Here is a 72,089-nt window from a genome sequence, read left to right as displayed (position 1 = left end):
TTCACTTGATTGTGGCATCCGCCGTGTCCTCGCTTTGTGCTGCCGTTATTTGTAACAAAAGCATTTCCCGGCCCAGCATGAAAGGGTTCGTAGCGTTCGTTCTGCGAGGGCACATTTTAAGATTCAATCTTCACCCTTTCATGCTGGCCGAGCACAGAATCCTTGCGAGCAGATACAATCGTTCTATCGATTTGAAGAGGAAGAAGCAAAAAAGCTCTTCACGTCGGCGTCTACGCAGTTGGTGAAACGATGCGACAGCATCGTTCTTCGGCACGGTCGAGAAAACGGGGCAGCCGCGATTCTGTCCTGCGACGCAGCAGAGTGCCTCGTCCTCGAGCGAGCACAAACAAATCCGCGTGCTTTTTGCGCTTTATCACATTCCATCGATGAACACCGGAAGCACGTGGGCTCCTTTCGCGTACGCATCTCGCGCTGACGGGCACGGTTCGCCGTCGCCGTCGGATTCTGCTTTGTCCGCCGGAACAAAACATCCTGGGACCACTTTGAACCGTTGGAAAATGAATGCACTGCGCGCTGTGGAAGTTCCTTCGTTCCGTCGTTCGCGAGAGCACAGAGGGCAGGGCGAAAATGGCAGCAGGTCGTCTCAGGCAGGCTTTGTTCCGGTCCGGCGAACTTGGCGGAAAACCTGCAGCAATTTGGTAGTAACGTAACTCACCCGGGGGAGCCCGACCGGGGCCGCCCTTCGGAGTGGAGACCCTGCCGCGAAGACGCATCTTTTGAATCTTGGTGAAGAGAGAGCGAGACTGAGAGAGAGAGAGAGAGAGCAGGACGCCATTTAACGGTCCGGAAAAGTGGGGCCCTTGTTTCCGGAATTTCCGTTTTCCACTCACAATCTGACGAACCATTTCAACTTTTCTTTCACGCTGTTGTTTTTTTTCGTTCATTTATGTTCTTTTTTGGTTTCGGTCACAGCGAAGGACACCGGAGACCTATTCTATGATTAGAATGAAGAGAAAACTGGCGGAACAGGAAACGCGAGAAACTTTGCGTCGTTTGCGTCGCGGCGCAGGGATGAAATTTATTAAAACTCACCGAATTAAAAGGGGCACCGACGCTAGTCGGAGTTGTGGTGGCGAAAAAGTCAACCAGAGTTGGGCCATCGACGGAACTGCAGGCTCTACCGCTCTATGTGTCCACGATAATATAGGGTTATTGGGGCTCCTTACGCATCGTTGGTTGGTCGCAGTGCGTGGCATAAATGGCCACGACCAGGGACCTCGACTCGGTGCTCGACATGGTGACATGGGCACGGGCATTGGTTGGGCCAATTGGGGTTCACGACGCATATTGATGAGAGTAGTCCGCAGCGCGTTCACCTCCGGGCCATCTTGGGCTCCCTCCCCCCCCCCGAAAGCAGGGTCAGGGCTTTCTGGCGGCAGGAAAGGTTTCTGGTCCCGTGGAACGATGACGTTCCTCGACAAGGCCACCGGGGCTAATGAAGCATAAATTTGAGCGTAAACGAGGGCAACCTAGGACGAATTCCAGACCTCCGGATTCCGCACCGTCGCCTGCCGAGAGCCTCATTGAAATTCTATTCGATTAGCTTTAGCGGTGAATTACATTAGCACCGTGCCCTTATCAATGGGAGGCACGATTTTTGGTCCATCTTGTTTTCTCCGGGGCCCCAGGCCGAGGCATAAATAATACGCTCCGCCAGGCATAACTGGTTTATAATTAAGAAAAGCCTGTTATTAACCAGTGACCGATGGGCTTTCTGATGGGCGGTCCGATGGCTTTACATGTTCGGCCATCGTTGTGCAGTGTTTAAAGTTGGCAACCGATCCCCATTTCAGCGGGACCGGATTTTCGACCGAGCCCTCCCGAATGGGCGCTTCGGAACCGGAGCGCGAACGCGTCCAAATTGGCCACGCGAACTCTTTCGCTCCGTTACCCAAAATAAAAAAAAAGGCTCCACACGCAAGCAGGACGACGACGCGGCGAAGGTTATTAATTTTCTCTTGTTTCGGTACAGAGCACTAATGTGGAGATACGTACATTGTATTTCACAGGCGCATGTTCGCCCGACGGGGCACGTAATGCAATAACGGACGGGTGTGTAACCAGAGACTTCCGTGGCGTATTTCTGGCGTTCTTGTCGTCGTGGCTCCTGGAAGCCCAGGTAGCAGCGTCGCGAACGTCCGGAAAAGCACTGCATGATGATGATGTTTTATGGCACGCATCCGGAAATCCTGCGTAACAAAAGGGGCCGGATTTTTATGTGGCCACGCGAGAGGTGGGTGGGACCGCGTGAGGTGGGACAGGAAACAAAACGGGGGAAAAATGCTCCACCAACCGGGAGGCAGAAGGACGCGTGCGGCCGGAAGCTTATCTTCTGCCGGTTGCGGTGCAATGGGACGGAACGTGTTTATCTAGCTCGCAGGGCCACGAAACTGCTGGCTCATATCGTCTTCCTCGCCACGGGCCTCGCCGTTCGACAGGATGACGCTATTATCCGACGAAAGATCCACGACCATCCTGCATGGGCTGCAGGGACACGGCGAATGGCGTTTGGAATCGAGTGTGAATGGTGGTTTCTTTCTTGAATTGATGATACTCCAAATTGCATCCAACGCGGTCCTTCTCGCAAGTGCTCACCGGTGCCCCGTCGGGGGCGCGTTGAGGCGCAGGGCAAGTGTCGCTTATCGGCCAGAAAATGTCCATCGTTTCGATGCCACGCACGTTCACCTCCGATCACCCATACGAACCGGATGATGAAGCGATTTTGCGAAGGACCGGCTTTGCCGGCTTTAAAGAGCGAAAAAGGAGTTCCTCGTAAGAATAGCTCTATCACGCAACTGCTGGCCATTGCATCGTTCGGCACTGCAAAAAAAGGCTGCTACGGATACGGGAACAAACCGTTAGCATCGGCCGATATTTTATTTCTTCCGTCTTGAGTGCGGCAAATTAGCTCGCAGTAGAAGCACTTTTCTGGGAAGATTCTTCTACCGCCTGCGGTTGTGTTGGCTGGAACACCATGCACGCGCCCTGCATATCGGACGTATCGGGATGTTGGCTCGGGATGCTCGATGATGTAGGGGGCACTTCGAACGAACGAACGAACTGCGCCATTTTCCCTCCAGATGGAATACGTTTTTATTGTTTCTTCGGACGCAAACACAACAGAGCAAACACAGTCCAGTCGGTCCACCGCACCGCAGAGCCGAAATGGTTGCCCCAAAAGGAGAATTGCGACTGTGGACCCTTTTTTCGAATCCTTTGCGTCCACATAGCCGAAGGCCACCCGTTTGGTTGAGTAGGTATGACGTTGTGGGATTTGCTTTCAATGTGGCGATGTGCTGGCAATACGACTTGCGATGAACACCGGTTCCCTGCTAGCGTTTGTTGAAAGCTGTCCAATTACACCACGACCGCTCAGCATTCGTAATATTGAGTACATCAAGCATGTCCCCTTCATACAACGTCAAAGACCCGTTGTATCATACTTTGCATTAATGTGTTCAACAGTTTCTACAGTTTCTACTTCAAGTTTACTGTCTGTGCTTTGGTTGACCTGTTTTAGATTGTGCCCAGCAGGACGTTTGAAGGACATCTCCGGGGCAGTACTTCTCAATGGAATTGTTGCTTCTATTTGCTGTGGAACCGAATGTAGGCAAATGCAGCACTGTTGGATACAACCTACAATCCTTGAGTGTGCGGTCGAGTTCGACATTTAAAGTAGTTTCGTGCTCGTCGAACGTTCGGACGGAAGTGTGTGCGTTGATAAAATTTGATGTTCAATAAAAGCAGTGCAATGAAATGTATGCTCGCGCGTGGTAGAAATGTCGCCCAAGCTGGGAACAATGAAACCGATTGACACCGAAAGTATTCAATCTAAATTCAGACGCAGCAACGCTGGACGTCGAATAGACGGATGCTCGGTACAGTACGAGAGTGGTGTCGGATGTGAATTAATTAAAGACTATGTCGATATGTCTACCAATCCGCTGTTCACCGAAGGCCACAGGAGGACAGTGAAAGCTGTAATCAAATGTAACTCAGTACATATTAAAGGTTCAGTTTTTCCATTTCGCAGAAGGATCGTGCCTGTGGTGTAGTAGGTTTAACGTCGCCTAATGAAACAGAGTAGTATTGCATGGTAAAAGCAGGTTTGTCAACGTTCAATTAAGTAAACTCGGAGGATTCTATCGTAACGAACATTAGTGAATGAGAAAACGGTCCCACGAGCCGAGCTTCCGCGTGACATGGCGTTTTCTTAAAGGATTCTTCCAGTCCGGTGCGAGTAAGCATGTTCCAGCTTCGTGTTGGCGACGGTCGACGACAGCAGAACTTGAGTGTTTTGCTCCATCAATTTATTTCGCCTGATGTCGCCCAGGACCGACATTCGGGTGATAACGAGAGACTAAAGCGGTCTAATCCCGCACGCAAAGTTGGTCATCCTTCTTTTCGCTAGGAAAACTGCCAGAATGCTTCATTAGCGTACGGGTCGAGACGGCGCTACTGGCAAGCCGTTAAAATAGAATATCCCCAATAATCGGACCGGCGACAGTGCCCGGGGACGAATCCATCTATTGAGTTTGTATGAATTATTCATAGATGAGTGCCACCATTTGCTGATAGGGGTAGCCTGTGGCTTCCTGCTAGGTTCATGCCTTGGGTCACCCAAAAACCTCAGCTTTCGGAGGGCGAACTTCTTGGACGAACGTCTTCCGGGGAGCGGTTATCGATTGCAACTGAAAAAGGACACATCATCGAGAGCACCATTCTACGCTAGAGGGACACACAGAAGCAGTTGTTCGCAATCGCTTACGAGCTTTGGTGCTCAATGGAGATGAAAGTGATCCTGCAGAGCTCACAAGCGTTTTTAATAGGAACGTGCTGTCTTCGGAAACGCAGAGTGTTGAAGCGCGCTGAGGTTTCGGAAAGTACGCATTGTGAACAAGCAATTTTCAAGCATCAAAACAAAATCATTGCTCATGCAATGATTCTGAATTTTTGCGGTGTCTGGCTCTTTATTAGAGTTTGTCGCCTGTATTGTACGAACAGACGCAGCGATGTACTTGACATAATGCCTTGCTTATAAATTATGTATTTGTAGTAAAGAATGCCATATATTTGAAAGAGAGTACTTCACTTCAGTAAATGGAATTTTTGCTCCTTCAGCGCCAAATAACTGTGGTTCTCTTTTCTCTGTTTTCTTTTCTAACAAAGATTCATCCCCCTTGCGTAATGCAATACCGAATGTACTTTATTACCGAGTTTGAAAATTCGTTGAATAATTCATTGGTGCGTGTTTGACATTAAAATTGAATAAACTTTGATTTTGATCTTTAAGTTTAAGATCCAATCCAATGTCCAAAGGATCATATGTCCAATAACTCACTACGGTTGATTTCGAAAATGTTCGTACAATTATTGTTCTTTAAAATACGCGCACAATATGCATTTTATATGTACTTGAATGCATTGTTGAATGCCTTTGCGTAAATAAATCTTTTATTAAAAAGTAATGCTTATTTTAGTTGCTCAAAGTATATATATGTGATGCAAATATTATGTATCCGACAGTTTTCAAGTTTGAAACGATAAAAGAAAACCGTGCTGCAGTCTCAATATCAACACGGCGTTATCGCGCGATGCACAGGAAAATGTAAATTTTACGCAATTTGCATATGCGATGAAGTAACGGACATCGAAAAATGCTGCGATGGCGTGGAGCTTTATGGGAATTCGCCTTGTTTTTGGTGGCGTTTGTTTGTATGCGGAACGCCGTGTGGCACGATTCGTATTTTTGCTAAATTAAAATACAAATTTTCAGCCAACTCGAAGGCATGTTTGACATTATTTTTCGTGTTTATATTATGTGCTGTATGGCCGAAGCGAATTAGTAATGCGGGAAGGCAAATAAAAACATGCGGCGAAAGTTCTCTTGATCGCCATTGCTGCCATAAACACCGTGAACAACGAGGCTCGTGTCTGAATGTAAATACAATTAATGTGAAAGCGAATCGGAAAGACCATTATTCATGCCGACTGAATTTATGGCGCTCAATGATTGAGGATTAACATCGTTCTGCCATTAACAATTCATAGGTAATGTGTTCCGGGTGTAGGGTCTAAAACAAAAATAGACGCTATTTAACAAAACTGCACATCTCATCACGAAAGTGTGAAACTTCTAATAATGCAGGAAAGTTAGTTTCTGGTGCTAGTCTTACAACATAAATTGAAGCCTTACCGTGACGTTTGCAAAGATTTGACCCACAAGGGTAGCGATCTCATACTTTTACCGATGATTTCAAAATCGAGTGCTCCACCAGACGAAGACGTTTCAGGATGATTACCCAATTTTCGACAATAATTGCCTTAGCAGTATTGCAGGGTTCTAAATCGAGAGCTAAATTGGCTTAAAAGCATTTCCGTCGAGCAGTCGAGTCGTTCAACCATCTCTTGAAAATAGAAAGCGTTCAGTGGTGCCTCTTAGCAGGAGGACTTTGAAGCAAGAAGCGTTGGTTTCCTCTTTCTTTACCACCCTAGCAAGGCCTGGCAAGATTTGAGACTCGGATTTCGAGGAAAACGAATCCTGTTTGCGATGAAAATGAATGAATTTATAATTGCTCCTGAAAAGTTTAACACTGCTTTGTTGATAAAAGTCGTTGTAAGTATTTTATGTATGTTATCGAGTTGGCAAAACTGTGGTTATACTTTGCAAACGATGTCCACATAAAAACGCAAGAGTTTTTCATTCCATAAAGACGTATCAATAACAGTATCATAGTTACTTAAAGCTTCCTTACTTTTATATGTCCACTCGTTTGTACAGCTGCTCGGTTTTATTTTGCTTTCATTGCTGTCAGTCCGGAATTGGGGAAAGAATTTCAATGGGCGAACATTCAGACGGTTCAAAATCTCTATGCAATCCAGCTTGGAGATGAAAGGAAATTGCAAACTAAGTGAGTCAAGTGTTTGCTTTTCAGAAAAGCTGGACCTTTCAAGCAATGCGTAACGATGAAACGCGCACTCAAGCATCGCCGGCACGAAATACGGTGTGGCTTGCAAATTACATGATCTGCTTAACGAGAACAGTGGGTGGAATAAATTTTGGACGAAACGCTATACACGTTAATGTGAATCTTTACTTACAAGACAAAATTTATAATTAAAAGCTAATGAATTTATTTCATAGGTCGCTATAGAAACTGAAAAAGATAATTGCACCATGAATTTTCATTACGAATCTTTACAAAATCTCCACTTTTGTAACAAACACTTTGGTGAGTAGTCTACTTTTGTCGTTTGCGAGGACTATTGCCATACGGTCCGGAATACACGCATAGAAGATATCAAATTCGTACCGCTGTAAATGTTTGGGATTCCGTGTGCTAGGTGACCTTTATGTAAATATGGGCAAATTAGATGGAAGGAACTGTTTACTTTCTCGTTAGCATCAATCTCGAAAGCGTTGAGCTAAAATTCAAAGACAGCCAGCCCATGATGGGATGCTGATAGGACGTTAAGCGACACTGTCGCATTGAACTGTTGGAAACTTAGAGCCGCACCTGGAAGGGCAGCTACTAGGGATAATGAAGGATATGTAAGTACTCTTGATGGCTACTGTTTCTGCTGACCTTATCACAGGGCGCTTTCAAAGTTCGAAGAAGGCTCTCGGTGGAATGATTCACTATTGAAGAGGTTGCCCTTGCCGGGAGACCACTTTGTGTAACCTTGTGTGAGGCAACTGGTTTGAAAATGATGAAACTGTCGTTCCCATAAGCATGTAAATCGTGTAATCGTATGTCCAGCGTGCCTGGAAAACGTTCTCTTCTAATGAGAAAACTCTCATCGCTTTGTAGCTGCCGTTTAAATGGGAAGAGGATGTAACTTAATTACTCTCATTGCATTAGGTGCATTCCTCGAGTGATGGTGTTTGAAACTGGATTTTGATTTCTGTTTAGTTTACTTTACAACCGCTTAGCAGCGCATCCACCGGAATGATGTGGAAAGGAGTCAAACGGTACGTAAACTGAAACCTGAGGAAGCTTGCGGCTCTGTATCTGTGAGGGATGTTCGGTTCGGTTACTGCAGCTCACGGCGGAAACAGTTAGGTGATGCTGACAGCAGCAGTTGTGGAAACTTCGCTGGGAGTTTCTCTTGCAGTGCCGGCCAAGCTCCGGATGCCGGGTAAAATGCCATCGACAGGCAAGCAGCGATTCACTTTCAGTAGTAGTGTTTGGTTCACTTGGAAACGATAGAAACTTTCGTACCCTTTTTCACGTTGTTTCTTTGTAAGAGGAAATCTTTTTCTTTGGGATGTTGGAAAGATTTCGCTTTATGCGCCACGGACTGAATGCTTTCGGTGCTCGAAATTGTAGCTGGATTCTCCATAAAACATTGAGATCTCTACTTCCGGTGCAGATGTTGGAGCCAGTTCTCTATCGTTCGTTGCATCGTTGCAAGGCGCACGTTATGCACGGATCGTGCGGATTTCCTTTCGGCAGCATGAAACATATTTTCAACGTTTTGTTTATTTCGTTTCTAGTCTGTTCTGCAACTGACGATTTCGCCCACTTTTTCGATTGGGAATTGGGAACAAAGCGTAGTTGCTGTGAAACGAATGGAAAAAATGATTAAATTTCCATACGATAGCCCAGTCCGAAAAGAACCAACGAGCTTACAAAATATTGTTTAATGCGCTCATAAATTAAGTAGAAATGATTCACACCTTTCCCAACCTCGGTCGGCCATTGTCTGACATTAACCCACAATTGTCGCGCTATAAAGCATCCTCCTATCGGATCGGTTCGTGAAGGTTACAATGTCACCCAGAACCCCGTTTATTGAAACCATCGCCAATAATCGTTATCGCTTCACCTGTGTCTGTCACAAACTCCAATTTCGGGACAAAGCTTTATTCCAACATACACAGGTATACCTCAGCTTTTCACAGAACACTGCCTTACTGTCTTCATTAGACACGGGCGTATTACGCCATAAAACGTCGATCAACGAGGCAACTTTAGGGGTGGAAGAGATTTGTTTTTCCTTTCTTTCGAAGCATTCAGCAAACAATCTTATCGCTTGCGTTCGTTTATGGAACCACAAGAAACATTGTCACATCGGCTCGCCGGTGCGACACGTTAATTGTTTCGCGTGAGCGAGCGCGACCATATGTGTGTCCCACGTGCGGTTTTCCCGAAGACGAAAAGCAAAATTTCTTGCTAATTTCACCCAGAACCGGCGGTAACCGCAACCCCGAGTCGGCCCAGTCCGCAGATGGCGTGCTTGGCGTTTCGTCGAAATCTGTGCGTTACGAAGTCAGACGTTCGCCGTGGAAAACGGCTTTCGTAAGACAATGATGGAGCGATTCGTTGGTTTTTGTCGTCTTCGCGCAATAATCGTTGTCGCGGCGCACGGAACGCTTCGCCGAGGGCGTTTCGTTCGCACTTCTCTCGAGCAGTCATTAATTGCGTATTATGGGTGTTATTACTTTGAGCGGATGTCAGTTTCAATTAAATGGCGCCCGGGTCGTACGTCGATGGGGCTAGCAGTAGCTCGCTGGAAGGACAACCGGGAAGCAACCGGAGTGGTCGGGAAAAACGGAAAAGCTAATATGGAGGAGCCTGTGTGGCGCCCGCACCATCGGATGCTCGGTTATTGATATTGTAGAGCGCCCAGTTGGCGAAGCGAATGGTTCCGCCGGAGCCGGATGCCATGTCCAAAATTCAATTTGCAGCGCAACGGTCGTTAGGAGATCGGAATTATAATTAGTTTTTGCGTTCCCGGGCGGCATTCCCGGCATTAATCGGAATCGGCCACGCAAAAGGCAAGTAGCAAAATATATTGATAAATATCAATATTTTATTGCAAAATGAACTCGGTGTCGTTCGGAATCACTTATTACGTTCGCATTTTTGTTACGATCGGTACAAAGTACGTTCCACAAGCTGATTAACAAATAAACGAGACGGAAATGTGGTTAAAGGCTATGAACCTAGGATTCGAAGGATCGATCTTTTTTGCGTCCACAGAACTCAAAGCCGACCAACGAAACTGATACTTCAGCTACACGCCGCTCAGAAACGGGAGGATCAGAAGGGAAAAAGCTCGTCAATAACGGGCCATCGTTATCGTAACTGACTGCAGTGGCAGTGCAAGTGACCTGATACACTCTTCCTTCATTATACCGCCTAGGATGCCCGATAATCTTGGCCATCTTGCTCGTCTTGCTGGCAGATCATTTATGTGGTTTCTTCGACCGTCGGCCCCGTAGGGCAGGGCTTTCGCCTATGGCTGCGGCCGGTAATGAGAATACATTACCCAGATCCGAAACGAGTTGCTAGTTTCCAGCCCCAGCGACTCCGAGTTTACTTTCGATTTCTTCTCCGACGTGACTCGACGTTGCGATTGGTGGCCCGTTTTTGTGTGTCATCTTCAACGCCTTCAACCCACCGTGAGACGGTGAATGAAACTAGCGGCCCTCTGGTGTGAACTCCCGATCTCGAACACAAAGCGGTATAATCTGGTTCTATTATTTCTTCCGCGTGGTCGGAGCCCCACACGAGCGAGAAGAATTAATCGGTTCCCTTTTCGTCCATCGTTTTCCCCGCTGTTAGCTGGCCGTTAGGCAGGTCGCCGTGGTTCAAAGTTTACGTGGCGTTGTCTAACGGTGACTAATGCCCCGACCAGTCGCCACTCTGGCCAGGGAGTAATAAATTGATGGGGAAGAATTACAATAAAAAGGCAGACACGAGTGACGTTGGCGAGTAGAACCGAAGCTTCATTGGGATTCCTGACAGCTTCCCCGCCCCGAAAGACACTTTAGTCCGGCCACATTACTAATTGGTTGGATTTTGTGATTCTTCGCCATGGGTTGTTTGGGTTTCTGCTCCGTTTTCATGGGCACTTTCTTCGGAGCGAAGGGTGGGAAGACCAAACGCTTCCAGCAAGAACACATCACGCGTTTGGGTCCGACTGCTTCCGGCGAGACCCGTTGTCACATGCCACGTGAGCAGAACTTCGTCAGCATGGTCAGTGTGGTTCTACGTAGTATGGAAAGCGTAACAAGCGCACGAGACCCCGGCACGATGGGTTTGGTACGTGTTGTGATAACTAATTTCGGCCCGTAGCCCATCGTGTGACTGCGACACATATTACGGAGACGTGAAATCTGTCCGATATTTATTCCACTTTCACTGAACCACTGGAACGATCCATCCCGAGGTACTGTTGGAAAGAAAAAAGTTGTAGCATACGAGCAGCGACGTTGCGTGCCGTAAGCGAGGACATTTATTTTCAAGACACTCGTTGTATATCAGCATAATTACACGGCATACACAATCTTCACTTCCCGGAAAAGACGACCGTTTTCATGAGCAGTGATAAAGGGGAATAAATAAGCGGGAAAGATAATGTGTTTACCCGAGTGTTTCGTCGAGTTCTCGGCATCAACCCGGTGGATCGAAGTAATCCCCTTTGGATGCGACTAAAAAGGAGCAAACCAAACTCCAGCAGCCACTGTAGCAGAGTGAACCGAGCAGGGAAGGACTCATAATTAAGACCCACGGAAAGCACCAAGCGTATGAATTTTAAATCCTGTGGTGTTAACCACCCTGTGTTGATTCCGTGCAAGCATTTCCTACCAGCAGGTAACGCGTAAGCGTGAAGTGATAGAAGGAGCACCTTTGCTTTTCATTTGCATTAGATTATGAAGCTGTTTCGCAGGACCTTCCGCCGGGTGCTGCCCCCGGACCACCCTTTAACCGCTACTCTGCTGCATCAACAGAACGATAAATCAACACGCTTCTTCTCCACGGTCGGCTCGCTTGCTGAAGTTTTGCCTTTTTTGCTGCCTTTTTTTTGCCTTCCCAGAATGCCCGCATCAGCCCAGAAAGGCTGGAAAATGCTGTCAATAATTGAACATTCTAAATTTTGCGCTTTGACCTTTCGCTGGCAGCGTGCTACGTGGAACATGTCGCCGCGCCGCTCCACACTTTAGGGCAGGGCAGGGGGGCCATAAATCATAAATTTTCTGCATAAATTATTTGCCACCAACCAAGTCCGCCCAACGCGTTCGAACACGGCAAACGATTGGCCGAAGCTCGAGCGGTTGTGGGTGAAAAATATTGCGCCCATTCGGGGGCTTCACTCCGACGACGTCCGGAAATTGAATTGTACAGTTCCGTTCGATGTAATTGGATTTCGCCAGTGAACTTTCGGCAACTTTACCGGCCGGTTTCCATTATGCTTCAGGCCAGAGCAGTTATCAGAGCCGTTTTCTTCGACGACAGGCATAAAAAATAGCCTTTACTTGGTCCGCTGTATGAGGCAGACAGCTGTCATTTGTTAGCACTCTTTATTCCCTCGCTGCGTTGATGGCCGAGTAACGTGAGTGAGTCGGATTGAAAGTAGGGAAATCCAGACCATGAAATATGCCCTCGCCTCGTAAATGTATTCAAAATGCGTGCCTAAAACCGAAACCCCTTTCGTACAGCCATCGGTCACCGGCGGTTCAATAAGTGGCACGTGATTCCGTGATGACTTAATTTTGTGGTGACACTCGACACTCGTTTCCGGATCACGATCGCACGATCGATCGGTTTGTCGATGGCGCTATCGGGAACCGCGTCCTGGTCGTCGCCGTTGGTTAGCTCTGGGGGCAGTCGTGGTGCGGCAGTGACTGAAATGTCAACACGTGGTGTAAAAACAACAGTGAGCAACTATTTGCCCAGCTGCCGATTGTGTTGACTCGTTGGGGAGGTAAAAAATACAACGGAAATGCGCTTCGAACAACAGTCGTTGCGTATCGAGCGCTGGGTGACCACGGGCTCCGTTGGGATACAGGCGCTGATAGCCACCGAACGCGTACGATTTCCGTTGACTTTGCTTTTGGGTATCCAGAATCCAGGAAAATGTATTGCCAGGTACGGAGCTGGCACACGGTGGTGCTGTTGCTGTTGGGTGGTTCGATGTCACTGCCGGTCGTGTTAAGTAACAAGCATGTCGACATTTTCGAGGTAGGCCTGCGGATGAGCAGCAGTCAGAATTGAGCTGGGCACTGAGGGGTGGATCTATTTCTTTTGTAGCAATTCGGACAGCAAAACGCCACGGTCACTGATGCATCGACGAAAGGCGACGCCGAGAACCTGCCAACGCCATCCCCGAACAGCTGCGTTGAAGACGTTCTCCCCAGTGAGCCAGTGGAGCTGAACGAAAAGCTGGAGAAGGAACTGGAGCCACCGAGCGAGCCACCGCAGCAGCAGGACATCGCTCCACCGAATGTGGCCCAAATGTTGGAAGGCGCTTCGCCCGGGTTCTCTCCGAATATCGTGGCGATGGTGCAGAAGGTCCGGAAGGTACTGACGGCCATCAAGGACAAGCTGCAGGCATATGCCAAGGGTTTGGTGGCAAAGTTCGAGCACCAGCGTCACCAGGCGATGGGCCGCGTGAAGCAAAAAATGGACGCACTGAACGCGAAGATAAAGAGCCGCTTCGAGAACGAGTTCGTCGAGTACAAGGATGTGTGTCTGCCGGACCAGAACAAGTGTATGAAGCAGTTGCAGCAGGACGTTGAGCGGTACGAGGAGCAGATGCGTACGAATGTGGACCAGTGCAACGACCAGCTGGCCGAGGAGCTGGCCAAGCAGCGGCAGTCGGTCAACGACGCACAGCAGTTGATGGATGAACCGAATCGGAAGATTGAAGGCTGCCTGGACACCGATGCCGGAGTGGGACGCAGCTTCATCGGGTGCGCGGCCAGTTTGACGTCGAACCTGGCCAAGGTGGCGACCAAAACGCAGGAACGGTTCACCGCGCAGATGCGCAAACTGACCGATCAGCTGGCCCAGCGAGTGGACAAGCACGACAAGTGTGTGGTGAAGCGTCACCAGCTCCTGAACCGGAGTGAGCGCGAGCTGACCGACTCGGCCAAAAAGTGCTTGCGCAAGCAACAACAACAAACGCAGCCAGAAAGTTTCTTCTGATTTGTTTCGCTTCATCGGGTTGCAACCCCATCAATCTTACAATAGACGTTATTCGACACCGGTGTGGCGGGACGTGCTAAGAATTGTACTCAATCTCAGGAACATCGTTGCCACGCTTTCTCCGGAAAACTGATCAGTTGTGATACGAATCGTTCCTACCATCGCTTGCTGTCCACCCCGGATGCTTTCTAACCTTTTGTTGATCCAACATAAACCAAGGTGCTTCCTTTCACGGTGCACGAGGGTAATTAGATTTGTATGAGTTTGTCAGTTCGTGGCACCGAGCTTCCCCGGTGAAGTTCCGGCAATGGACGGAAGCTGGAACCAGCGGCACCATCGGGAGCTCTGTCCGGAACGCTGGAGAGCAACAAACAGATTTCTAATGAAGTCGAGGCGCTGTGCATGAAGCGGCGCAACTGCACTCAGCATTTGCGTCCACTTCGCGCTGCTCGAGTAACGAAAGTTTTCCTTGCTTTACGGGGAACTCGTGGCAAAACTTTCTGCGTTATTAGAGCTTACGCGTTCAAGCTGTAAAATGGGCGGACCTCGTCGGACCTGTGGGTGAGAAATTTGCCTACATTCATCCCGGCAAGGAAGTTGCTCACGGTCCTGGGCACTGAAAACTCCCTTGACCCGCGCAACCCGAGCGCAAATCACAGCCCACGAGAAGCCATCGCAACGTTGTTCCCCAAGGGCGTAGCGGAAAGCAAATAACGTACAGAATGGGACGAGTGCTCGTGGTGCTGGTTAAAGTGGAACCTCAGTCGCATTGTTTATCTGGCGAGACCTGGCAGTTGTGCTGCACTCACTCACCAGCGGCAGCAGCGCAGCGCACGTGTGCCGAGAATTCGTTGCGAGCACAGGACTTTCTTGTCGCATCGGCTTGCTGCCCGCCAGTGGCCGCCGGTCGGTCCCGATGGAGGGAGAGTTGTAAGATTGGAATTAAAATTTAATTTCCTACGCTTCCTTCGAAACCTCCCGCACACACCAAGGCTTGCCTTCCCGCTTGCCCTTCCTGGTTGGGTTTGGCATTTTAGTGAAATCGCAGGACCCAAGTCCAAGACTTTCTTCTCCGGTTTCCGAAAACTTCCATTCGACAGCATGGTCGTCGTTGTCGCGGCAAGACGGGAAAAGTTGCTCTCCTTTGCTCTGCCACCGGCTCCGCGTGCGGCACATTGTGTGCCAACGGAAGTGGGTAAATTGTTCCTGTGTTCCTTGCCGGAGGGTCGAATGGGTTTTTTACTTCATTCGCGGCGCAGCAGACGGGGAGCGTAGCAAACCGCTTACCCGTAGGTTAACTCATGGCTACCATGAGTCGGGACACAGTCGTCCGGCCGGAGTGCTTTTGGTCGAAATTTTCTTCCACTCTCGCAAATTGTTTGCATATGAGGCATACATGAGGCTGGCACGCACAGAATACTGTGCAGCTTGCACGCCGGAAAGGACGAGAGCGCGGACTGGGAACGGACGAATCCCCGCGGGAAAAGACTAAACGACGCCAGGGAATGGCCATGGAATTGAGGGCTCGTTGAAAGCATCTTTGCTTGGGAGCAAACCGTAGGGACCGAGGGTAAACGCGAGGGACCGACCAAATCATCGTAGACCTAAGATTCCTCCAGGGAGCCCAAATAGCTATTTGGAGCTGCTGCTCGGGCGTACGATGATGGATGAAGTGCGATTTCTCGAGAGGATCCACTGTTTTAGCCTGTATTTCTATGTTGCTCGGCATGCGGTTATCCTGCTTCCCGGCATTCGTTGCTCCGATCTAAGTCGTGTGTATGTTGCGTCCCATTGTGGAGGAACATCATGGAGAATTGTCGAATATGGCAGTCTTGTTGAAGGGATGCAAAATAGATACAATTAATGCCGAACACAGCAACAACATATTTCCAAAGTTGGAAAGTGGATGTTGGCATGTGAATTATGTTAAACGTTTTTTTTTTCAATCCAAAATTTGGAATTAGAATCAGTATGTTGAATTGACACATCCTTCACTGAACATTTATTCAAATATATATTGACCTGTTTCGATAAAAATTGCGACACAATTTTCCGATGCCGCAAAATGGACCTTTAGTATATTGATTGAATTAACTTTACTAGAAGAACTTGTCGCTTATTATTGCTCCAAAACGCTTTTAATCGTGGTATGTACAGGCTGTTCCAATCCAACTAGCTTAATGTTGAATAACTCCGCTATTTGTTAGTTGATTTTGACAAAGGAACAAGATTTAATTGAAGTATACAATTTTGTTTATTAATAATCCACCCAAACTACAATATCGGTCAAATGACCGCCTTTATTAGACACACACAAATCGGCCTTTTTGTATTTAACAACATTTCGGTCACAGACAACGTAATAGCAGTAATTTCCGTGTTAGCTTTCTGTTCATCAATGGTCTTCGGTTGCCTGCCTCTTCAAATAGCCCCACAGAAAGAAGACGTAAATCTATCCATAACTAAAACGGTATAGACTAAAGTTTCAGAATCTGGCTAATTTGTCAAAACCGACTGACAAATAGCGGAGTTATTCCACATTTGAATAGTTGGTGATGGAAACCACATTTAAATAGTTGGAGTTAGTGAATTCCACATTGTGATGGAAATCCCCACACTTTCTAGGAATTCTGAAATAATATTACCACTTGATTATTCCACTAAACACAACATACCACCGCTGTAAAATATCACACGTTGCCTAAAAGGTTATTGTTTCAATTCATTCAACCAATGAAGTTACTAAACAGAGCTGTGGAATCGGTAGCACCGAATGCACCCGACACAAAATCGAATTTGCATCCTTAAGGGCGCTGTTGCCACTGATAAGTCTTTTTAGTATTCTTGGTAATATCCAATGAAGTGATAATCATGAAGATAAAGTTAATGAAATGGTTTATCATAGGCTTTTGCTAGATTGTTCCCACGATTCAAGCAATGTAATCTTGTGAATAACTGGAGGGCACTTCACTTACAATTGGAGCTCAAGCACAAACCGCCTCCCATAATTAGCCTCATTTCGGATCCATTCAAGCAGCCAATCAGAGTAATGTCGCCAAATGGTAATCCTCGGCCACCCAATTAAGTGCCGGCCGATAAGAACGCAACCCTAACTGATTGTGACAAGTAGAAAGGAGTTCACCCGTTATCTGCCGGACAAACTAATAATCAATGTCTGCTGAACACAGCGTAGAACTTCAATAAAGGAAGCCCATGATTCTCAAGCTAAGGCAGCGCAAATATCTCTTCCAAACTCTTAGCCACATAGCTTTCACTATTCCTCTCCGGTCTTGGACCGCGGGATGTCCGGTAGGAACTCCGTGAACAGCAGAAAATTCTCTTTGTTGCACTCTTGCCGCAAGGACGGGAAAGTTTTAATAACGATTATAATGTTTTTTGCTCCACTTTCTCCTCCTTCTCACTGTTTTCCTAACCCCTTCTCTTTGCCACCCGTCTCACTCTCTCGCTCTCTCTCTCTCTCGCGCCGGGTCATCTAAACCACATTGTCTGTCCGTAGCTGCATCCGTCAGCGGCCGCAATCAGGATGGTTTCCTGTTTCCTTCTTCTTTCATTGAAATTTGCGGTTTTGTTCGGCTTCTCACATATTCTAGTGCCGTCGGACGGAGACAGAAAAGTTTTATCAAAGCCATAAAAATAAGAACAATCACTGTGCCCGGCGGCTCCGGCTGTGGCCTCTTTATCGGTGGTCATTTTTCTCTCTCTCCGTTACTGAGACTGGCTGGCAGGAGCCTTCACATGGCCATTGCATTATCAACAGCAATCCATACTGACGTTGCGTAGGATCACTCGGTTCGATATGTCCATCACACCCGCAGCCAATGGTCGGTAAAAACCGACCACTGAATGCTGCCGAAAAGTTGACAAATCGCTTCGAAATGTCCCAATCACTCCGTTTGACGGATTTCCCTCGTAAATAAGGCTTCCTGGCGGTTGTCGAACAATTGAAACGAAGCATGCGTTGCGTTGCCAGCCACGTGCCAGCGGTGTACGTGCCGTTTTGTCTCGAGGCAGCATCAACCAGGAATCTCAATCGAAATCAAAATTCGAAACGTGACCGAGCCGTCGCAGCAACCTGCGCTTGGCTTTCGGAGGAAAGTAAAAGTTGGTTTCTTCTTCGCATCGTGTGTACGAGTATTTCATACGGTTTTATGACATCCTTCACTCACGTGGCCCACTATACGGCCTGTTGTGTCGTTCGGAAAAGCGTTTGTGATGCGCGTTTCGGTGCGTTCGGGTCGGATTTTCCATAATCCGATTACGGAGCTCGCGTAGGGTGTGCGTTGTGAATGTGTTTCTCGCTATTCTCGGCCCGTGTCGCTGCCACTGGGCAAGATTAATAATTAACGCAAAGGCGTCTCAGTGGTCGACGGTGTTGAGTGTTTGAACCGTAACCGAGCTGTACTCGCGGCACGGAACCACCGGTATGCACTGCCACTGCAGGCTGGGATTGAAACGCTTGGATAACTATGCACATGCACGGTGAAGAGGCTTACGTGCACCCCAAGTCCGTCGCTGTGATGTGGCCGCCTAATGAACGTTCCATTCGTTTATTGCTTAAGAAGTGGACGGAGAGACTCATGGTGACGTATAGAGAGAAGCAGGTGAGAGAGAGGGGGGGCTTTGTGGGCCACCCAGCGTCATAGTAACGAGTTTCAATTGTTTCCGTTGCGCCTCGTAACGTATCAGGTGTATCACGTTTGACGTACGGGCGGTTCTCTGTCCATCGCCAAGTCCTGATTTATTACATCCTACCCTATGGCGACGTGATCTCATCAGTCCTCGGCTAGGTTATATTGTTCGATGTGCAGTCATATGTTAAACGTGCTCTTTATCCTTTCTCTACTCCACAGAATATCCTGCAGATTTTCGGGACGTATTCGAGCGTCGATAAAGTTCAATGAGCAAACGATGGAGCAGATAGACCGATTGCTGGTTATGTGTTTCCGTCGTTACGGCGGCCTGGTGCTGGTGCTAGCAGTACTATTATGCATCCAAACCGACACTAGCAGTAGTACACCGTTAGAGGATAACAATAGCAGTAGTGGCAGTATTAGTAGTATTGGTAAGTAGCTTCAATGGACATAGAACATCCTCAAAGTCGAAGTTTTTTTATGAAATTTTAATGCAGCAACAAATGCAATCGAGCTCAAGAAATAGGGATGATTTAAAAGGAACTTTCAAAGCTTTATTAGCCCCCTTATGACCAGGAGCACTAAAAAGGGTAGCTTTGAGTATGTGTTTATCGATTTTCTTTAATCACCCGATTTTCAATATAAAGGAGCATCTTGTAGGAGAATGGTGGCAAGTAAATTTATCATGCTCGACATACTGTACCCTTCGAACCGCCTTGTCTTCGACGGCCTAACGTGGGTTCACCGATCCGTGCGAGCTTTCCCTTTCACAAAACCCTCCCAACCCGGCTCCAAGGAAAACCATCCAACTGTTTCTGATAAAACAACACTCGGTGGCAACAAAACAGCAGCATCACTTCCACGCTGTCTATCAGTCGCCACCCCGCCCCGAAAAAGGTACATCCGGTAAAGGTTGTGGAATTGAATTGAAGTTTATTCGTTTACGGTTTGGGCGCTACGCATTTGCGAAATGGAACGAACAAAAACAAAAGAACAAATCTCTGACGACGACGATGCGAACAATGCCACACTGTTGTAACTTTGGTGCGTCGAAGTTGGTCAAGGCAAACGAGCTCCAACGATAAGACAGACTTCCCTTTTTGGCGGTACGTTCGAACCGCGGCGGAAATGATGTGTGGAAAACTGTGAAAATCGGAAACACAGTGGTGCTTCCGTCGGTTGCAAGCGCCGTTGGCTTCTTTCGTTAAATGTTAATAGACGATACGGACCGTTTGATTTTGTGATAAAACGGAAACGCAAAAACAGTGGCGATGATAACAACTCCCGAGAACAACTGTGGTCGAATTTGAGTTTTCCTTCCATTTTCCTTACCGTACCGGGTGCCGGCGGGAAAAGTTCTCTAATGAGGCTAACAAATTCGCAAAACAAATTTGCCGTCCGACAGCCCCAATGGGCGCGGCGAGTGTTTGCCGTTGTGCCAGCAGTTTGATTTAGAAAGGATACCACAAATGCCGCTCAACTTGCCGAAACAACTTTTCCACCCAAATGGTTGCGTGGGCTATTTTTGAATATTAATTTGTTTCTTGACAAAGGCTAAGGGGCAAATTCCGTGCGGCGGCCCGATTGCTTGGGAGGCTAATTATTTGCTTTTCGATGTGGTTGTGGAATCTTTTGGAACTTTTGGCGAAAATTTAAACAAACAAATTATACGAAAATGTCACTTTAAACTGTTGTCTCACGAGTGTAGCGTAAACCGTCGCACTTTACCAACAGTGAGTAGGTTATGACCCGCTGGGTGAAGCTACCGAAGCGTGAATACCTTGGCATGCTTTCAATCGGCAGCCAATGGACTTGGCCTCACACTTCAATTCCAGCAGCTCGTTGGCGGCCGAATTGTAGTCGTCCAAGTTTTGTTATTCTTCGCTATCGCCGTACACTTTTGTTGCTCCATGCTCAGTACACTGGAACCTTGATCGATTCCCCGATCCATTCGTTATGTTCAATCAAGCGCACCGTAAGATAAAAGGTCATCCAAAATCAAAGACGCAATTGGACAGCAACCGGATGAATACCGTTTTCTGTACAGCTCGGCATACAAGCAATGCCAGTAAAGTCTCCGAATACTGTGCAAAATTATGCTGCAGCCGGAAATCCGGAAGTGATTCACATGCAACGGCAAATACCGGTCCCCAGGTCCGGGCCACAAAAGGTCCGGTTCGCGGCGAGATGAGTTCAGTTTCACGATCGTCGAGGGTGAAAGTGAACAAGCTCGGCCGAGTGGACGGAGAAAGTTGAAATCTTCTCGTTTCTTCGTTTCACGCTATTGGCCGGCCGTGTTCCCAGCGTATTGCGCACGTCGTAAGGGCACTCACATGCCCAGGAACGATGTTAAACAAACCGGGAATTTTCACTTCGTTTCCAATACACTATGTACTTATACGATGATGAGGAGCATTTCATGAAACAATCATACGGCCTGCCCGTTCTACGGCTCCTGCCGAGTGGAGCTCGTGCTGTGAACTTCGAGTCTGGTATCGGCGTCCGCTCGAAGATGCGGCTTGCGGCAACCACTTTCTCCTGCAGTGCCGTCACGTTGCGGGTCATTGTGACCTCGATCGATTGTATGCTAATCGAGGGATCGCTTACACCGCCCCACCTTTCACATACCGTCGCTGCATTCTGCACCGTGCAACCTCGTCGAACATCGTTCGAGTACGTCATGGAGTGGTCGGGGCCGCAAAAGGCAAGCGCCATCGTGTGTACCATCAATCTTGCCAACGCGCCTCCGTTGGGGTGCTGGGGAAGTGAAAGACGGGGCACGAAACCACTGTGCAGAACCACGCCGGCCGGATCTTTTGCCCATTTGACCAACTGACGCCACTTTCGCAACGAGCCTTTCGCATTCGGGGCGAAGAAAGGAATAAAATAAAGCCAACGCTGGGGAGAGGGAGAAATATGGAACTCGGTCAACTTGACCACGGACCGCTGGTTTCTGGCCGTCCCCGGGACTGACGATACCGGCCGGTTTTGCGGAAGTAACGAGATGGCCTGCCAAAAAGCAATAGCGCCCTATCGCCACCGATCAGCGGGTTCGTCGCTTGATCCAATTTTCACTCGCCCCAAGTCACTCAGGTGTGAAATACGTTGAAAGCTTCCGAAAAGGCCACGCCGCAAATGGAATGGATGGATCTTGGGGCCAACAGTGCGCCCCTTCTTTACGTCCCCCCCCGTTTGCCCCGATCTACCATTTCTTTCTGGCAGTTACATTTTTACAGTCGACTTTTAGTACATCCGCAATCGTCATCAATCGGCTTTGACGAGGGCAGGGAAGAGTTCGCTACAAAAACAATCGGCCAACAATCAGAATCCCATGGTCAGCCTGTCATTAAGGTTACACAGGTGGTGAGGCCGGCTATAAAAGAGAAATCACGCTCTCGGTAGTAGCACAACAAAAAAGCAATATGGCCATTTCGCCAATCAGCCAGTGATACGGAGCGGCACGGTGTAAGATTTATTTTAGCTGTTAGCTCCCAGGGTCACCTGAAATTGGGCGCAATTAACAACGCTGGCTGGCCACCGGCTGGCGGATGTGAGGGACTGCGCGAACTAGGTCCACGCGGGAAGGCGTGTTTTGCTGAACGGAACACGTAGCGAATCGTAGCGAACCCGGTTGCCATTCCACGGAGTGTGCTGTTTTTAAACCGATGACAGAGATGCTCCGTGAGAGATGCTCCACGGGATGGATGGGATGGATGGATCTATGGTACTGCCATTGTTTCCCCCGGAGATGCCGTGCTGTTTTTGCACCCTAGTTTTGACCCACTTTCTTCCGGTGCGATTGTTTCGCTCGCTCTTGCAATTAAAGCGCTGCTGCGCCTATCATTTTTATGCATTTATGGTCCATTTTGTTGAATAGAAAGTTTTGTTGAACAATATTGAATCATCTTTACGACATTCGTGAAACATCCGGTGCTAGTTTTGTACTTTTAAGACAATTTGACAAAAGAAAACCACAACATCATTCGACTCGTGGTGCAAGTATGCTCACAATGGATGGTTATGAAACGATGGTTGAAAATTAGGATGGGCTACGATTTATTTTAATTTATTGGTTAACACTATGCAATGGGCCGTGCCCCAACAGCAGCGCCGGGTTGCCATTAATTTCTGCTGTGCTATAATACATTGTTTTACGTAACTCCCCCACGGACCAATGCATCGATGCGGAGTTATTATTCGGGCGGCAGTCATTAAGTTCCATTTCCCGTCTGTTTTTCTCGGATTCGCTCTTCGTATCTTCGAAATTTTCACCACGGCCATATCGCATCGCACGACCTGTGGAGCAAAATTCCATTGACGTATGCCCGGTCGGCCGATTGGAAGAATGCCTCAACTTTTAACAACCACGCTCTCTACTTTCGATTTCGAACGAAGGCAAAAGTTCGATTGGAACCGCAGCTGTGCCCGTCACGGGCTTTTGGTTTCGTGTGCCGTACGGTTTGATGTGTGGACGGTTTTTGTTTTTATTAATATAAACGGCACGGACCATGGGCGAAGCCGAGTTTATCGTGGTCTCCGCGGCGGAAACTAAAACCTATCCGATGGGTTTCGCCGTGCTTGGGGGCCCCGCAACGGTTCGCAACCGCACGGGAATACTAATGACGGTGAAATCCATCATAAATGGCTCACGCGAGGCCCCAACAAGCGACGTACTTAAACGAAACGACCTTGGGGCTCGTGTCTCGGGCGCTTCGCCACACAATTGCGTGTCGCTACCGGCTGACGTGACTTTTTTGCTCGTCTTAATTTTTCGCCACCCAGGTTCGTTATTTTGTGCCCATAATTAACACCCCACTTCCGGTGGGCGGCCACTCGAACGGTGGTCGGAGAAGCCCTCAAGTTAATGAACAGAAATTGAAAACAACTTCGGTCCCGCGAGCTGGTAAAGGTTTTCCACTGTTCACTTTTTCACACCTCGCGCCAGCACAATGGAACGGTTCGTGGCGGAAAACGCTGAACGCATGCACCGTGGCAGGAGGATAGCCGTCGCCTTCCGATGGAGACGGCTGGTAAATGGGTTTGAAGTATGCGCGCACGTTGGTTGGCAGCGTTGTAATGGTTCCCGGCTCGTACGGGTTTTCCGCTTCGATTTCCCACTGCTGAGAAAATGGCTCCCATGGTGGGCGAATAACGCTGACTGCATAGCAATATGGAGCCAGTGCATGGCGAACGAAGGAGACCTTTCCGCTATGCGTGCCCCATTCAGTAATGTTCCGAACACGAGGGCCTCGAATCAGGAGTCCAATGTTAGCTCCCACGAAACCTTGCCACCCTTGCGCGATTAACAATAAGTGTGGAACTAATAGTGAGGGTAATAATCACCAACGTCAATGCAGTTTTCCCCCCTCGTGTGTTAACTACATTGAAGCAAATATTGTTCCAACCAAAGTGGTACTAGGTTGTTCATTAAATTCGGAACCTTGGTAATAAAGGGCGCTGCTGCGAGGCTAATCTTAGTTTGTTATATTTGTTCACTTTTCATATGAACTTTTTTTTTTAAATTAGGAGGTTAAAAGAGGTGGTTTTGAGTTCAAATGTGATCGTACTAGCCTTCAAGGCGATGCACGTCCTAAACGTAAAAAACAGACACAACACCTGAAATCGTAGAAAAAATACAGGATATCGTATTGGAAAATCATCGAATTACTACAAGAGATTCAATACAAGGCATAACCATCTCATTGAGGAGTATTACAGTAACCAATATTTTGTCTCAAGCATTGGATGCAAGTTTCTCGCCAACATTTTGAGCTTTTTCGATAGGATAAAGTGGGTTTTGTGCATTGAATCGGCTCTAACGATAAGGCTTGGGTCTATCACCATGATTCTGAATCAAAATAAGTAGCTAAAAAGTGGTGTGGACCTAATACTTCGGCTCCGAAACGAGTTCGTGTCCAACAATCACCCAAAAAGGTGTTGGCATCAGTTTTTGGGATGCAAATGAAATTTTGTTAGTGTATTACTTGCAAACTGGTAAAACAATAATTTTTGATTGTTGTTGTAATCTCTTGGACCCTTTGAAAGAGAAAATTCGTGAAAAAAGACCCGGTTTGCAGAAGAAAAACATTCTCCTTCATCAGGACATCATGCTCCTTGTAACAAGAGCATTTTAGAAATCGCAAAAATCCTTGACTTCAGTTCGGATTGTTGGAGTATCCACCATATTCACTATATTTGACCCCTAGCGACTTCGATCTATTTTAAGACCAAAAAAAAATCATGCGTGAAAAGCGTTTTTCATCAAACGATGACGTCATAAAAGCTGCCGAGGCGTCTTTTGAAGCTCGTTCAGTTTCTCACTTCAGGGATGGAATTTATAAATTGGAGTCTTGTTGGAACAAGTACATCAGGGAGATCCTATTGAATTAAAAGGGTGGGTTTCAAACCATAAAAATGTGTTTTTCTTATCGAGGCTCCGAATTCAATGAACAACCTAGTGTTGGATTCCCCGATGGCTGAGCTCAACCATTCAGTTACAGTCCCACCCTGGTGGCAATCGGGACCAAAACCTGTAGCACACTAGCGTTCGCTTGCGGGGTTCGACTCGGACTCGCGAATCCGGTACCTTTCGACATTCCGTCATCAACCACCGACACGGAATCGTAATAACGGGCTTGGAAAATGTCACCAACGGGGCACAGCAAGGGTGTGGTGCTATTTTTAATTACCCTTCCACAGGGCATAATCACCAGCATTCCACCATCGTGCGCTCGATGTGGTGCTGGATCCGCGTGGCGTGGCAAACCTTAGCGGTGCGTGCGGTATTTCTGTAATATCTTGTCCAAGGCAAGCATCGACGGAGGTCGACGTGCTGCAGGCAACGGTCAGCGATGGTTCCGTTATCACCACCCGGTACCCATCCTCCCACTAAGGTCGACTGTGAAGGATGGACCGACCGATAGCGAAGATCCGTTCACGCTCGAGGGACATCAAACGGCGGCCCGAAATTTACCCCGCCTCGAAAGTCGGTTACAGACTGTGGAACTCGTCGATAGGGGCGTTTACGCGATGCATTGGCGCGCAACGGATGACATCAACTCCAGCAACCCTGGCCCCGGTGAATTGCTTAGCCGCGAGCGCTCGAGGAGTGGAGTCACAGTTTTTGCGTGGTGTGCGCGATTCACGCGGTTATGAAATCATCGCCATTCGCCATTCGTCGTGTATCGTGCGCCACAAATGGAGAAGGAGGATGGCCGTTGGCTGCCCGGCTGTCCGAGGGCCGCCTGTTGTTCAACCGCCTCGCGGGCCGTTACGTAACAGTGGACTACAAACCGATCCAGGCCGGGCCGGACAACTGATACTCGACCGATCTTTCGATCTTTCTTCTCACTGCGATTCGTGTTCGGGTTGCGTTATCTTTTACGTGGCATTAATTTCTCCAGCCCAACTTTGTGTTACGCGATGACCCGAAGGCCGGCAACCTGCTTCGGTTTGAAAAACGACAAACCCACGTAGTTGGTTCCCCCTCGGAACGAAACGGGTTGATGATTGGGCCATTATACGGGAGCCGCCGCTCCACCGTGGATGATGATGTGCTGCACAATGTACATTCAAATTTCACTTCCTTATCAGCGTCAGCAATCAGCTGGCAAAGGATCTTGCCAACAGGGTGCAATCATCGGCGGCAGGGTGGGGCGCAAAGTTTCTGCCCGAATCGACTATGCTCTGGAGCCGGGTTCTTGCGAGCAGCTCCATTGTGCGCCAGGATAAATGTGTAATTGAATTTCATCAAGGTAAGAGAAAACTTTATCCTGGCACCTTGCGAGCAACGGTGTGTTGTGCAAGAAAAGTTTCACCTGCATTCTGTCCCGGGTCTACGCCGCAGCGGAATGGTAGGGATTTCGTGACACAATGGAAAAGTTTTGAGCAATATGAGCACACTCATACCCTGGCAATAAAGTGGTATGTCGTTGCCCTTTTGTTTCTGCACCTAAGTTTGGGGTCCTCAGCAAGGATATTGTTGGAACAAGGTGCCGATGCTGTCACGATGGTGCCACATTCTTATCCGATACGGATACGGGTTGAATGGTTTTAGTGTTTATAAAACGGTGTTGTTCGATCAACCCATGAAATATGGTTCCCGGTGCGATCCTTATTCCGGAGCGGCAGGGCGGCTGATGGGTGGCTTCATCACGCCACGTCAGAAAATTGGCATAACACGTCCCGGGAGGCGACCACTGACTAGCCAATTTGGCAGCTGCGTCGTAAAAAAGCGGTGATAAAATGTACATCATTTTCCATAACCATCAAAATGGTCCCGATACGGAACCGGTGCCTTGCCGGAACGAGATCCTTCGGTGCTCTTTTTCCACTCACGCACGCAGGTACTTTAAAGTGAGTGCGAACTTGCAGGGCCCCCAAATGGAAGGACTCACACTTCTTCCAACGGTATTCTACAGCATTAGGGGCTCGTTCGTTGTCGTTACTTTTCCAACACTTCAACAAAAGAGCACTTGTCTTGTTAGGCCGCTGGGTTTCGCCTGCTGTCCTTACATCCCTCTGGTAAGCTCTTCAACATAGGGATTTCCTCTCCTCCGACGTATCCGTTTCAATTCCGTCAAGCCTTTGTAAGCTAAGTGGGCACATACCACCACGACCCACACACTCACAGTTGGTGAGCTCATTACGCTAAAGAAGATGGAGTATCAGACTTCTACGCCGAGTTCTCGCCGAGAACCGCTAGTTGGGTACATGTTTTTAAAGGAACCTTCGGCCGAGGTATTATGAGCTGGTCATTTTATTTCACTTTGCGGACCGAAGTGGAGCACCGTAGTTCGTAGTGGCATTTTCTTACGACTTGCAGTGCACCGTAAAATTCGGTACTTCGGTCGTCCGTCTTACGGTGCTCCGGAAGAAAATTCCGGTACAGTGCAAGAAAGTAGTGAAGTGGACGCGACCAAAAAATAAACCCCATTACTTCCCGGTCCGGGGATTTGGTTACCTAGAAGGAGAGAGTTGGCACCAGAGAGAGAGAGAGGAAGGATGGCTCGGAAACTATGGCCGGAAGTGATGGGCGTGAAATTGACGTCAAGTGCCGCCACTCAAAACTTCCGTCTCAAAACTTTGTGCGAAAGCCGACCGTGGCGTCAGAAGGGAGTGAGCAAACAAAGACGCTGTTCGCTTGACCACTAGAGCCATCCGTTGGTTTGGGGCCACTTTTTTGCCGCATAAAAAAATTAACATTCCCCTTCCCGGGGGGCCGTCGGTAATGCGGGCCAATAGCCGTGACGTGACGGGGTGGCAAATGGCCACCGTAACCGGGTGGGGCGCGTCCCTACGGTGGCGGCACTTTCCGCTCTTTTTTCCGCTCGCCTTCTGTTGATCTACGAATAATAACTTAATCACTGCACTTTCTCTCTAACGTCATTACGGGGCAAGTTCCACCGACCGGCCAGCTGACCGTTCGGAAAGACTTTCTCTTTTTACTTGCCCGTGGAAATGAGCCCAGCGGGTGACGTTCGCGATTAAACACTGTTTTTAGGCGGCGGTTTCACACGACTTTTGCTGCTGTCTGGTCAATGGCAGCATTGGCACATGCTTTGAAGGTTCAGCAATTTGCCGGTTGCCTTCTGTGGCCGGCTTGCCAACCAGAACACTACTAGGCTGTTCAATAAGTTCGTATGGTCGATAAAAAAAGACACAATTTAATGGTTTGAAATTCACTTTATTATTCAGTATGGCATTCCTGAACATCAATACACTTGTTTCAAGGAGACAAGGAGAATTTATAAATTCCATCCCTGAAGCGATAATCTGGAAGAGCTACAAAAAAACCCTCCCAGAGCTGTTGTGACGTCATCGTTTGATGAAAAACGCTTTTAACGCATGCTTTTTTTCTTTGAAAACAGTTGGAAGTCGCTAGAGGCAAAATCTGGTAAATACGGTGGATACTCCAACAATTCGAACTTTAATTCATGGGTTTTTGCCATTTCCAAATTGCTCTTGTGATCTGCTGCAATGTTCCATTTTTAGAGAATGCCGCAGCCATTTTGCAAACAGCTTTCAGGAACCCAAAACATCAGTCAAAATATTGGTTATACTGTTCAATGAGATGACTAGGCCTTATTCTAAATCTCTTTAAGTGATTCGACGATTTTCCAATACGATATCCTGTATTTTTACTATTAAGCCTGCCAAAAAAACATCATTCACTGCACGATACTCGATTTTGTTCGTTGTGAAAAATACTGTGACTCATCGATACTAATAAATGGCTCGTAAAAAAATTAAGTGACCGATTGAAATGAAACACTACATACGTTCATATGAAGAGTTTACCAATATAACAGAAAAAAATCAAGCTCGTAGTAGCCCCTCGTGTTACCGACCATACGAACTTATTGAACACACTAGTGTGCCCGTGGCAAATATTCCAGCTGGTCCAGCGGGGCCCGCGAAAGTGGGCCGGAATTTGGTTTGCAAAAAAAAGGATTCCAGTGCTCGGTCCGAATATTTAATATTCCCGGTGGGCCCCGGTGTCGAGAAAGGGAAAACCTCCAAACGCGAATAACCGTTCGCCACTAAGTGCTTCGGGGAGGTGGTTTGAGACCCCGACTTCAGTTCACCTCGGGTTCAGTCTGCTCCTTTCGCCGGGCCGGGTCGGGCCGAAAGTAATTTGCTTCTCATTAGATGATAATTCCGACGTGTTTCGGGGTTTCGGGTTGTCAGTTAGCAGCAAGTGGCTCTGTGCATCGTTAAGCCCCGTCCTAGTAGGAGCACTGGGGACAGATCGAATCGCAGACACTTAGCAAACCCACTGCATACCGGGCCGGGAACCGAGGAAGTTGCGTGGTTGAGAATGCGATCAGCGCACCCGTCTATCTCGACAAGCGCAGGCGGAGCTTGAGAACTTCGCCAACTGTCTCGGGAACCTGATACCAATCTCTGGCGGAAGCTCCGTCGAAAACACACCCGCCCAGCGGCATTTCGCCACGCATATTCAACATTCTTCTAGTCCTGGCCCCCGGATATCTTCAGTCCCCGTCCTCGAAGACCCGAAGCGGAACCTTCGAGCGCTCGACAGGCAGGTTTTGTCAATCGTGGATTTATGCAAATTATCCACACTGCCGCCGCCGTCGTTGCCGTGACTTCGTACATTGCGATCCGCTGAGGTGTTTTGCGTCGTACGTCGCGCGCACCGGCAGATGTCTCGACAACTTTCAAGGCTACCAGCGAACCGTCACCAACGTCGCTGATGGCCGTGGCGCGGTTGTGATGAAAACTGCAAACTGGCAATGTGCCACCAGTGGAGTTGCTCCTACAGTAGGAGGAGGCCTCCTGATTGTTAACTGCTAGTACCCACACGGGTCATCGACGACGAGAGCACCGGCAAATTAGTCAGCGTTCGATTGCACGATGCTTCCGAGAGAGTCCGGTCACCTGGAAAACGATTCCGGAGCCCGGAACTTGACGCCCCGTTCGCCACACAGCGACTTCGGAGGCGACGAAAACCAGTTTTGCGATGACCACGAAAAGTATCCGCTCCGTTCGGTCAATTAGCTGATGATAGTAATCGAGCCCCTCCTTCTGGAGCCGATGCGTACGATGCGTTGCGCTTTTGTCGCACTCTGCCGAAATGGCTCGCCTGTTGCACAACGGCGCATCGGTTAGTCGGAAAGTGACCATGGATAGTAACAGGGATCGATGGGGTTATACGAGCAATAAAAGTTAATGGAGAAAAGTGCACAAATGATTGATTGTTTAATTGTGCCACGGTCCGTAATTCGGAGAGAAACAAATTGATTTCTGAATTTTTTTCTTCGGTTTTTTTAGATTCTGTTGCTGTACGAGCAAATAAGAACTTATATTATCCTCTATTTGTAAACAAAGCATTTGCTAACATTGCTTACGCTCGGTTTTACGCTCGGGTTTACGCCTCGGTCGACATATAAACGTTTTGACAGAAGCGCCATCAGTTTGGCATTTATTTGAAATGTCAGAACGTTTATTTGCGCATCGTGTGGCCGGACAGTAACACTAGATATACCAGACCGATCATTTTGCCAGACCATACCAGACCAGTCTGGTACAAGGGTGAGCCATATTTGATACATTTTTTATTCGGTTATAAAAAATGGCTTAATAGTTTTCGATGTTTGAACTTTTATTTGAAAGTTTCATTCATTAAATTTATGTATATAATATAATTTTCGAAGCAGAAAATTGGGAAAATATGAAAAACTTATTTCCAAAGTTGTAGGTTTTCAACTCAAAAGGTACGATATATGAAAAGCACATTTTATTTAAGCTTATTTCCACCTCATTTCTGGCTATGTTAATAAGCATAATTCGGATTCAGAAAACCCACACGTCGTACAAGAGAAGCCAATGCACCCTAAACCAGTAACTGTTTGGTGCGGATTTTGGTCTAACGGCATCATCGGCCGCCGTATGAATGAATGAAGAAGGAGACGCCGGAACTGTCGAAGGCGTACGCTACCGAGAAATTTTGGCCGATTGGTTCTATAGCGAAATTGAAGCCGAGAACTTGGATGACATTTGATTAAAACAGGACGAGGATGTCTGCCCCGAAATTCCGAAATTTACATTGCCATTCCCAAGATAGGACCACAGATAGTCGAAAATGTTCTCAAAATAGGTTGATCTAAGCAAAAGCAAAATAGGCTACTGTGAAGCCGTGCCAGCCGTGCTGGACATTTGACCAATTTTTTTAAATTTAAAATGTCTTGAATGCACCTTTCAAATGAATGTCCAAGCATCGAAAACTATTTAGAAAACGTTTTGTGAGGGAACCCGGTAATACTGGACTTTGGGCTGCCTGTGGGGTAATTTTTCGAGTAACCTTTCGGTAATTGCACTGGAAGACATGGCTCGGCGTCGCTCTATATGCATAAATTTCACAGCACCAATCAGCGTCCGCCGAACAACACAAGCCATTCTCGAAATTTTCCTTCCGAAGCTTATTACAGGTTGCAGCATTTTTAGTCCCGCGCTCTCTCTATCTCTCTCTCCCTCTGTCTATGTTCGAAAATGGCTGCAACGTTTCTGGACTTATAATCACCATATTGTTTCGTTGCTCTTCGGTTCCTTCTCGGCACAGAATCCCTGGAGCTAACCGCCTGTCAGCATCTGAGGCGTGCGGAAGCGCGGCGAGCCAAGTCCTTGGGTGATAGTCTGCTGCAGACGGTCCGGATACCGCGGTGTACGGCTTTGGGTGACTTCGAGCCGGTCCAGTGCTCGAACGAGCTGAACGGGACGGAGTGCTGGTGTGTGGACGAGTACGGGGTCGAAATAACGGGCAGCCGCCGGAGCCACGCGGATGACGTCAACTGTACGCGGGTCGAGAACCACTGCCAGGCGTCCAGCTGCCGGATGTTCTGCCCGGCCGGGTTCGCCAAGGACCTGGCGTCCGGCTGTCCGGTTTGCCGGTGCCGCGATCCGTGCGAGGACATCCAGTGCCCGGGCGGGCAACAGTGCGAACCGCAGGAAGTGCAGTGCAAAACCGAACCCTGCCCACCGGTTCCGACGTGTAAGTGGCCAACTGCTCCCTCTCTCGCTCTCTCTCTCTCTCTCTCTAGCCCATCCTTCTCTCATTCTGTCTTCGGTTCACAGGTCGCCAGGCGCGCAGTTTGAACGACCTGTGCCCGGCCGGCCAACCGTTGGCCATCTCTGGCACGGTGCGCCCCTTCTTGTGCGGAAACGATCCTGGCAAACCGGGCTGTCCACCGCTGTACCGGTGCCTGGTGCAGGGTCGCAACGACTACGGTGTCTGCTGTCCGGCCTCACTACAGTTCGAGAAGCCGGGCAGTTGCCCGAAGCCGAACGAGATCGAATCGACGGCCAGCGCCGGCTTCCTGTGCGGGACGCCTTGCGGCCACGACCTCGAGTGCCCGCAGATGCAGAAGTGCTGCCAGTCGGACGGATGCGGACGGAACTGCCAGCACCCCCACAACGTGACCGTGTGCCATCAGGCGCGCATGCTGTCGGAGTTGCTGTCGGTGAACGAGCGCGAGGGCCGCGGGTATGTGCCGCAGTGCGACGGGCCCGGTGGTAGCTTCTCTACCCGTCAGTGCTCCCGCAACGGGCTGGTGTGCTGGTGTGTCGATCCGAAGAGTGGCAACAAGATCAAGGGAACGATGGGAGCGGCCTCGGCGGTGAACTGCGAGGCGGCGGAGAACATGATCGCTGGCCGTGCCGGAGCCAGGAGTGTGGACTCAGGCGTCCAGGCACTGTGCGATCACAACATATGCGCGGCGGTCTGTGAGTATGGCTTCCGGAACGACCACAACGGGTGCCCGACCTGTGAGTGCTCGGAACCCTGCGAAGGCTACCTCTGTCCCGGCGGGTCTCACTGTGAGGTGGCAAAGGACCCCAAGTGCGAAGCCTATTCCGGGCTCTGCTCGTCCGAACCGGTCTGCAAACCCGACCTGGTGTACTCGAACCCGTGCGAGATCGGCACGCCGCTGGCGGACAACGTGACCGGTGAACTGCTGTTCTGTCATATGGGTAAGCCTGAAGGGGGGGGTCCTTTCGAAATGCTTCATCAACTCCTGCCCATTTCTGCAGACCGACCGAGGGGCCGCGAATACCAGAGTCGCAGCTTCTTCGATGAGGACGACGAGGAAGAGAACGGTCGCAAGCGATCGATGTCCAGCACGATCGTGTGCCCCGCGGATACGCACGAGTGCCGCAAGCTGCACGGAGAGTCACGCAGCGTCTGCTGCCCTCTGGTGAACGAAACCGACGATACGGACACCGCCAGCGAAGAACGCCAGCAAACCAGTAAGTAACGCCGGGTCGACGGGTCCTGCGCGGCACTAAGTCTGAACCCCTCTTTTGCAGTGTGTGAGTATTTGCGCGACTTTTCGGATCGCATGGAGGGAACGGTGGAAGGGATGGAGCTGGCTCTTCCCCCACCGGCCTGCACCTCGGACGGAGGCTACCAGGCGATGCAGTGTGTCAGCCGCGTACGTAAGGTCAAAGCGTCGGAGCAGCGAAAGTACCACGAGCAGAACAGTATCCGGAGGATGCGGAAGCTGCTCGAGGATGCTTCGGCGGGTCAGCCGGAGGTCACCGTGACGACCCCGGTCCGTGCGCGCCGGGCAGTGAATCCTGCGCCGGACAGTACACTGAAGCTGCTGCCGGTCGCCACCGGTCCGGAACCCGCCGCATTGATGGCCGCCTACCTTCGCCAACGGTCTGGGTCGGACGAAGTGCAGGGCCGTTCGGCGAAGATCATCGACTTTAATCGGCTGGAATCGCAAAACGTACACTCGAACCGGGACAAACCGGAAATCAAACCGTCGACGTTGCTCAAGCGCCCCCTGGTGGTACCGACGGTGCCGACACCGGCCCAGGAGCAGCTGGTTGAGGTCGAGCTGGAGGAGTGCTGGTGTGCCGACGGGTTCGGCACGGAGATTCCGAAGACCCGCGGGTTCAACGCCACCACCAAGAGCTGCGAGGCGCTCCGGGAGGCGCTCGGCTGTCTGGATCTGACGTGCCGCATGGGCTGCGATTACGGGTTCGTGTTGGATCCGGACACGCAGTGTCCTTCGTGTGAGTGCCGCGATCCGTGCGACAGCATTGGCTGCCCGGATGGGCAGGAGTGTCGCTCGGTAGAGGTGTCCTGCGAAGGCGAATACTGTCCGCCCGTGCCGGCCTGCTTCCCGAAGAAGCCGGGACAGTGCCCGTTCCTGGTGCCACCCGGCGCCGAGAACTCGGAGTCGGACTCGTGCGAGTACGAGTGCCGTACCGATGCTCACTGTGATGGGCCGAAGCGTTGCTGCTCGAATGGCTGCGGAACGCAGTGCGTGGAGCCACAGCTGAAAACGGCCTGCCAGCATCTGCAAACCATCCAGCTGCACCAGGCGTCGGAGTTGGGTATCCCGCCGAAGCAGAAGTACATTGCCCAGTGCGACATCGACGGTAGCTTCCGTACGATCCAGTGTGGTCCCGGCAATGCGTGCTGGTGCGTGGACGAGTTCGGGAACGAGAAGAGTGGAACGCGCACCACCAACGGCCAACCGGACTGCGAGCTGTACCCGAAGACGGAGTGTCCACTGCTCAAGTGCCGCCCGTGCGAGTACGGCTACAGGATCGACGCCGACGGGTGCAAAACCTGCGACTGCCGGGACCCGTGCGGTGAGATCTCGTGTCCGCGCGGCGAAGACTGTCAGCTCATTCAGGTCGAGTGCATATCCGTGCCGTGTCCGAAGATGCCGATCTGTGTGCCGATCCGGGAATCGGTCTGCCCCGAGGCGTTACCGCTGCGCTCGAACGGCCGGGAGATCGTGTGTGGACCCCAGACCGACGCCGACACGTGTCCTTCGACGCACATCTGCCAGCTGAACCCGATCAGCAACCGTGGTGTTTGCTGTGGAAAGACAAGTTAGTAGTCAAGCGGGGCCAGTCAAGCAGGCTCATTCTAATTCTTTACTGCCAATTTAATGCCGACCTTTGCAGGAGACGTGTGCTTCGAGTCGATCGACCAAAGCTGCCTGGTGACGGACGCGGTGAGTGGCGGTGAAAGCAACGAACTGGAAACGATCGTCCGGTGGCGCTTCAGCCCACGGATGAACAAGTGCGTCCCGGTGACGTTGCCGCGTGGCACCTTCTGCCAGTCGAAAAACCTCTTCCACAGCGAGGCAGCCTGCAACGGCGTCTGTCCGGTCCTATCACAATGCGAACGGTTACGGTTGAAGAACACGATGGCAGCGAAACGGGCCGGTCAACCGAACACCTGGTTCCAGCCACGCTGCGATCCCGAGACGGGCTTCTGGAGCCCGGTGCAGTGTCTGGGCTCGATGGCACCACCACAGAACGGGACGACGACCGCCGAAACCGAGGCCACCGTCGGGGTGTGCTGGTGTGCGGATAAGAAGGGTGCCCCGGTGAAGGGCTCGCTGACGAAAGGTTCCGAACCGAAGTGCAGCAGCCGCCAGGCGCGACGTCGTGGGGATTCCGCGGACTCCGCTTCCTCCAGCGATCCCGGTAAGCTTCCGAGCGTTCGAGGGCGCGCTAGCTGTCGCGTTAAGGTTTTGATTGTATGCCTCATCTTTTCCTTGCAACAGTGATGGAAGAGCTGATACGACAGATTACGTTCCTGGTGGACGAAAACAACTACCTGGTGGATGAGGACCTGGAACCGGTACAGCCGGTGTCCGTGACCAGTACGAACTACGCACCGGAACCACGCTACATCGGAACGGTTTCATCCGTCACCGAGAAAGTCATCGAGCTGGCGAGAACCGCGGAAAGCCGTAACTACATCAGTGACTCGCAAGAGCCGATTGCCAAGCGGCTTGGCGCGTCGGCCACTCGTTGTCAGGCGCTGCAGCTTGCCGCTTCCTTCCCGGTGGCGTGTGACGCGAAAGGAGCCTTCGAACCGATGCAGTGCAATGGTGACACGTGCTGGTGTGTCGATGCGGCCGGCAATCAGCTTCCGCTGTCGAGCACGTTTAAACGCGCCACTCGCTCTTGTCTCTTCACACCGATCGACGTGGTGGAGATTGAGCTGCGTTTGAACAATGCGCACCAACGATCGTTGGTCCACGTGTACGAAACCCTGCGCACGGAGCTGACGGCACTGGTGGGTAGCATCTTCGACAACTATCGTGTGCAGGAAAACTCCGACGCCAGCGTCACGCTGCGGTTTGATCTAATCGAAGCCAACAAAGTGGACGACGCGTACGCGATTGAGGAGATGGTACGGGAAGGCTCCTTCGCCCTGTACCATGGTCACCTGATAGCGGACATGACACAGTCCAGGTTCGCCCACCGTATCTCCGCTGGGCTTCCGCTGGCGCAACCATCGTCCGGGATCCCGGAGAACACGTTCCAGACGATCGTGTTCGTGCTGGCCACCGCGTCCGCCTTTCTGGTGGCCATCTTTGTCGTGTTCGTCATGCTCAAACGGGGCCGTGGGACGAAGGCGAAACACTACCAGAGCGGAGAGAAGGTGTTCGCGATCGGGGCCGACAAGTACGTCGACTACAGTTCACCCATCTTTGTGCTCAGTGCCAACGACAGCAAGTCGCTTCACCAGCAACATCCCCACGAGCGGGCGAACTAATCAGTCGAACGTCGTTGATAAGCCATCCCCCGGCACAGCGGTGTTAGCGGTGGCGGAGTGAGGACTACCGATTTCTGGTGGAACTGACGGACGTCGTTCTACACTGTTACCTCCTTCACTCCACTACGCAAAGGTTTCAGGGTAGCTGATGCCGAGGGGTGTCGTTGGCCGATGGTGCTTAGTAACGGAAGCCGGACTTTTTCGGGCAGTGACAGTTTTTTCTAAACCTCCACTACGGCGGCACGCGAAATGTTCGATTTTGTTGTACATATTATGGATTACTATTGGTCCCGAGAAGAATGGGCCGACAATTTGTGTTTGGTCTGTAACGGATTAGTCCGTTTCTTCGTCAAAAATTCGTTTCTTCATCATTTTTTTCATTTTCTTCTCATCCGTCGGACCAATTTTACAATTTTTTTTATTTGTTAGCCACGTTGCTGGTTTTAGTTTGGCGTAGTCTGTTCACTAGGACCACTCGGAATGGGCGCGCGAAGAGCCTCCGCGATGTGTATGTTGTGTCGTGCGATTGGGTTGTGTAAATAAAATGTACTTGTCAAACTGATGAAAATAACTGGTAAAGCAACCCACAATGGACCTGGACATCAACAAGACTGTGTCCGCCAGAGAGAGAGAGAGAGAGAGCGTCATGGACGATGGATACTTCTTAGGCTGGCGCTGGAAGCGTAGCAAGTGTTTCGAGAAAGTAGGAAGCCCTTTAGTGTAAGACATAGCATTTCTCTTCCCTCGCTTTGCTCTCATCAACGGCCGGAAGCATCACATAGTTCTTGTTCTTTATCAATGTTTAAAAGCCCACTGGTGGGAAAGTACTACAGTACTGCCCAGTTCATCAGGGCATGGCGAGCGTCAATGAGAAATGTGCTATTTATTTATTCTCTCCTTCGTGCACCCCTTTCTGTCCCCTCACGTTTTTCCTTACGCAGGATGTGTCCTATCAAGTGTCTCTAACCACATCGTGGCGCGGCTTCCAAACAGCATACGATGCGTTTGGTGATGGCCGTTTGGTGCTCTTAACACTCAACCTTTTACCCCGATCCAGCTCCAGTAACTAACCAACCGTGCGGCGCGGTGTGTTGCTTTATTTCCACTACTCTTTTTCGGCAAAATTGTAAATATGATCCGCTGATAAATGAGTGATAAAAGTACGACACAGGAAAGGCAATAGACAGGCAGAGCAAGGAAATACAAAAGATAAATGGGAAAACTCCGAAAACTGGACGATAGTGCAGCTGAAACTGCACAAAACAGCGGTTCCGCGGTTATTTGTCAACTCTGTTATTTTGTTTTGTTCGATAGTGAAATAAAGAAAACCAATATAAAAACCTTAAACAACATAGTTTTTTTTCAATCTTAGAAGAACGGACCGGGCCGTATTTATTAAATTTACTTAATGGGTACTTAATCTAATTTAACAAGATTAGCTTAGGTACGTGGCATTTCCTCCACTACTATATAGCCTTATCCCGACTGTAATATGTCAACAATGCGTTGGGTGTATGTGTTGATTTACTATTGTTGTTCGGTTTGATTTGTAGTTTTGTTTCGGCACCAGAATGTTGACTATGGGTTATTTTACGGCCAATAGGTGTTATACCAATTCTATTTGTGGATGATGCTGTTCCCGGCGTAACCGTAAGCCTGACGTAGCCAGTGTATGCAGTTTCTTCGGTGGCTAGAGACTCTATTGGAAGAAAGTGAATAAGTTTAGTGGGTTGCGGGTCTTTTTTATTTTTACTGTATCGTTTTTCTCGGCTCCCTCTATTGAGGAGTGGCCATCGTTAGTTTTCCAACGCCTCGAGGCGCTCGAGGCAAAGGTTTTCTGCCTGTGATGGTGACGCCGGTGCCAAGGGCGCGATCGCTAGACGACAGCTGAGCCTGTATATTCAGATAGGACAGCGAGCCAGAAACCAACGAAACATAAACCAAAATCACTATGGTGGAACAAAATAAACATTTAAACTAAATCTACACATTAAACAGTAAGAGATGGCGGGCAAAGGAGAGGGACAAGAGGGTTCTAAAGGACATTTCCATTCTCACAGGCGAAATTGTAGATTGTTTTTAGATGGCTCAACAGGGCTCAGTGGCGATGGCCTTCCCACGCTGAACTCGGGACACGACCAAAGAAGATGGTCCATGTCGCCGTAGCCGACGCCGCAGTCACAAACCTTGGTGTTGGACAGATTAATCCGTTCCAGGTGTGCGTTCAACGCGTAATGGTTTGACATCACCCCCGAGACCATGTGAACAAACGCTTGGTTCACACCTAGCCCAGCACACCAAAGCCGCAAGGACACTTGCGGGGAGATAGAATACAGGAACCTGCCGAGTTCGCTCTCGTCCCACAACCTCTGCCATTTTGGAGACAGAATTGTTGCAGATGGTGGAGATACTCAGAGGGGTGGAGTTCCCGCTCAACAATGTCAACCTCTGATGCTTTGGCCAGATTGTCCGCCTTGTCGTTGCCTGGAATATTGCTGTGGGAGGACAGCCACACCAGCGAAACTCTGTACACCTTGTCGAACAAGGAGCTCGAACCTTCTAACATTCTTCGAATAAAATAGTTTGAGCTCTTTACCGAGCCCGCTGATCGCATCGCCTCCACCGCGCTTAGGCTATCAGTAAACGGTTACGGTGTTAAACACTCCGAAGCCAATGGAGCCTTCTACCAGGGAGCCATCGGTGAAATAGGATTTTCCTGAGGGAATGTTACAATATTTTTGCACAAATATGTCCGGAACCATCCTTGGGCGAAGACTTACAGGGATAGTCTTAATTTCCTCTACCAAGGAGGAGTCTATAGTTAATAGTGAAATGTAGGATTCGGGAAAGATGGCACAGTTTGTTGCTTGAGGAGCACTAGGGTGAGCCTAAAATAAAATGCAAAGTCCCGGTAGATGCTCATAATACGGGAATTGGAGCGTGCTTGCTCCAAAGCTTTGAAATTATTTATCAACGCCGGATTGCTAGTTGTTGATCGTATGAGGACACGAAGGGCCTGTTGTTCCAAACGGAGCTTTATTGGCATAATGCCCGCCATTACCTTGAGCGACATTATGTGGGTAGATGTCATGGATCCGAGAGCGATTCCTAAGCATTTAGACTGTATTAGCCTGATTTTTTCCTGCGCCGTCTTGGAGGCCCTGTGGAAGCTAATGCATCCGTACTCCAAGACGGAGCGGATCGTAGTTTTGTACAGTCTAATCAGGTCCTGTGGGTGTGAGCCCCACCAGAACTCGACGATCCTGCGCATAAAAACAACTCGTTTTACACACCTTCGCGCTTTTACGCAACACGTTTTACACATGTAGGTTTACCGGGCTTCAGGATGGTGAATACTTTTACCTCTCTCCATTCCGGCGGGACGATATTGAGATTGAACAAAGCATTCAGTAGTTTCAATAGTCGTTTCCTCACCAGGTCTGGCAGGTTTTGCAGAAGTTTGTTCCTGATCTTGTCTAAGCCTGGAGAAGAGTTTTTGCCGGAGAAGAGGGCAAGTGAAAGCTTTAGTATGGTGAAGGGGGCGTCCATGTGGTGATATCCGGTCGGCACATTCCGTTCGAATTTCTGCGCAGGAATAAAATCGGGACAAATTTTGTGGGCTAGGCCGTCCAGCCAGTCATCCGTAAATTTTTCGCTCTCGTTTGGCAAGGGAGAGGCAGGAGGTTAGAGGCAGAATGACACACAACACAGTTATTTATTTTGAAACGATCCAAATCCACATTTCCCGCTGGAAAACGCTTTCCTAATTAACGAACGCTTCGTGGCTCCCTTGCGTGCGATCTTGCACGCTTCGTGGTGTAGCTTGCGTCCAAACGAAATATTTCAAGCGAAATAGCCTGGGTGCGCAGGTTTTGAATTTTTTCCGTTCCGAAAGCTTTTTCTGTTCTTCCGTTTCTTTTTAAATTTGAGAAACACAAAAGTTTGAGAAAAAAGATTTGAAAAATTCTAATATTGAAGAGTTTCATAGGTTTTGCATGCATTTCCATATTCTAGCTATAATGAGAGTTACTGATTAGAAATCACGAAAATACTAATTCTGAGAATTTCTTTTATTTGAGAATTTTAGCAAAGAACTGCGATAAGTCTCGCAAACAAAAAAATCTTTAAGTTAGATTGCATTTTGACGTCCATGCAACATGAGCTATGAAAATCAAGTGATGATGTTAGAAAACACTTTTCTAGATGGTTAGACATATAATTTCAGCAAGAGGTTCTTCACACTCAGAACTACGAACTACATCAAATATCAATTATTACAGTGTATTGAACGAACTGCATTGAACAATAAAACTTACAAAGACCACAGTTCCGTTCATGTTCGTTACGCAAGCTGATCCGCAAAGATACTACAATTGTTTGAAAACAAATTTGAAGCCACTCCACTGCTAACGTAACATTCAATTGGACGGCGACAACTGAAGCCGTTCAGTGCATGTTCACAGCAACAAATCCTTTTTCTGTAGGAAGAACGATAATGTGTTTGAGGTAGCTAGTCGCTGAACTCGGATAACATTTTCGTTCAGTAAAAAATTCACTGCTTTATCGGATGGACAAATGTATCCCATGATGCTTATCCACCAAACCCCACCGGAATGATTGATGTTTTTCGATTTCAATACTTGTGAATTGTATCGGAGAACAAAACTTTGCGGACTGCCAGGTTGAAGGGACGCTTATAAGACAAGATCCCGGGCCTATCTTCAGTAGCTAGATAGTCAAAAACCGCAAAACTCGCAAGGTATCAGACGATTCTTAGTGCTTGATCCGGGAGTAGTAAGTAAGTATTTCCTTATCGTAGCTTAGGTGAATGATGCGATCAGTTAGAACATGATTGATGGAGTTTATCGATTGCTCTAAATTTCTGTACATTCCCACAATTTATTGCCTGCAAGCGGAATGTTCTGTTGGGGCCGGAGCAACGCCAACTTCAAAGATAGCGAATGGAATGAATGGAGGTCGAGTTGGGCGATGGCACAGCAGTTCTGCATTGTTTCTTCGCTTCATGCCGCTCGGCGAGACGAATCTACCCGTTGCGAGGTTTCTAATCAACCACAATCATCATAACTCATTGATTGTCTATGTTTATTCGTTTATACGCGATGAACTTAATTAGAATGTTCGGCAACCAGAGGTTAGATATGCCAGAGTTCTTAGAGGTTCGAATCGTGTACATGTTTAAAGCAGGTCGTATAGATAACAGCATTGACAGTTGGTTACGTTATTGCAAGTGACATTACCTTACAATGTTAGGCCCTATTGTAGCATTGTCATCGTAATATGAAAACATGTAACTTTATGTGATGTTAGGTGGGGTCTATGTGTCACTAGAACAGTGATGTAGTTAATAATTAAGTCCTCAAAAATAAGGCCCTATTTTAAGTAAAAATTGTTTGACGGCAATCTCCTAACTCGGAAGCTCAGTAGATAATCTAGCTCCCGGTAGACTACGGAGCAAATAAGTGGCAATGGTAGTGCCCTGGTGTGTGGCAAGTTGGCAAATGAAGCAGAACACATCTGGCTGGTGGTTTGGTGGTTTATTCCTTTTTATGCTTCTACCATTTCACCGCGCATCATTGAGCTTGTTTCTTCCGGTTAGTGCATTTTGTGCAAATCATTGTCTTAGTGGTGGGAACCGAATGAATTGGCTTCCATGCTGTACAGCAGTCTGAGGGCACGGACCAAAGCTCTGTTGGTTTTCCAGCTTATTTGTAGCGAATGTGTTTTTTTATATCCACCATAATAATTTTTAAAACTTTGTTTGCAAAAGGACAAGCGACGGAAGGGGTACAGTGAAGCTAAGAGAGACTCACCTACGACGTCGCCTATAAAAGTAGCTAAACCCTAATACTTCAATTTAATTTGCAACTACGAAACAAAATGCCATTTGACATGGCATAAGGCCCGTGGCTGATTAGTAAATGTTGAATAGCGAGGATTAAATATTTCAAATCCTCTGATTTATTTTTGAACGAGAACGATTATCAATCCACTTTACGCACTGTAACGTCTACGGAGTTGCTCGAAAGTACAGAAAAAGAGGTTTTCTCTGGTCGTTTAAAATCCTGCCTGCAAAGTAAAAAAGTACAAATTCTCATTCCGATGTCGACGGCGAAACATTAGAAGCGGAAGCCGGCAAAGATGCTTACAGAAATAAATTTCCGCCGAAAGGTAATGCACCGGGAGCGGCTCGGAAGAAAGTGCTTGTGACCAGCCCTTTTTTCCGACTCTGCGCTGCACAAACAGTGCACTACTGGAAGGGGGGTCGAAACGCAGAAAGAATCTCGTACAACCCTCGACCGAGCCGACACAACACATCCGCACCTGCACCGGTCAGAGTGCCATCATGAGCCAGCGACCACTCTAGTAGGTTGGTGCATAAAATCCCGGCCCCACAAAGTGAAGAGCGAAACCATAAATTATGTTTCCGCCCATTGCCGGCATCTCGCGTCTGGTAGACTGGTCGGACAAGCAACAAAAACAGGAATTTCGCGCCAAATCGGCGGAAATGGAAGCGTGAGGGGGGATGTAGATGAGCAGCGCAGCTTAAGAAATACGAAACGGAACCAGGCAGAAAATGGAAAAATCCAAATGTAAAACATTTCTTAAATACAACAAAATGGTCCCCTTGTGAGAACCATGAGGTACCCGCTGTCCTTTGACCGCCCTCGTGCAGTGATACAGATTACGCGAGAGTAATTTATTTGTTTCACCTCCGCGCACTGTCTGCGAGGCATAATTTAGCATCGCGAGCAATGAATGGAATGGTCGGCTGCTGGAAAGTGCAGAGGAAAAATCAAAACGAGCCGGAAATAACGAGAAAAAACCTAAATAAAGCCACGCGGACACATGGTGCGAGTGTGAAACTAGTCGCACCGCAGGACCATGTTTCCCAGTTTGCAGCGCTGTTTGCTATTCAATACGGCAGCACCGTGAATCGAATTCTACCAGCACCTGTTTTGTAAATGAACTGTTTCAATTAACAAACGGCGTGCCCGGGGGTTGCGCGGCGGGGACTTTCGGCAGCCGATCCTCCTCCCGATAGCATCTTTGGGGAGCGCGTGCAGGTTAGCAAACAGTGCCACGAGCAGGCCCACCATCGGTAATGGTAAAAACATTTGTTGTCCGATGCTTGCACGATTCGCGTCACAGAGTGGTTTGGTAATTCAAACCGTGGCCAGGCCAGGAAGCCAATCTCTGAACAGGCAATCCGGAACCGGGAGTACGGCATCGCGCGTCGATGATGATCATGGCTCCGGGCCAGCTAAGCGGTAAGCGGCCAGCTCAACGGTAAGCTAATTTATGAGAATAGTAATTATCTGTCGAGATAGTAATGGTTAAGAATAGGCAATTAAATGCTGCGGTCGATAGCGCTGATAATGAGCATTTGATGAGATCGAAATCGAGAGGATTAGCTGCTCGTGACCATGTGCCGTTCGCTACGAAGAAGAAATGAAGTGCTGTATGTTTGCTTACTAAACACGCTCTGCACCTTCATTGCGGATGCACAATTGTTGCGCCTTGATTATGTGCAGAAATAATGAAGGTTAACGATGTCACTCGAAGCGGTGTGGGCAAAACAATACTCGTACCTGAGCCGGTGTGACTAGGTAGTTTACCATGAGCACCATACGCTCCAGGTTAGGCTGTTTCAGCACCGCTTCTCAACATTAAAGCATTCTTCGAGAAACAAACCGATTACTCCTCTACGAAGGCGGCATGTTGGCGAGATTACATACACCGTAGCGGCGAATGCTGAATAAGTTCCGCGGAAGGGGCACATCAAACGCAGTCGCTCCTGGAAAACGTATCAACCGTGCGTGTGCTTTGGTGCCGTAGAATAAGTTTCCGGTCGGCGCCTGTGTGCTGCAGAAGAAGATCAAACAGCTACCCATCACCGGTCTCGCAGTGGTCTGCTGTGGACCAAAAAGAGCAAAAAGCATTCCGGTGTGGTTGTGCCCTTGGACTGAATGGCATGTGGCCTAATTCGACCGAATTTGAATTCACACACCGGAATACCGACGTCCCACGACCGAAATTCATTATTCATGGCGTTGCAGGAAAGAGTGCGGCTAGGATCGAGAGGAATACGGCGCTAGGCCATCGATTTTGGACAGGATCCCGCCAACGCCAACCGATTGGCTGGACCGATTGGGCGAAAGGGAAAAGTCATTAGTCAATAATTAGCGACGATAAAAGTGGTCCACCACTTGCAGGGAAGCGACCGAAAGAAAGTTAGAGCCGCTCGGTGGCGGTCGGCCACGATTGGGCGCGGAGAACGTTAAACTGCCCTCAATCGGCGGGTCGGCAAAGTTTTCTCCGTTTGAATATTGATTCCGGGTGAGTGGAAAAGTGATTTTTGACGTGGTTTTTGTTTGTTTCTTGTTTGATGGCTTCCGTTGGGTTCGGTTTTGGAAATTCTCGAAACGACGGTTAGCTGATTGCTGCGAAGTGGTTAGTCTTATGTGCAATGAAAGTACTTCATTGTTGGCTTTCACGATATTTTATACAAAAAAAACATCAAAATACAACCACAGCCAGTAATCACACCAAAGCATCAACACTTTCGTTTTCGCCTGAGACTTAAAAATAATAGAAAGCAACAATAATCGGAAGCCATAACACGAAAGTTAATACTGTATAACGGAACCCGTATGAACTGTTAGTAGCAGTGTCCATTTTGATTAACCATCCCTTTTTCACACAAGCCAACCCTTTTGTATTTTTTATAGCTTTAATTGCAGAATCAATCGCGGATGTAGGACCGTCCATTAGTTGGTGAAGAGAATAAAGTGACCAAGTATGGTAAAATCGGTTAACTCACGTTAACGATGTATCCTCTATCCCCTTGAATAGTTTATCATATTCACATTACATTATTGAAAGCACTGATCGATGATTTAATTGCATTAAAGTTTCATTGTGCTGTGGGAAGGCTTTCGTTGCCGCTGGAATCGCAGCTGGTTTTTGCTGACAGGCGATCGGAGTAAGCAACTTCAACCTCTCCCAGCATGCGGCCTTAAAGGCACTTCATTTCTTGGTTTGAATCAATCAATCCAGCATTCCGTACGGGTTACCGTAATGTAACGAATGATTGCCACCGATAGATGGTTTGACATTAACATTATTTTGCATTAACCACCCAGGCCTAGCCCAGTACTCCAGTCGACATGATGGAAATCAGTCAACAAAAACTACTGCTATGAATAATGGGCAATCCATGCACGAATTTTGTGAAATAAATGTAACAAAATTATTTTCTCTAAAATAAAAATTTTGAAATACGCTCACAAAACATATTTATAAAAACTTTACTGACTTTTAAAAAAGTCAATCAAATTATATGAACGGAGATTTGAGTTGATGCAAAAATCCAATAACAGCCAATTAGTATAAACGAAAAGATTCGTGCTGTTCGTTGGTGCTGCCAAAATGGACAAGACTCTCGTCAAACCTACGAAGTGTAGTGAAACAAGTGAGCAAACTATGTGCGCCATCATCAACACTACGATCTAAGAGTCGCGAATGAGCGAAATTCATTACGCTCGCATAAATAGCTGTAAATGCAATCCTACCTTCCATTCCGTGCTCTCGAGGCGATGCTGGTGTGGCCACAATGGGTTAGCGGGCAGTCGCCACAAATGCTCGGAAAACATCGTGCCAGAACTAGTGTTTTTCGCATCACTTCCGATGGTCGACCGATTCCGCTGCTTTGTCGGCCCGGCTCCATTTCTGCAGGGCTGGCTGGTGCATTGTAAGACCGCCGCACTTCAACAAAACACTCCATAATTCATTGCCTCGGAATTATCGTTCCGGCTGGGAAAACTCAAAGATATGCAAAGGAAATCCTATTAAACTTTTCTCCATAAATATGAATTAATGCATGGAAATTCAACAAATTCATTTGCCATTTCGTTTCCATTTGAACTGCTTCGCCAGCCGGAGGGAACTCGAGTGAATGGGATAAATGCCATCCGTGGTATGTGCTTTGTGGCTCCGAAAGCTTTTCGGTAAGGAGCCCTGTGGGACCATGTCGAGAGCGTAGCACAGAACTTACGGCGGCGTAATGTTTGAGAGGTATTCAGAATTATTGGAGTGCGAAAATCGAAGCTATCATAAGAATCGACAAGCAGAGGCCCGTGCCCATGGAGGCGCCTGGTGGCGTACGGGTTTCACCTCGTGCCCGGATGGTGAGAAAATGAAACTTGTGCCCCGGTAGCCGTTCTTCAAATGTTAGGATTTTTAATAGGCACGTTTTGAGAGCGGTCGTCAGGAGGGCAGGCGGGATGCCTATACCAACCCCAAATACTATGCATCCCTGCAGTTAAACAGTTTTGCGGTGTTAAACAATTCAATTTTCAACACCATTCCAAATTGCAGTGTGATGCTCTCACACTTACTTGGGAGTGTTTTTAATATCATCGCCGTTTGGACAATCCATAAGCTTTGCACTGTTGTTTCGGTGTTCAAGCTTTCAGTGAAGGCCTGGCCTGTCTGTCCGGTAGAATCTGTTGAAACCCGTTTTGTGCAGTAGGAAATTTGTACGAATGGTTGTTTCTAAAACATAATATCTTTTACGAATACACAAATAACTGTTGTAAGCTGCAAACGTATCTTTAATTTGTTCGTTTTTTTCCTAATGAATCTGTTGACTATTGCTTTTTAATTAACCCCGTATGTTGGTAAAAGAAAATGGAAAAATAGTGTATTTCAGTTCATTCGATGTCGGTAAATCAATATACCCTCACCGCTCCGAAGGCCACCAATTCGATACTTAAGCGATGCGTGTGCGCCGTTGGATGGCCAAACAAAAAGCATCACCTGCGGTGCACAGCATCAATATGCAGTTGCAATCAAGATTGATTCAATGATTCAATTACGATCGTATTTCCAATCATCAATCGATCCATTGCCCACAGGCGTCGTTTCGGGGACGAGGATGATTTTAATGAAGCCGACGACAAGTGACTCGGCCATGACGACCGGAAGGTAAACGGAACCGTCGACGCTCCATATGCTTGCAGTCAATTTTTCATTCACCTCTCTCAGATAAACGCACTTCCTGGCGCAAGAAAGGCGCGCTTCGCTGTTCCCGTTGGTGTGCAGGTCGTGCATTGTTCATTCCGTTGAAAAAATGGACCGTGTTATGAATATGATTAAACATGGCAAGATCGGTTTGCGACAAAAACTATTTCGGAAATAATAAAATGGAAAGAAAAAAATCTCACACACACTAACGCAACATGCGACAAACCTGCAAAATGTACATTAAAAGTTACTTTCATTTGCAACAATATTTGGACGTTTGCGCAGCCATAGCCCCAATCTGCGACCATAGGTGCGCGAATTGTGATGGCGTGAAAAACGCAAAAGCAAGCAAAATAGCGAACCCGAAGCGGAGAAATAAATAAAAAAAAAAACCGAATGTCACACCAGCGGGCCAGCGAGCGAACCAGAGCGTGAAAATGAGGTAAAGTGCGCCCCGCTCGTCGCCGGCCGGCTCTGAACCGCTGGCGGGATAAACCTTCTCCGCCGGCGACGGGGTTGGGACGATTGCAAATAAACACGCGAATCCCACCAAAATACGCCAAAAACCACAAAACCTACCATCGGCGCTAAGCAAAGAGCTTCAGCGCAACAGCGTTTGTGTGTGTATGTGCCCATATGCATGTGGTTGAGGCCGTTGTTTTTCATCCCGGCTGTACGCGTGGCGAACGATAAATTCATCTACTCCGTAGCGGCCAGCCGAAAAACCCCGCTGCCGGGCCGGGCTTCATCATGGTGAACAATTTTGAATATTTTATTGGATTTATTCTCGCTTATACGGTTCGTCTAGTTGCGTCGAGCTGGTGGAAGCTGCAGGTAAAATTAGGATTGCATTGACTGCAGTAGCCAGGATCAACAGCCACAGCCACCGCATGCAAGATGGATGACTCTAAAGTGTTTGGAAATTTCTTACAGATAAAAAAACAAATATTGCCAACCATCTAATCATGCATTCATAATCAAGTACCCGCTGATTTATGAAAGGAACGCGTTTCAGAAATCCAAAACTATTGTAATTCTTTACAGCTGGCCGCTCACATGTAGGACGCAACGCAACGCTAACGCAATGGACGCGCTCGGATAAACTAGTGCAATGCATAACACAACACATATTGTCGAATCCTTGTGGTTCAGCCTTCATACGAGTACGTGCATTTGAAAACTTAAAGTACTCATTAAAATCAACTGAAAAAATAAAATAAAAAACTTTCGAATTATCGAACATATGTTAAGCTGTAGGGTGAAACGTGATTTAATTTTACCATCAGTATATCGATATCACTCAGTAATCATGTTGAAAAATTTCAGTACTGTGCATTGTTGGTTTGTTGCCCCAACGTACATTGCCCCTGGCCCAATTATGAGAATCATTCTGAACAATACAATCTTATGCCATTAGGTTGCCAGAGCTAGAACAAAACTGAAATGGATGGCATTCTGTAAGGGTGTCCTGGGTTTTGTGTCTCGAGCGTAGTCAGTACTGGCTTTGTAGTGAAGATGTCTCTCATGGTATCGACGGTAATATCTTAATACTACATAATCTATCTTCTTTACATGAAATCATGCTTGCTGCAGAAGCTTGCAGAAACTTGAGAGTAGCTAGAAAGATGAACACACTATTGGGCGTGTGTAAGAACCGAGTGATGGATGACTCCAGCGACCTGTTGCCAATTGATGGATGGGTTTGATGATGTCAACCAGAATGCTCATGACGAACTGGGTGGTTTTCATTCGGAATGCTATTCACAGTCGAATATATCATTTTTACGAGTTACCAATTAATTAATTAGACAACGTCAATACGGTACGGCTAGAGCTGAACATCATAAAAATGATTATTTTCAAAACCACCGAAACCACAGAAAGATAGCACTCTATTTTGTTTGACCTGGTGCCATTCGCGTTGAACGAGCATCGTTTTAATTATTTCGAACGTAACATATCGTTTTCAACTTTGGTCCAAGGTGGATGAATCGAAAAAATAGAACTATCATTTTCTACGGTCTGTCGAAGGAACGGTCTGTACAGAAATACTTGATTGCTTTCATTACGATCTTATCGTGGGTATTTTTCCGGGTTGTTCGCAACCGCTCATTAGTTCAATATCATCGTCTGTAAAAGTTTGCCTTGGAAGTTTATGGAGACTTTTTCATTATCGTTTGTCCACGCTTTTGGCGGTCACTCTTACATACTAGTATCTCCACCATCTCTACGTATCGGAGAATAGCACGAAGAGGTAATCGTGCCACTTTTTACCCGGAGATGTCCAAGTTTCTCAGAATCAGTTGTGGTACAGTTTCAGTGGAGTGAAATGTAAGTAAGGACGGCAAAGAGAATAGACCAAGTCTTAGAAACAAAAAAAAACATGGAACAGTAAGTCCTTCAGTAGCCGCTTGGGAAAAGCATTGCAGAAAAGTGCTCAACTGCCGAAGGAGAAAACGCTAAGATTAGCTTAAAATTTAGACTGCAAAACCTTATTCAAATATTGTTTCGGTACCTCAAATAAGTTCGACTACAGTCAGAACGTGTACCAACTTTCTCAGATTTCAAACATTCAAGCTTCCAAAAAATGCTGCAGAATAATATGACCAAGAAACTGATGTTGTGCATGCTAAGCTGGAAAGTTTCCATATTCTTTGGCACACATGCGGCGGCGGTGCCTTTCGCGAAGAAACTCGTTCAGTTATCAAAACAAAAGTCTAACAACACCCGAAGAAAAACAAAACGCAATAAACGCAAACCCCCGGGTTCGGCCATGGGCGGTGCGGGACTGAAACTGGGAAGGCTACGGCCGGAAGCGACGGTTCCATACATTGTTGTGCCAAAAAGTAGCCGCCATCCTACTGTGTGAAAGCGTGACTGATAGGTCTAGCAAAAGAAAACAGAGAGTGAAAAGTCTTCTCGGGAGAGAAAACGGGAGAGAGAGAGAGAGAACCACAAAATAAAGAAGAGAAGGAGAGATAGAACGAGAGAGAGCGAGTTGCAGCATGTGGAACAATAATAAGAGATCGGGAGAACTGGCGGGGCCATAGCTCTCTGAGAATATAAGCACGGTGCTCAACTGCTCGAAACCGGAACGAACCCTCCCTGGAGCTATTGGGGTAAAGAGTAATCCCCATCAAGTCTGCTTTGAGAAGCGTTTTCATTACGAGAGAGCCACCGCACACGGCGCATAAATCGGCCAGTACATAAATCGGGCACTATCAATCAACAGCCTTCTGGATGTTAATTAATAATAACACCATAAAAATTTGTTTGGACATAATGCTCATCGATCTCGGAGGGGTGTTCGGAGCACCTTTTATCGTGCACCACACGTCGTGTTTTTATAGTGCCCCGTAAATGTTACGAGCTGCGATTTACTAACACTTCCATCCATTATATCGCGTGCGCCGTTTTTCGCAGCAGAAAAAAGGGAAACCAAGACTCGATTTGGCAAACGCAACTTGGGTGTAAATGGAAAGTCCCAATTCAATTAGCAGCTCTCGGCAGGTATCCCTTCCGACGGTGGATGGAAACAGCAACAAACCAGAACCAATCGTAACCATTATTTTTATCTTCTCCGTGGGCCACTTTGACTTTGCTGTCCGGTGTTACCGGTATCGCATTTCCCATGTGGAACACCTTCGGGCGATGGAAAACAAATTTTCAATTAAGGCAAGGCAAAGCCGACGGAATGATTCTGCTTGATGCGTTTCCGAAACAACAACTCACAAAAGGCCCCGGTAATGTCGGTTGAGGACAATAAAAAACCAGAGCCTCAAAAACTTTTCCCAAACCGGTTGTTGTGAAATCCCTTCGGAAGGCTGTCGAGGGTTGGGTGTTTCGCGCGAATACCGCTCATTAGGACACGGGTCGACCCATGTGCGTTGGCCGGGTAGGGAAATAACGCAATAATAATTTACAACCCAACCCCTGCAGCCTTGCCGACTGTTGGCTTGCCAAGGGTTGGTTTGCGCGGAAATTACATGGGCGGAGTACCACTTTCCACTTTCATCATCATCGTGCAGAATAACAATTACTCGTGCTTCCCGGAGGGCCCAGCGTCCAGACAACCCAAAGGCTTCGATCCGTATGTGCGGTACGAGTTGATGTTGGTTCGGTAGGTCGTCCCTCCGGCACGGTTGTGCTTCCGGTGCACCACCGTGCACACGGTTGGACAGAGAAAAATGATCTGTTTGATTAAATATTCAACAAGCTGCATACAGCTGACCCGATAGTCCACGTTCCGCCACCGCCGGAAGCTCGTTTAATGTCTTGCTGCCCGGATTGTTCTTACCAAAGTATCACGCATCCAGGCGATGGGGAGGATTTATTTGAACAGATCTTTTCTGATGGCATTTCTGAGGCAGGCCCCACCGGTTGACCCAGCTGCGTTACGATAGGGATGATGCTAATGGCGGTGGCCTAATGTGTTGATGGGAGATGTAGAACACATTACGTGATTCCGATGATTCCGATGACACTGCTTGTATGTCAGCCATGGTGACGAGTGCCGAACCGCTGCCGGTAATTGATGAGAATGACGCAAACATTCGGGCGTGGCGGTATTGAGCATATTCGTAAATTATCGCGTGATTAATCGGAAACTCAGCAAAAGGCCGCAAATTACCGCGATAATGGGAAATAGCGTAGCACCGCTGACTGACCCTCTGCCATTTCGACTAAATTTTCCTGGAATAACTTTCTTCTCATTGGCAATCTTCACTTATAAGTCACTATAAATCGAACGTTTGATTCATCAATAAATAGGACAGGCCCTAACGAGGTTTCGTATAGAGTTGAGAATATAATCGTAGGATAATTGACTTTGCTAAGCGTAGTCCTGACCCGCACCCTCTTTAGCAATGTACGGAAAATAGATTGATCGTTGTAAGTGTTGAAACTTTGATGTATTTTAAGCTATGCCGACCGTACAGTCCGTTACGGTTGCCCATGATTTGTATTTAATCCTTTGTAATAGTGTACAGCCCCAAAGGCCTCGAAGGGCAGTTAAAAACGGGAGATTCTTCGTAGTTTTTTGCTACAGCATTATGGATCGCTAGTGTCAGTTGAATTTATTAGTCTAATCGAAACGGAGAAAATTCGGGAACAGTCGGCTAGATCAACGTTGGTTCGGCGTAGGCAAAATCCAAAGATTCGCCTCGAGATTGATGGAGATCATTTGCATTGATTGTCGACTTTCCTGGTCGAACCGAGTTACTTCCGCCTGGGCGCCTGGGCGCGCGCCTCGTGGCTCGAACAGACATCGCGGATGGAGCGTATTTCATTCGGATAGTCCGAAAACGACACAAATCGATTCCGGGATACAGATTGACTTCCACAAAATCGAACTCCCGGTGCCGGACCGGGTAGGGCGCACCATGAATTCCAATTTCACAAGCAGTGACCAATCGATAAATTAGATCACAGTGGAAGGGTTCGCATCGGTTTGCAATAATTTAATGCGCCCGTGTTGCGTAAACAAATTCCGTATTTATCTGATTTCATCGCAGCATAGGCACTCGGCCCGCGTGGGTGTGCGCGCAGCAACTGTCCTAAGTACCTATGATTGACGGTAGCTTGGCGGAAAAATAAAGCATTACTAAAATGCGCGGCAATACAATTCTCACTGCGAGATAGCATAATGCAAATGTGTTGGAAACATAGCCATGAACTCTTAATTCTTAACATTCTTTACTACCAATATGTTCAACAAAGCTCCGGTTAATAATCCATGTTATTCTTCAATCTTTTCAAAGTGATTTCGATATCGTACGTGTTGGTACGGATTTCGGTGCTATTCGGTTTCGCGGTAGTGTTCGGTTTTACTACCAACCCAACTTTGTCTTCCATCTTCCATGTCTTCACTAAAACGCTGCATTTGCCTGCCTTCCTGATATGTTCCACTTTCGAGGCAAGAGCAACAGAGCGTATCCGCCATCTTTACCACGGAGTATGTTAAATTTATTAAAATTTTATTAAAACTTTGCGCCACAATCCTGCACTGAAAGCCCCGAGGTCTCCACTGTCTGACATTGTTGCCAGTAAATAAAAGCGCCACGGTAAAATATTGCGTTTGACGGTTCGCGATGAAGGTATTCGGTGAGAATGAAGAGATGCTGCATATGATTTGATTGCTTTACCTCTGAGCCATTATTTATGACAAAGAGAACAAAGTTGGACCTGCTTAAATAGAGCGTTATTGTGTAGTGCTTGTAAACCTAGCAAGTTTAATTAAATTTTCTCACCGCTCAGAGCGGAACGATACGCGCCATATTAAAGAAGTTTCATGCAGCTGAGTTGAGAAACAAAAGCACGCGAGAAAGTTAGGCTAAAGCAAATTTAAACGCTGTGGTATAGTCACGTTGCACTGAAGTAAGCAAACATCGAGCAATGCTACCGATTTTATGTATAATTACACATAAAAAGGTACGGCATAAGATAATTAAGGATAGTTTGTAGAGAATTAAGTCAACCAGCATTACTCGGCACTGATGGTTCTCAATCAATTCATCTGTTTTTCTTCGTTTTTCTACTGAAACGTAAGCATAACCACCCAATTAAGTGTGTTTAACTGAAGCAATTGGCCGGCAGATAATGAGAAACAGCACAATAGAGTCACACCAAGTAAGAAGCGTTGCATTTTGACAACAACGACCCCGGTGCAGCAAACGGATGCTACAGTCACTGGAGTGCAATATAATTTTATGACTCAGCTTCACTGTGACCGGTGATAATCCTTCGAATTACATCCGCTTTCACCGTGGGTTAGACCTCGGATGAACGAACAATGGTTTCTGTAAATGCGGCCTACTTAAACTTTAGTAGTGTGGCAAACTATGTATCGTGAACATGTTAAATACACATTTGTTGATATGCTTTATAAAATTGTTTTTTTCGACTAACTACAACATGATCTTGCCGAAAATGTATGAATCACACTCGTCCTAGCTTTTTTATTCATTCGGGTGCAAGTAAATCGTCAAACAATCTTTCAGTGTATAAATTCAATGGAGTTCGGAAGATTAAAGAGAAAAAAAAGCGTTCAACCGCAATAAACAAGTTAAACATAACATGGATGTGTATAAAATCTTTATATTATGGCATAAAATAGTACTTGTACACTATCATTTTATTTTCCTTAAAGAAGGGGCTGAATCGCATTTATTACACATTACCGTTATTGTTTTACAGTAGCTGTGAATGTTTTATTACTTCAAATAATCTTCATGAACAAAGCGCGAACTAATCAAACGATCTGTGGGCTTCTGTAATCTTGCATCAAACAAATTATGAGCAACTAAAGCAACTCAAAAGCCACGGACACTTAGCTTACATATGCAAACAGATGACAATTTTATCCGCGCTTCTAGACAGACTACAGTCAACTAATCAATTTAATTGACATTAGTGGCAGCCCTTGTAAATTGTTTGCATGATGTAAGTCTGAAACTGCTGTAAAAGTTAGTCCGGCGCAACTGTCGGTGTCTACCTTAGTGTTCAGTGTCCGCATGCACACAGCTTAAATGCATTAAGAGCGTGTAGGGTGCCCTCCGATTCGATGTTTTGCTGTTGTTGCTACATGTTTCTCGAATATGCTACAAGTGCAAATGGGAGTACCTCTGGAGAGCAAGCGTTATTCCATGACCGAGAATATTTCTCAACTGTGCGATGATATTCCATGGTACGCTGAAAGCGGGCCACGCTGAGTACGATTTCTCTAGGTGTATGTGTACATCCTTGCTGGCTTCAGAGCGACTGCCAAGGTTCGGATCTGGTTTAATCTTGTTTGTAAAACTATTTCAATTTGGCTGCAAGACAACCGGTGTTGCATTCCACTGTCAATCGGTGCGCATCTCTGAGTGAAACCGAGTCGGTCGAATCGAAAACCGAGGACGGCACCCAACATTCAACCACCGGTAGTTGAGACCTTCCACTCGTCACACGTTTCATTGAAAACAACCACAGGCAACAGGACAGCCGCCCGATAGGTTGAGCCACTTGTTTTCCCTGTCTAAAACCTGCCACCCACTGCAATCATATGCAAAGAGGCGTCGTTGAGTGGTAATGAACTTTCTTCGAGTAGTCGATCGCCGATGGTCTTGAGTGTGGTCTAGACAATAGGAGAAACCGACAACTGGCCTTGCGCTCAAAACGAAATCTACTGGTTTTAGCTGTTCGATTTGAAGGAAAAGACCATCGTCCTCACCACCATCTTCATGACCAGTTGTCTTTGATAGTGAGTTGAAAGTGTCATTCCGTGTGATTACGGTTGTGCGAGAAGAGAACGAGCTTGTTAACTGAACGTACTGTAATCTTTATGACTATGTTCAACATATGAGCAAAATATTCCACAAATGTACTTCTGTGAAGCCATACTGTTCAGGACAGCACAAGAGCAACTATGTATCAAGAAGAAAAAGACAAGTAGTAGCTATAGTAGTAGGGCACGTTGCATACCACTTCTATGAAACCGAAGAGGATTTTACTGTTTATGTTGGGCGCTGGTGATCGTTTCTTGTAGCGCATATCAATTTAAATAATTGAAACGTTCACTAGAAACTGTAGTACTGGCAACTGTGAGTAGTTCCGTTTGGTGTTTTTTTTTCATGAGCAACCAACGTTACGGTCATTGTGTTGAAAACGATTAAGCCCAACAAATTTAAACGAAAATGAATTATATAATTTCTATAACTCTACAATACAAAGAATACAGAATAAACAAGTGTAGAGTTGTAGCAAATAATAACGAGTAAACCCGAAACACAAATTGGAATTATGAAAAGCTAACGGTAAGCTGTCATTAACGTACTTTGGAAATGGTTGCCTTTCTACGCACGAAAACGAAAAACCCCAACAAGAAGAAGTATACTTATCGCAGAGCCGCAACCTCCCGCAGTCGATGCATTTGCGCACTGAATGGTGCCGATTGTCGCTGCGGACGTGTTTGGCGAAAACTGTAGACCCGTGGCCCGACTTGCGGAGCACCATGTTTGACTGGTTTTCATTTTGTTTCAATAAATAATGAAGTATAGCTTCTTGCCGCCAGTGCCGCGCCCGGCCTCTACAGCAATACCGGAGCATGAGTGGAAGCCGGGTGCGAGTGCGATAATCCGTTCGCCAGCCACTAAACTGAAACCGAAGAGCGATACCGGCGTGCCTGCCGATGGCGATGGCTATGCGCAAACGATGAACATTTTGCTGTCGATTTCAAAAAGGACTCCTCTCCCGGGGGAAAAGCGCGCTAGCATTTGGAAGGTTCTCTGGCTCGGGCTATAATGCAATGGGAATCTCTTACCCAATTATTCAATCGAAACTGATGACGAATTTGCACACGCAACAATGTGTTGAAACAATATCGATGTTCGTTTGGCTGCCCCGTACGAGGCATCAGTTGGTGCCTTCGTCCGGTAATACGACAGCACACCATGTATGGATAATGCTCAAATTAAGCGTCCCTCGGGCAATCAATACTAATCTACAGGACCCCCGTAGGCAAAGTCAAATTTTAAACAATCCTTTCAGCTCGAAAGTAGCTTAACTGTAGTGCAATCGGTGAATACAGCATCTTGCAACAACGAACTCATATCAACAGTTGAGCAAAATATGTATTTCAGCTATTCAAAATGACAAATACAATGAGAATAATTGTGAAGGTTGAAGATTTCAGATTGATTTCTACTCGACTAGAATCAAGAATACGGCCCGCTCCTGCTTTTGTTTCATCTCTCTATAAACACTGGAGCGTAATGATAATTCAAAAAAGAGTTTGTCTGCAATATAGGACATTAATATTACATGCAACAAACTCGCCCACAAAAACGAATAATATTTTCAATGTTACGTGCATATCGTGCGATTCTGTAGAACGCACGCTACGGACGGCAAAAAGATTCACCACAATTCGGCCTAACCCCGAAGCGTGCTGTTGCGTATCGTGCTCAATTGATGAATAAATTATTGCACCCAAATTGATGTCAGTAAATGTATCGAGTTTTATTTATCATATTAATATAATGCATAGATTATAATTGAAACGAAGTGATTGCAAACAGTTTTATATTCAATCAAACTGATGTACAATAAACGATGTACGTGACACGAATCGACAAAACGATGATCAATCAATATATTGGACTGTCTGTAAATTTAGGATGCAGGTGCTTTGATGTGTTTCCAAATAACACTTAAAAAATATTATCATTCATTTGATAATGTATCATTATGAATCATCTTAGTTTTATATCACAAATGGATCTAAGTTTCTAAATTTAAAATCACACCTTTACACAACCAAACATATTGACGACTGACATCATGCCGTGTCTAAAATAAGCCTTTCATTACAACAATTGCTGTTGTAATGTGAAAAAAACCGAAACTTTGCCATTTTTATTCTCCTTGAGTTTACTAGTAAAATTGAGGTACAAAACTAAAACAACTAAGAAATATCACAATTATTATATTTACCAAACGTTCAACTTTCAACCTTCGATACATTCAAGAAATGTATGAGATAAACGTAAACATAGGAAATTTCAAAAAATAGAAAATAAACAATTGTAATCGCGTCATTTAGTTAAATGTACCAGAAAATATCTTAAACCCAGCTATTACTTTGAGCTGGTATTGTTTCTGGGTCATTTCATGGAGACTGTCTACTAAATATTTCATTATTTCCGTTTTAGCACACCGGGCTTATCTGTAAGAAACGTTGGAATCTGAATTGTTGATGATCTTACATTTGCGGAAATCGTATCAGCATATACCGTGGTGAAAATGTGATTAAATTAATTTCAAACACCACCTAAACGCGGCATGTATGCTTACACAGCCACAGCCAGATGGCTTGTATGCTCTCAAAATTTGTTTTATATTACACTTAATCGTTAGTTATAATACACAATGCATACTGTAAATTGTTAGCTTCATTTTGCATATGTTTTTCACGTAAATCTATCAACAAGCATCTGGACGATTCATCATGACAGAACTCACCCACCCATTAATGTTATAAGCACGGAACACCTATATTTGGCAAGAAACAGAAACAACTCGATACCATTGACACGTTACTGTAGCGAAAATTGTTTATGGTCGTCGGTTAGTAGGATTTGTCCGCGGTTCGATGAGTCCACTCGACTTCGATGCCAAATTTATTGATGGTTTCCGGAACAAACAGCTGTCCTAGTTTGACTCTTTTCCGGCAATCCGTCTATAGTTGAGTGCGAGAACTATTTATTGATCATATTTTATAACGAGCATCGAATAACATTTTATGAATTTGAAAACGTTTTCTAATTCAGCAATGTCTCTGCTTGTTTACGCTCTTTGGCTTTAGAGAGCAAATTGTTCAAAACTACAGTAGAAACAGTATTTCCAGAAATTTAACGATTGATTATCAATTTTTTTTATAACTGTTTTAATTGCGCCATAATCAACGCAATGAAATATTTAGTCCACAATTTATTGAGGCCTCTTGCAAATTTAGCATCTGCTGCAAATAAGGACCAAAACCAAGATATTCAACCGTTATAACAACGACAAAAGCTAAAAACATCCATCGCTAATAATGTGGAAACGATTTTAATCTGTCTAGATTTGCCTCTAGGCCCAAAGATCTACCCCGCGCTTCAATATCCCGAATAATTGGGCCTCAGACCGAAAACGAAACATTAATTCCGTGTTTTTTAGAACATAAATGGTGCGATAAAGTTATCTGCGACTATGTAGACATATTATGTTTTACCGAATTCACGTTAATGTTGAAATTTGTAACTCTTGGGCAATAAAAGCTGACATTATCCCCAAATGCTAAACAAATCATAAAGCCATTTTGTTAATATGACCAGCTCCGTACACAAAGTACATTCTGTCTTTTTGCTTTACTTCCATCAGCAAACATATCTCTTTTAGCTTAATACGTAACTGTTGGCTCAAATCCCTATTTTTCTAGTTTAAATATTTGGCGAGCTAACAATTTCCATCCTCACGCCATTTTGGGTACCATAGTCTCCATCCGTACCACAGCGAACCGCGAGATTATTCATCTGAATAATCAAACAGGAAGTTTACACACCACCAAACGTAATCCTGTCACCCTGTGTTCTGTTTGTAGACAAATCGTTATCTTATGAAATTTAAATTCATGATAACACATTCACCAAGACGGTCACACGTTTCGGTCCTACGGCAAGGCGACGAGATTGCATGCAGATCACGGCTATCAGCGTGATGCATTCCGATTGCAGCGTCAACTTGGGTCGGACAGTGAAAAAAGTGAAGCAAGAACGTAAGAGTGGTAGACAAAAATGGTGGCGTATATAAAAACTTACATAGGAAAAGCAACTCCAATTCCCAAAGACTTGGGCCACATTCTGGGGAATGTCGCGAAAAACTTTTTGCGCCAACAGTTTCGTCAACAACCTGAAACGCAGTTCGCCCCGAAGGTAGTGGCAAAGCGTTGAACACGAATCCATCGTCGTTGTACGGGTGAAACGTGACTAGTAAACGCAACGCATGACAGAAAGCACTTGAATATTCTATGAACGGATGAAATTGAATGGAAGCAAAATGTAGACTTCAACTGGTTGTTTTCTTGGTCGCACGCAATGGTTTTTTTTTCAAATGAGTACAGAGGCACGACGTCTTTTCGTACATCTCCAAGAACGGTGTATAAATTATTGCTTTCGTATCCTTTTTGGCATCGCCGTTCTTATTATACTCCTATAAAATAGAACAAGTCTACGATCATTTACCTCTTAAGGGTAGCTTTTTAAAAATAAAATTAATTACCATCAAAAAACTAATTTAGTTTTTTTGCCGAAGGTTTTTTTTTGTTAAATTAGTGCCTATCGTTCTCATTATCGTGTTTGGGTGTTAGGTTAGGTTTATACCAAAGTTTTGCTACCCAGCGCTGTGGCCATCCGTTCAAAGGCCCATGCTGACGTCCACATCAAAGCTGAATATCAACTCAGCCTGGCAGCAACCGCGCCATCGCCCGCGACAATACTTGACCGATCTGGCCAACGGCGAGCGCCAGAGCTGCCAAAAACAAACCTGCACTTCGGTAGATTCCGGCCACCGTCGTCGTTTAATTAAAGAAGCTTCCCAAAGTTTACCTTTTGCGAGTTTCACGCGCGCGCAAGGATTATCTTGTTTTGAGTTTTCGCGTCAATTAAATTAGGAAAAGTTTCTCCTTCGCTTTCGCCTGCTCCGCGATATCAATCGACTCGGGTCTACGGTGCGGTGCGGTGCGCAAAAAGAGCATCCTGCCGGGGTCCGGAAGGCCACAGGTTTACGTGATCCTCTGAGCTCACTCGAGCGGCTAGCGTTCTAAGACGATTGTTTTTACTCTGTAAATTACGAAGAATAGAGCATTGAAATACTTCAAATGAATTAATGCAGCAAGTGATGGAGTTTGCGTGAAACATAGATACTAGTGTAGAACGTAAAACCTCACTGCTACGCTGACTACTAACTAGGAAGCTAAGAACAAAATTAACAAGGAACGCAGATTGTCAGAACTTAGTTTTGATGAACCTTGCCTAAAGTCCGGAGAAGCCCATCTCCCGTAATATACAATTCTCTCATTTGATTAACTATTGCCAAAAAGCCAAAACAAGTCATTCTGCCTCAAGGGTCTCTCGTAGCTGTTGGACAAATGCAAGAAAATGAAAACCGCAAGCATTCGTCGTCTTTTATGTGGTGCTCGGATGCGGTGCGCATGGCATTGTGTCATTCGTTAACTAAATTCAACGGTGGTCTACAAGTTTTAATGTTTTCATCTAACTTTTTTTAGGATACCATCCACCCGTCTGTCGTCCATCCACTGTTTTACGGTTCCTTTTTTCTCCCACCACGAGCCAACATCAGAAAATTCTCAAATTAACTGCAACAAACCAACTTTGAATGGTTTTTGAGAAGAATATGCAAACTCGTCGTCCGTGGTCGGTTAAAATTTTCGACAACATTTATTTCCCCTGGCGAGGAAGCATTCGTGTGAACTTTTCAACCTCGGTGGTTTGCCGTATTACCAAATACGAAATGCCAAACAAGAGTTTCAACTTTAAAATGTTATCCTTCGAAACCGTTCAAATTCATAACATACATAGTCGATAGCACGGTCCCTCAGCTTTACGCCCCAGTTGAAGCTCGTGATGCATCAGCCTTGTGTTCTTGTAATAATGTGCCCTTTTCCCAGCTAATTTCTTGCAAGCATTTCTCTGCAAAGCATCGCAAGATCAAAAAGGTTGCCCGAATCCGTCACACTTTATGGAAACTGTACTGACCATGCGAAGCAAAAGGGATGCTTTGGGTGTGTGGTTTATTGAAAGATATTGCTTCGAATTGCACGGTTCCGTGCAACTGACGGACGGTTGAAATCCTTCGTTCAAATATTCTTCAGCTTAGTGCGTTTGTTGTATTTTCCAAAACGATCAAAAGAATCATTTGGTAAAATGGATTTTTCATTAGAAGAGCGTACGAGAAACAAGTGGCTTAGATGAAGATAAAGACAAATAATTGAATTACATAAACAACAATAAAAATAATTTAATGACACACACAATGGAGCGCCGTCTACAAATATTGTGAAACCGAAAAATGAGGATAAGTGAATATCTAATTTCAAGCTGAAGCGGCTTTGCTGTAGGTTAATCAATTATCGAACTCAATCGAACGAATTAGGAAACAGTTTATGAGTAATGAAACATTGGTGGATTTATGCCTTCAGTTTTGCGTTTGCGATGGAATCTAATATCTTTACTATATCTTTGTAACTGTAAACTACATAAAGCTTTGTAGCATGCAAGACATTACCGCCAATTAAATGAAGAGTTTAAGTCCGTTTCTCCATCTACATAAAATATTTCCAGCATTCAGGATTCCTTCGTGTCTACAGACGTTGTGAAAAGATACAATATTTTTACATTAGCTGTGATGAAACATGAGAATCTCTGCACCTATGTTGCTCTAGATTGACAAATGCATTGAGGTGCCAAGGCCAAGGCGTGCAATTCAAGGCATTATCAAGACCCGTTTCCAGTTTAAAGCATTTAATCGATTCTTTGTTTGCTGTAATATCATTAAAGAACGTACTACAATTTTGCCACCTTCCGTTTCCAGCATCTCCGGTCTTCCTCCGTCTGGGATTGTCGAAGCATAAATTGTGAACGTCCCGCACCCCTCAACCGTCCATCGTTCGTCCATCAGAGCCACTGGCAACAGTCACCAGCGCAGGAACGGACTCCTGACAAGTTCATCTCCGTTTAATTATGGAATAAATTTAAATAAATTCTCCACCGCGTATGAATTCCCCATGTCCTTCCTGAACCCCAAAACTTCTCGCAGTGTGGCAGGCTGGGGCATGTTAAACCTCCATTACTTGCTTGCCGGGTTTCTGTGACTGTTCAACTTCACACGAAAAAGATATATTGCTTAAGTTAATTGTTGGCAAATTATTCTATAAGCTTTTGCACTAATTTCTCCGAACAACGATTTCCGACTGAGTGACCACCACTCGGAGCGCCCCTACTTCACGGAGCGTTGGAACCGAAAGCTATTTACACCAAGTTTTCGGTCAGCATACCTTGGTCGTGTTCCCCGCTTAAGATCACATCAGCAACTTAAATTTACATTTTGTTTACACCATGCTCCGGGAAAATCTGCTGCAAAGCGATGTCTTGATTTCAACACAACACAACTTGATGTGCCACGGACCGTCCAGGGGGTGGGGAGGGGGGCAAACTTTGCCTCAAGTACCCCGGAACCCTCGGCCCAGCTCTGGGCATTTGGCCGAGAGTCTCGTAACCCATATGATGTTTTAAATATTTTAGTATCTGAAGTATCTAGCAAAAATATGTACTCTGTGGCCACAACGTGGCCATTTGGGGTGACTCTCTCTCTCTCTCGCTCTTTTTCTCTCTTTCGCGCCCCCTTTCTACTACCGATCTCACCTACGGCGGGGGTTCCGTCGCTTTCTCATCACATTCCACCCATTAATAATGTACACCTTTCATTCCCATCGGAAGCAAATAGAAATATTTTAAGGCACCACACCAAGGTAGCGCCAAGGTCCCTTTTTCTTCCTATTCTGCTAACAGCCGGAAAGGAAGAAATCGAACGACGGTTAGCAAAAAAAACCAAGTGAGTGAAAAATCAGGCCAAAGTCTGGGCTCGACAAGCGACGAAGCGGTAGCCGCTTGGTTGCGATAGCCGGGCATCGATGGCTGGGGATGAATAAATTACTTAAATTATGCTTGAAATCCGGCATCCCGGCGCTAGTGGGAGAGCTGTCCGGTGGCAAAGCTGCTACACCGTGCAATGCAGCGGCAGCGGCCTCCTTCGTACAGTTTCGAGATTCTATTTTCACAGCCACCGAGGACAGCGCGTTACGATTTCATAATCGTTTCAACATACCTGAGCAATGCCGCAGAAAGCAGTAAGAAGAGCCCGCGCAAAGATGAAAAGTCGTTGTCGATAATGAGATAACCTGTTACATAATTGCACCATACAAAAGTCGTGTAGCATTTGTCCATTATATTCCACTGTTCGCCGTTGGGGGTTCGCAAACCTCAAAAGCAGAAGTTTTCTATTTCGAGGATTTCTAGCAGCTTCATCGATTTCGCTCCACGGTAAAAATCCTTTAAATTTCGTTCCACTCAAAAACAACGTTCCCGTTCTTTGTGGCTCGTATCCTCTCCGCTGATTGCTGATTCCGTTTCCCCCGTCGGTCGGTCGGAACCCTCGTTTTTCCGTTTCACTCACGCAAAATTGTTTATCGCTGTCGGCGCACTGCTTTCCATTATTCACCAACGTTGATTTCTAATTTCGTAGCATTAACGAACTCAACTCCCGATCGTTCCCTGCTCGCACGCGCCGCCCCACGAAGTTCGCGAGATTTTCCGGGGTTTTGTGGGTGTGTAGCCGTGCCAAGCCATCCACCGCCACCAGTGATTTAATGTGCACTCCATAATGTCTAATTAATCATAAATTAGAAGAAAATTGCATTAAATACCTTCCACCCGGTTGTCGATCGGCCCACATAAACACGTCATAGAAAGTGCGTCGCGTCCCCGAACGAACATCCGGTGGCACCGGGGCCGGTGGTGGCTGGTGTGGGAACGGAATGGCATGTGAAAATTTATGTTCCCAACGCCGGCGTGCTCCACAACACGTGCTCGGCACCGCTCCGTGCTTATCGCGATGCGCGGCAGTGGGCCCTTGAGGCGCGAAATGCAGATACGCAGCCGGCCGCTGTCCCGACCGGCCGCTTTGCGATGAAGCATTTAATAACGGACAACATTTATGGAAATTTATATCGATCACGATAGCGGGACCCACTAATGGTTATTGGCAATAGAGGGCAGACAGCGATCGGTCGTTCCGGTACCGGCTCCGGCGCGCCGCGCCAAAGATGCCTGAGTGCGTTGCTGGCCGTCTTTCGGCAAATTGCTCAATTTGTTACTCAATTATTTTAATATGTTTTTAAACGTACACTGCCCCAACAAGCGTGGACCAACCGTGGACCATCCGTGTATGACCCTTCGGTGAGTGTCATCGGAATGTTGCAACGTTGTAAAGTAAAAGAATGATTTCACCACTACTATTGTTTTATGTACCGTTGTGTCGCTGATGTCTGCCGTCGATGGGCACCAAAGTCATGTTTCGCTTCAATCTCGTCCTGCATAGGATTCGATTTTTCCACACCGCTCCGTACAAGGGAACACGAATCGTACCCGAAAGCGGTAATTACTCCACCGGGTGATCAATTATCACCCAGTCCAACGTGGTCGGAGCTGGTCCCAACTCCGTAGTGGGGTTCGCTGATAAATTCGCAACCTTTCACTATAATTACGAACCCACCGGCCGGTCACAGTTGTCGAGAATCATCCCGCGTGTTGTCCGGTCGCTCGTTCTAACAAAGTCCTGCCACCGAACGGCCACCGGCCGGAAGTAGGTGGAATAAGAAATCACGTTTTCGAGATTAATCACTCACCAGTCGGCCACGGGTCGGGATCAAAGAGCTCAGAGCCGCCAAGAGGCTCGGATGCTGGTGGGCCGGCAGTGACCCGGGTACGGTTTGTATGCTTAGCAACAATTAGGTTGACTGCAACAAGGTAAACATTGTTACCCGGCGCCGATGACGAAGCGCGGCCACAGAGGTCTCGTTGATCACGGCGACCACGTAAGCGTTGCGCCCTTCAGAACGGCACGCAACAGAATTCCAGGGTGGAGTGGAGGGGAGGGAGCGCTTCTTCACTATCACGGAGCGCCGGGAACCGGGGGGCACAACACGGTGCGGTGCTTATCTTCGGTGCTGGCTCTGCCGCCTAGCGCGTCCTGCGGAAGGAAAACCACAGAAACGATAATACTGATGGACAGCATCCGTCTTCGTTACCGACCAGCGGCCAGCCAGCCAGCCTGCCATCCTGAGCCGGCAGCCTGTCCCGGTGACTCCGTGGCTCCGCCATGCCAAACGGACGCACCAGTGTTGGCGTGCTGAATATTTAATCAAATAGATCATTTACCGGGCTCGTTTCGTTACATTCGTTGTTTGGGGTGCCGGTCATGCGAACCGAGATTACGGCAACCACCCGGGGACGACCAACCATCGGACTCGGTGGATTAAAAGAACAACAACGGCCAACTCGGCCCCGCCCGTATGTGTGTGTGCGATGAAAATGTAAAATTCTACCATTCACGTATTTGTACAACCGTCCAATCTGTCCGGCCGGCCCCGGGAAACTGTGCGTACTTAACTCGTATATATTACAATAAATATTTGTGGTGGTGGACACATGTTGCCGGCTCTCCAGCAATATTCGGCCAGCAGGCCAGCCTTCCTATCTGCCGGGGAAGGCGGCCTTCAAAAGCTGCCCGGGCGTGGCGGGCGAGGAGCGTGACTGTGATTGAACATGGGCCGTGTTTTCTCGAGAACCGAAAACAACGGTCGTACACAGCGGCCGCGTACAGCGTGGTCGAGGCTCCGAGGTGCGCCCGGAATGTTCGTAGCTGATTGGGTGTAATTGAAAACATCGAAACTTTGGTATGCGCGTCCTTACGCTGAAGTCGGGGCCCGGGGGCCGGACTAAAATAATTAGCATCCGAATTTGTGTACACATTCTGGGCACGAGTTTTTAATAAGCGAAACGGTGGATAGTGTGGCTTGGCTCCTTTTTTTTCTTCCTTCGTCCCACACTCTACCGGCACCGGCGACCAGTTCCCTTTGGGCTTTTGTTTTTCGGTTTTTCGGGGACGTCGTCCGATTTTCCCGTTGGCAGGGCCCGGGCTCCCGCGGGACCAGAACGGTGTTTGTGAAAATGATCACACGAGCCGGCTGGCACTGGGCTCGCAGCAAAATCTCGCAATCTGTGTCGTTTTTTTTGTTTCTGTTCCTACCGAAACTATCGTACGGGCTGTCCCAAAATATCACATCAACTCGCTTTAATGCCTGATGCCTCATTACGTACGGCTCTTTAATGCCAATCCCCGAGGGCGGCACTGCCACGGACAGACTCCAGCGTGGAGCAGGAAAAAAGAGAAACAATCCTCTAATCTGCTGCCGTAAGCTGGGCAAAGCTACCGCCACTCAGTATTTTCTATGCGCTCCGATTATCCGATTCTCAATGGGCCGTGTACTCGGGTCTGTACCTTCCAGCGGTATACGCTGCGTGGTGGGAAAATGAGTGTCAGTCGCTCACGCGCCAGCAGCGAGCCAAATTCGAGCAGTTCGAGCCGCTAGCTCGAGTGAGTTCTCTCTCTCGCTCTCTCGCGCGCGCGCGCGCTCTCTCAGCCAGGCTAAGGCTAGTAGACCAAAAGTTCGCTTCCGGTAGCAGACCAAACTCAGTCCCGTGCTATCTTTGAGCGTGTCCACGTTGACACGTAGTGAACCTGGCGTACAAAAAAAGTCACAACACACTCACACACCGTGCACCGTGCATCCTCCGTCCCAGCGTGCGAGTTTTGCGCTTATTTCGTACCGAGAACCTGGCGCCGTCTGACAACTGCCGATCGAGCACCGCCCCGTCACGTGGAGAGAGTTTTTGTCGTGTTTTTGTGATTGGGTTTAGTGCCGATAGTTTCAAAGTGTGTATGGCCTACTTTGCGCTATGGTATAAGTTTAACGGGTCTATAGTGTGGTGACAGTTCGCACCACAGCAGATGAAATCAAAGCCTTCTGTTGTGAATTGGTGGAATAGTCAATCGTGTTGTTAATAGATGTTCGACCAACGAGATCCTGCCCACAATGGGCACAAGCTTACCGGGAATGTTCTTCTCTCTCTGTATCTGTCCCTATCATACACCCACACACTGTCCCTCTTCTTGTCTGACAACAGAGTAACGTGCCCACAGTGATGGAGTGATGGCGAAACAAGTGCCAAGATCCGGTATGTAAACAAAAGCGCCATAGATGTGCTCCGTTAGCGACCGTGACCAACGCAAATCCGGCAAATCGAGAAGTGGTGGAAGGTTAATGGAAAAATGAAGTGCTATTCGCTATGTGTGTGCCTGTGTGTGGTGCAGGGTGGAAAAGTAATCCTCGCAATATTAAATAACAACGAGGAGGGTGGCAAGAAAGTTTAAAACCCGCGGTGGCCCAGGCGTGCATGGTCGCAGTGTTTATGTTTCATCCTGCGATGAAGGATGAAATTGTTTTGCAAACATATCGCGATCCGATTTGCAGCCGGTGAGGTGTAGAACCGGACCCCCAGACAGCATGGATGCCTCGGGAGTGCCGCGCTGCGTGTGGCAAAATTGAATCGGAGTGGGTGAAACGCGCCGATGCTCTAACGGTCCCGGTGAAGTGGTGCCAGCAACCGTGCGGGAGGATAAAAAATTATCACCAAATTCCGGCTTCTCATCAGCGGTGCGCCATTCGGGCCGAAAATATGATACCAGAAACCTCACCACTTACCGTGCAGCCGCGAACGGCCGTGGAGCGGCTTGTGGAGTGAAATATGAATTTCCCCGGCACGATGAAGCGGCTCGGCTTGCGCTCGGCAAAATAATAGATCAGTGCAATTCGAATTAGCATAATAATTCAGCGTTCATCCCCGCATTCCGTCGGCGTACCGGTGCCGCCCCCCCAGGCACCCAGGCAGCAAACGGAGTGAAAATATTCATCAAAAGGGGTTTTGTGGCAGTGTGTGTGAAATATTGGGCCACATTACCGTTAATGTTGCTGCCGCATCTTCGCTTCCGAGTTTTCGCCGGAGTTGTTGATGCTTCCGGACTCGCCGGCCGTCCCGGGTCCCGTCCGTGAGCGGAATTCACAGCTGTGGCTCGGTGCGGGAACGTTTGTCAACGGTTTTTCTTTCGGATGCGACAAAATAGAAACCAACGGTCATCGGTTCCGTAACCATGAGTTATTCCACCGTTGCGAAGTGGAAATTTATCGTCTGTGGATTAATTTTTGCAGCAACCTTCAACGCCCGATCGGCGGCAACTAGAATATTCGGTGAGTTGCCGGTACCCAGCTGTGGTTGAGTTTCGGAAATCGACACCGACACTTGCTGGCCTCTTTTCAAACATGGCAGGACGGTTGACACTCATCCATTCGCCTGCAAAACCGTAACCACAAACTTATACGGCTCCGCTCCAGTCCGACCTACCTTTGGCAATGCAAACTATTGTGATCGTCTTTAAATGCGCAAAGAATTAAAGCGAACGAAAGGAACATTCAGCTCAGTGAAGGCACACGGTATCCCGACGCCAAAGAACACCATCGGAGACGAAAAGTTGGAGACAGGAGAGAGCGAACGTTCGAGACTGATTTGTAGCTCCCAGTGCCGGAGCTCTTCAATGTCGGCCCGTTGGCCTCGCTGCAGGCACGCCTCGTAGCTTTATTGGATTTTTATTAAACGTTCACTTAAACTTTGAAGGATCGTTCTAACGTTATTATGCGTTATCGTCTTGAAAGGGATAAGCAAAATCTGCTCCAGGCTGTGATATCTACCATTACGCTGCCAACAAGGACCTCTTTTCTCCGCCTGCGATTTTGCCCACGCTCCACCGCAGCCGTTCAAACCTGCCGAGACATGCCGGGAGTGTAACAAAGTGTTATGGCTAACAAGATTCCTGCAGCCACGTTTCCCATCGTTCTTCCGGTCGACAGAGCATGACTCAGGTGGCCTTATGAAAGTCTCGAAAGCCTCCCCTTGTGTGGGTTCGTCCGATTTTATGAGTTTTATCGATCACTAATTATCGATCTACGCTCCCGCAGATCGCCAAGGATACATCGAGTGCAGCGAGGGCGATTTGGAAGTAAAATGAGACGTGTATATTCAACTAACAAACGACAATCCGGTCGTACCATTTGAATTCTTTGACTTCCCGTGCGTTGAGCAGTTTTCACAGCCACTCCCTTGCTGCCGGGGCCAGGGTCTTGGGTCGATGGTTTTTGATCTGACGGTTCTGTCGGAATAAATTGGATCAACATTCGAACGATTTGCATAGCACGAACGGAAACGGAACGATAAGCCAAACCAAAACAAATCTTGTCGGAAAGATTGAAGTTATAGATAGCGTGCTTTTTTGCCGTGCTGTGACAATGATTGTCTTGAAGTACCGAGAGAGTGCATACGGGCAGTAGCAAACGAGCTTGTAGTAACTTATATCAACATCAACATCTGCTCATCGTATATAAAAGTTTTATTGTTCATATTCTCAATCCATTGTTACTGAGTAGATCTGAACTAGCTAATCTTATCCAACGAAACTAATCGTCAGTTTTTCATTTTATACATTCTTCTCATTACGCACCAAAATGAATTTGCCAAGCCGAACAATTGTTTTTTTAATAAGGAAGAATAATCTTCTAAGAAGATGACAGCCGAAGTCGTGTAGGTTCTTGCAATTTGTTCGTTGTTTTGAAAAGCCAGTCAATCTGCGCATTGTTACAACATGTTGCTTATATCTATGTTTTCAAAATTGTGGAAATATTTGCTAAAGGATGCAATGTTAACCAAATAAAATCGAATGGCTCACAGTCACACAACAAGCAGAATTGATCCGCATGGCAACATAGATCCTACGCTGCACTAACGGCGGGAAGGAAAAAATCGAAGCGATGTTCGAAAAGATGAAACACATCATCAAATTTGAAACGGCCAGAGTGCGAAGAAGTCGGCCCACCAGTGCACCGTCGAAGGGAGAAACGATACATCCTTGTCAATATTAGCAATTTAAATACACATTTCCCGACCCAGCGGGAAACCATCCGGCAACTGACGAACAACTTCGAAGCGCCTTGCGTAGGCAGCGAAGCGCTACGGCGATACGCAACCAGACACCCCAATGGGTATCGAGGCACTTGCACACTAAAAAACCCTTCGACAAACCCTTCAACCAGAAACCCTATTTGTCGGTCCTCTCAGTCACTCCTCCTCCGCACCGCTGCTTCGCTTCGCGTGAAAGGGTGGCCAGAAGTTTATTCCGGTCATTTTAACCGGTTAAAGCCTGCCTTGGGTCGGCACCGAAGGCACAACGGCCCGGTAGTGCTTCGACAATTTATTCGACGATACATTACAAATGATTGATTTCGGCGAGGACGCCGTGACCGTGTTTTGGGTTCGCTTTTTTCGCGCAATCGAAGCGGAAAAAACATTTCATCCTGCTTTCTTACGCTCTTTGGCCGGCAAACTTCGGCAAACAAATCACAACTAAATTAGAATGAATGAACGACCGGGTGAAGTATTTGGTTGAATTATGGCGCAAAGCATGACGACCAGTGAAAAACGCGAGTGTCGCTTAAATGGCACCAACTGAAATGACATTAACCAAAACGGCCTTTTCGGTGGCTGTAATGACGTAGTGTACAGCACGCAGCGCTATCGTTGGTATTCAGCAAAAGCAGTTGAATAAAATCGTGCTGTATTTGAATCTCCATGAACAGCTTCACTTGGAATCATTTGCAATAATCTTTCAAATGTTATTCTTTGACTGTGAATGGTTAGTTTGCTAAGCCATTTGATTCTTTGATCATATAAAAAGCACAGTACGTTCACTTTCTTGCAATAGATTTTTTTTAGACTAATGTGCGAAATAAAAACATTGAAGTAATAGCGAAAGGTGTTTGATAAGTCAATAAAGATACATTTTTAGGTTTTATTCAACTTAACTTACCCTACGAAACATTGAAGCGTCTTGGCTGTGTGAACAGCATAGTCTCTCATTCGTTCTAAAACGGTCTAATTTCAATTAGTTTAATGTTATAAATAGACTCAAATTATTGTTGCCTTCAACTTTAACATTTAGATGAACATTTGAGTTTTTAAAGGTGTTTAATACTAAAATCGCCCTTACACGCACACTGCCTTGAAAGAGGTAACGGGGCTTAAAAGAAAAGGGGTAGTTTTTCGTGCAAATCTGTTTACTTAA

General features: G+C 47.1%; 3 protein-coding genes across 4 annotated transcripts in view; all 3 read left to right on the top strand.

The window, feature by feature from the left end:
• The first annotated feature begins 12,782 nt into the window (after positions 1 to 12,782).
• Positions 12,783 to 14,176, top strand: LOC131209805 (uncharacterized). Its single transcript, XM_058202947.1, has 2 exons — positions 12,783 to 12,992; positions 13,062 to 14,176. The coding sequence occupies exons 1-2, from the start codon at positions 12,888 to 12,890 to the stop codon at positions 13,956 to 13,958; spliced, it is 1,002 nt and encodes a 333-aa protein (XP_058058930.1). The 5' UTR covers positions 12,783 to 12,887; the 3' UTR covers positions 13,959 to 14,176.
• Positions 14,177 to 31,948: 17,772 nt separating this feature from the next.
• On the top strand, positions 31,949 to 37,968 carry LOC131207529 (uncharacterized). Its single transcript, XM_058200148.1, has 7 exons — positions 31,949 to 32,120; positions 32,204 to 33,097; positions 33,158 to 33,373; positions 33,434 to 33,745; positions 33,806 to 34,978; positions 35,054 to 35,581; positions 35,662 to 37,968. The coding sequence occupies exons 1-7, from the start codon at positions 31,964 to 31,966 to the stop codon at positions 36,660 to 36,662; spliced, it is 4,281 nt and encodes a 1,426-aa protein (XP_058056131.1). The 5' UTR covers positions 31,949 to 31,963; the 3' UTR covers positions 36,663 to 37,968.
• A 31,067-nt stretch (positions 37,969 to 69,035) lies between these two features.
• Positions 69,036 to 72,089, top strand: part of LOC131212303 (tyrosine-protein phosphatase 99A) — a 27,647-nt gene continuing 24,593 nt past the window's right edge. For both annotated transcript variants that reach the window (XM_058206111.1, XM_058206110.1), the window contains exon 1: positions 69,036 to 69,168. In XM_058206111.1, coding sequence (XP_058062094.1) covers positions 69,072 to 69,168 — 97 coding nt within the window. In that variant the 5' untranslated portion in view covers positions 69,036 to 69,071. The remainder of the gene's footprint in view (positions 69,169 to 72,089) is intronic.

Source organism: Anopheles bellator, chromosome 2, assembly GCF_943735745.2.
Source record: "Anopheles bellator chromosome 2, idAnoBellAS_SP24_06.2, whole genome shotgun sequence".
NCBI lineage: Eukaryota > Metazoa > Arthropoda > Insecta > Diptera > Culicidae > Anopheles > Anopheles bellator.
This window is presented reverse-complemented; position numbering and strand designations above follow the sequence as displayed.

Coding starts and splice junctions, on each gene's coding strand:
- LOC131209805 (XM_058202947.1), top strand. CDS start 12,888: ATGTATTGCCAGGTACGGAGCTGGCACACGGTGGTGCTGTTGCTGTTG. Junction 12,993..13,061: donor AGCATGTCGACATTTTCGAG/GTAGGCCTGCGG, acceptor TTTCTTTTGTAG/CAATTCGGACAGCAAAACGC.
- LOC131207529 (XM_058200148.1), top strand. CDS start 31,964: ATGTTCTGCCCGGCCGGGTTCGCCAAGGACCTGGCGTCCGGCTGTCCG. Junction 33,098..33,157: donor ACTGCTGTTCTGTCATATGG/GTAAGCCTGAAG, acceptor CCATTTCTGCAG/ACCGACCGAGGGGCCGCGAA. Junction 34,979..35,053: donor TGTTTGCTGTGGAAAGACAA/GTTAGTAGTCAA, acceptor CGACCTTTGCAG/GAGACGTGTGCTTCGAGTCG.